Source organism: Thamnophis sirtalis, unplaced genomic scaffold (genome assembly GCF_051295495.1).
Source record: "Thamnophis sirtalis isolate CommonGarterSnake01/CBP01778 unplaced genomic scaffold, rThaSir2_p1.2 scaffold_3, whole genome shotgun sequence".
NCBI classification, from domain to species: Eukaryota; Metazoa; Chordata; class Lepidosauria; order Squamata; family Natricidae; genus Thamnophis; species Thamnophis sirtalis.
In genome coordinates this window covers 11054569-11126657 of record NW_028261383.1, presented here as the reverse complement: position 1 = coordinate 11126657, position 72089 = coordinate 11054569, and the positions used below count along the sequence as shown (strand labels likewise).

Here is a 72089-nt window from a genome sequence, read left to right as displayed (position 1 = left end):
GTAGGAAAACCAGTAATTAAATAAATTAAGGAAGAAGTACAGGATAAACCAGAAGAACAAGAGCAGGTTATACAGGAGAGTCCACTGGTGAGTCCTGAAATACCTAGACGTTCAACTCATGTAACTAAACCACCTGACAGGTATCAGGCGTCTATAACATGTCAGGCAATAGCAATAGCAATAGCAGTAGACTTATATACCGCTTCATAGGCCTTTCAGGCCTCTCTAAGCGGTTTACAGAGAGTCAGCATATTGCCCCCAACAATCTGGGTCCTCATTTTACCCACCTCGGAAGGATGGAAGGCTGAGTCAACCTTGAGCCGGTGAGATTTGAACCGCTGACCTGCTGATCTAGCAGTATCCTGCAGTGCTGCATTTAACCACTGCGCCACCTTGGCTCTGATATGGTTCCTACTAATTACCAAGAATTAACTCTATATGCAACTAAGGAACAGAAAGCTTGGAAAGATGCAATGGAAAAGGAATTAAAATCATTGCAAAGGTTAGAGGGGTATGAAAATGTAAAGTTATCACCAGGTAAACATGCCATTGGTTGTAAATGGATTTTCAAACTTAAAAATAGTGTAGATGGGACTGTAACACATAAAGCCAGGTTAGTTGCACAAGGGTTTGCTCAGTCAGCCAATGACTATGATGAGGTCTTTGCACCTAGTTTAAAGGCTACAATGTTATGTGCAGCATTAGTGTGGGCAGCTAAGAATGAATATATAGTTAACCATTTAGATGTAGAGACTGCATATCTTCATGCACCGCTGCCACATACTATATATTTACAGAACCCTGCAAGATTTAACACTGATAGTAAAACTGATTGCTGGAGGTTGAAAAAGAGTCTTTATAGCTTGAAGCAATCAGGATATGAGTGGAATCAATGTATAGTTGAAGAGTTAACTAAAATAGGTTTTAAAGTTGGCATGGCTGATCCATGTTTGTTTAAAAAAGAAAGTAATGGTGTGATTTAATTGTTGCTATTGTTCACTGATGACATAGCATTAATCACTAAAACTGAGCAAGCAGCTATGAGGATTATAACACTGTTAAGGACAAAGTTCTGTATAAAACATCTTGGTGAGATTAGGCAATATCTTGGTTTACAAATAGATAAAACTAGGAGAGGATACAAAAATCTCACAAACTGAGAATATTAACCAACTACTCAGAACATTTCGGGTGGAACTATGTAAACCAGCTAAAACTCCAATGGGACTAGAATTTAGCCATGATGATATAAAAAGCCCTATGTTTGATAGAGGTATTTATCAATCATTGATTGGTGGCTTATCATATATGAGTAATTGCTCAAGGCCCGACATAGCATATAGTGTAAATCAATTAACCAGGTTTAATGCTGAACCTACTGAAAGGCACTGGCAAGCTGCTAAAAGGATATTAAGATATCTTAAGCAAACGATGCATTATGCATTGCATTTAGAACCTAAAGATGATCTGAGCTTGACTGCATATGCTGATGCAAGTTTTGCTACAGATGTGTCTACACGGAAATCAACATCAGGGTTTGTTGTATTCCTGGGAAAGACACTAATTGGATGGCGCTCTATTAGACAAAAACATTTAAGTCTATCAACTATGGAGGTGAGTTCTCATGTTTGTCATTATTATGTACAGATGTAGTTTGCTATAAACAACTCCTACTTGATATGGGGATTGACATATGAGAGCCTATATCTCGCTGCCACCACTACTGGTTTGCCCAATTTGGGGCAAACCGGCAGAAGCCCACCTCTGGTGTCATCCAAAATGCTACTTTCTCTCTCTCTTTTTTTTTTTAATGCAATTGACACTGAATTAATAGATGATTTACGGATTCTGTCTCTGGAGCTCTGGATATGCAAGCATCTTTATTATAATACTTAATCTTACATTTTTAATTAACCATTGTGTCCAGCAGCTCAAATCTTGCTCAAGTAAATGCCACTCTAACATGTTCACCCATGTTTCATTGAAATTCTTAGCAATTTGAAAGGTCCTTTCTAACAATTCATTCATTACAAAATACCAACTTTGCTGATGATGTTTTTATCTTTCTCTGCTTCAATAGTCCATATTGGACACTTAGCCTCTCCTCACAACAGCTCTTTCCAAAGCAATGAGAATGGTGTCATAAGAGGATGTTTGTGCATTGAAGAGCATCCGGAGACTTCAGCTAGTCCAGAATGCAGCCGCGCGAGTGATCGTGGGCGCACCACGGTTCGCCCACATAACACCGATCCTCCGTGAGCTGCACTGGCTACCTGTCGATCTCCGGGTGCACTTCAAGGTCCTACTCACCACCTATAAAGCGCTCCATGGTAGTGGATCTGGCTATTTGAGAGACCGCCTTCTGCCAATTACCTCCCTGCGTCCCATCAGATCGCACAGAGTTGGCCTCCTCCGTATTCCATCCACCAGTCAGTGCCGACTGGCGACTACCCGGAGGAGAGCCTTCTCTGTTGTGGCTCCGACACTATGGAACAATCTCCCCGTGGAGATTCGTACCCTCACCACCGTCCAGGCCTTCCGCACAGCCCTCAAGAACTGGCTAGCCCGTCAGGTCTGGGGCTAAGCCTATTTTCGCCCCTCCCGAATGTTGAGTGAAAGTTGAGTTTTATTGTTTAATTTATTTTTGTTCACATTTCTTTTTGCACTGTCCTACACTCCCTTTCCTTTGTGATTGTAAGCCGCCCTGAGTCCCCTCAGGGAAAAGGGCGGCCTATAAATGCTCAATAAATGAAAATGAAAAAAAAAATGAAATATTTTACCCATCCCCACTGTGAATCCTAAACCCCTGGCATGATATAACAGAGTAATAGAGTTGGAAGGGACTTTGGAGATTTATTTATTTATTTATTAGACTTATATACCGCTTCATAGGGCTTTCAGCCCTCTCTAAGCGGTTTACAGATTTTTTAGCAAATTGAGTCAGCAACTTGCCCCCACAGTCTGGGTCCTCATTTCACCCACCTTGGAAGGATGGAAGGCTGAGTCGAACTTGAGCCGGTGAGATTTGAACTGCTGAACTGCAGATCACAGTCAGCTGAAGTGGCCTGCAGTACTGCACCCTAACCACTGCGCCACCTTGGCTCATTTCTTCTAGTACAACCCCCTGCTCAGACAGGAAACCCTATACCATTTCAGACAAATGGTTGTCCAATTTCTTCTTTAAAAATTCCATTGTTGGAGCATTCACAACTTCCAGAGGCAAGTAGCTTCACTGATTAAATATGGTTTGAATATAATCCTCCCAGGGCAATTCAAAAAAAGAGTGCCAAATAAATTCACAATATTTAAGAGGTCAAGTTTGGGGTTTTTTCTTCATGGATACTAATGAAGTTGAGAATCTTTTGAGAAAAAAAGATATGATAGACATCTTCGAGAAGATCTCATTCTATGAGGAAGTGCTCCAAGTTAACCTACAATGTTGAACAGGAGAACTCTGGGACTACTTTTGGATATTAAAAAGAATTTCTTGAAGAAAAAGGATGATACACACTCGTGAGAGGGATAAAATATCTTATTCTATGAAGATAAGCTGGAGGGAGTGACTTAAATTTAATGACTTTAATGACAATTAATTAAAATTGATTTTCATTAAGCTTGATATATGTATTGAAATAAAGCTTTAAGGTAGTTTTGTATTTATAATTTATAAATGTTGGTTTTCTGTCTTTTTATGTAATGTTGAACAATTCCCAAAGTTTATAAAATATTATTGATCAAATTTGAAAACAAGGGAAGAAAAGATTTGCTCCATGAGGATAATTATATATAATGTTTGAAGAATTTTTAAAGTTTGCAAAATATCAAAACTAGAAAAAGTGTTTCACTTCCTTTAGGTGGTAAAATTCAAAATTTTTCCCTACTGGTTCTGTGGGTGTGGCTTGGTGGCCATGTGACCATCATTTATTTATTTGTTTTTTTTTTTTTGTTTGTTTGTTTGTTTGTTTGTTTGTTTATTTATTTATTTATTTATTTATTTAAAACTTTTATATGCCGCCCAATCCCAAAGGAATCCGGGCGGCTTACAAACAGAATATAAAAAACATAAAAACAATACAATTTAAAAACAACAATCATCCATCATAAATTCATTCTAGTCAGGGCCGGACCTCAATAGTGAGGTCAACAGTCCCAGGTAAATAAATAAATTAATAATTATAATTGTCATGCAGCTAGCAAAGGACTGTCTCCTTCAAAATCCAAGAAAGGAAACCCCCAACTCCACTGTTTTAGAGTAAAGGTACTTTTACTGCATATGAAGTGATAGCAAGGAAAGTAAAGAAAGGTCTGAGGCTAAAAGTGTGAAAAATTACGTATCAAAAGTTTTCCCAAACCTCTCCCATGGGCCCAGGCTGAATATTCAATCCTCAGCCCCTAAGGGTGTCTTATGGGGTGCATCTTTAGGCGACTTCATCCATCTGGTATGCAGAGATGGTTGACCTTGACTGGGCATAAACAAGTCCATTCAGCTGCGCAGTTGATGATGGGATCAATCCTCCGCTTCATTTTGAGACTTCTCCACCAGCACATTTTCCCTCGCAAATACCTATGGCAGCTATGTTACTATGGCAGCCGATAGCAAGCAAACAAGAAGAGGCTGACAGACAAGATAAGAAATGAGATAGTTACCGCATTTTTCGGAGTATAAGATGTACCTTTTTCCCCCAAAAAAGAGGGTGAAAATCTGGGTTCATCTTATACACTGAATACAGTATTTTTGGCCATTTGAAACCCGGCCCCTTCACAAAAATGGACATGCGGGGACTTTGGGAGGCCTGCAAAGTGCTCCTGGGGGCTGAGGAGGACAAAAACGAGCAAAAAACGGGTCATTTTTAACTTGTTTTTGTCTCCCTCCCCAGTCCCTAGGAGCATTCTACAAAGCCTAAGCATGCCCTGTTTTTTTTGCAAAAAGGGCCAATTTTTGTGGAAAACTGGCTTGTTTTTTGTTCATTTTTGCCCCCCAGTCCCCAGGAGCACTTTGCAGGCCTCTCAAACTCTCTGCATGCCCCTTTTTTTCACAAAAAATGAGGCGTGAAGAAGGTTTGGGAAGACTGCGGAGTGCAAAAACATTTTTTAAAAATTTACCTCTTCAAAATCTTGGTGCGTCTTATACTCTGATGCATCTTATAGTCTGAAAAATACAATATATTAGCATGACAGCTGCAAAATAGATGGGACTCCAAAAAACAAGGGGAAAGGTGTATTTTTCCTTAGGAGGGATGAATATGAACCAGCTCTTTTTTTCCCTATGACTTATTCTTGAAAGTAGATGAGGGGATGGAAGGAAGGGGAAAGTCTAATGTAGGGATTTTGGTGTGGGAAACTCAGTTCTGGTTACGCATTACCAGCATCCTTCAAGTATACATCCTAACGGAGTCTGCCCATTAGGGTTATAATCAAAAAAATTGTCAAATGGATCAGACTCAATTAAAATCAAATTCCTTAATTTGAATCAAATAGGTCATCAAATGAATGAAGATCTGACTTTCTATTTCCTCTAATTCATCAATTGATCACTGGCATCGTTAACTGAACGGGGAGCTTTCCCCCACTGCTGGCTGTCCATCAGCTGTTTCCAGTGAAGCCTTCCATTAGGAACTAATTTTCCTTCAAGCAGGATCCCAGAGCTCTGCGCTTGCAGTTCCTTTAAAAAAAAATCACTTAGTCAACTTAGAAGTATCTCCAGGCATTTTGGGAGAGGGGGGGATTTGCAGATCTCTCATCTTGAGTTGTTTTAATAAAAAAAATCGCCCCTGCTAAGCTCAAGCCTCTTCAGCAGGCAAGGACTTAAAAAACAATAGTTAGCCAATTCAAACCTCTACATTATTTCCTACATTATTCCTACAATTCCTACAATAAGACAGAAGGGAAAAAAGGAGCTTGAACTCAAGGTCAGCCTTGAACTTCAAGATCAGCCTCCAACACAGAAAGCTCATTGTCAGGGTTCCAAATAGCATCCAAAATTAAATCAGAGTCCAAGGCAAAGTATTGCTCAAAGTTCCAATTTATTAAGAGAGCCATGTTGGCACATCTGGGAAACCCCAAATCTGAAAGCTTCCCAGTTTTCCCCACCCAATTGAAAGTTCAAGATCTTGCCCCACACCCACAAGTCCATCACACGGTCCAATCTTTGACTGCTATGCTGGCAGTTCCACCTGTGCAGTTCTGGTCAGGTGCAGAGGTGCAGAAACAAAGGATGGCTTTCTAGAAAGGAATTTTGTTTGGGCTACATAGCATCTAACTCTGTACCATGCCCCCCTCCCATTTTCCCCCAAATGAAAATGCCTAGTAGAATAATAGAAAGTGTGGCAAGCCAAAGATTGAAAAGGAATATAGCTGTAGGCCTGCCACTCATATTTATCACTTCTAAGCCAAATTCCCCCTTGTTTTCTGGACACCTCTGGTCATCCATGGAGATTCTCATTCATCCAGGCCATGATTGCCCCAAAGGCGCTTTTTCAAAAGGTAACTGGACTTTCTTGGATTTTGCTGGAAGATGTTTCACTTCTCGTTCAAAAAGTTTCTTCGGTTCTTCAGAGAAAGAGGAAAAGAGAAACCTCTTCCAGCAAAAACCAAGAAAGTCCAGTAGCTTTTTGAAAAAAGCACCTTTGGACACCTCTGGTCATTGCTCAGTTGAACTCACAGGAGGGACAGGGACAACTGAGAATTAGAACGGAAGGGACCACACTTACACAAAAAAACATTCCTAGCCAAAATTGTTGTTTAGATTCAGATTGTTGCCTTACACACAAACACACACTCCTAAACAGGGCCAGTATGTGGCAGTGGGGAGAAACATGGGATCGGTCTTAGAATGCTCTATAAGGGTGCCCTAGCTGTTGTCTCTGTTTGCAGCACAAAGATTGTGAATCGCACTGGTGATGCCCCTTTCTGTGGAATTAAAAATAGGACCCCAAAAAACAATAATCAAGTCTCGTTGCAGTTATTATTTATTCAGTATGTACTGGAGAAGTTTCTCTCCAGAAAATAGTAGGAGGAAACTCTAAGACAAAAGAATTGCAGTCAAATATATACATTTCAGGAAAGGAAGACAAAATGTTAATCATGCATAAAAGATAAAGGTTGCTTTCGCACATATGTGCTAGTCGTCCCCAACTCTAGGGGCTGTGCTCATCTCTGTTACAAAGCTGAAGAGCCAGCACTGTCCAAAGACATCTCCATGGTCACGTGGCCAGCATAACTAAATGCCAAAGGCACACAGAATGCTGCCACCTTCCCAACAAAGGTGGATTCTATTTTTCTACTTGCATATTTACAAGCTATCAAACTGCTAAGTTGGCAGAAGATGGGGCAAGTAATGGGAGCTCACTTTGTTATGCAGTGCTAGGAATTCGAACCGCCGAACTGCCAACCATTGTGATTGACAAGCTCAGTGTCTCAGCCACTGAGCCACCATGTCCCTTTTTTATTTATTTGATAATTAATTGATACCTAATTATTTTATATTTAATAAATATTAATTAATGTTAATCATACATATGCATATTTAGACATTATGAAAGCTTGAATATTCATAATTAGCAAACCTCAAGGTACTTTCTTGTCCATCTACTGTTATTATTTTCAAGAAACAGTAATGGTCTAAATGAAAAGAAACCTATTATTCACATTGCTATAGAAATTTCTGTAATGAAAAATCAGGGTTTCAAGGCTGCCTGTTGCATTCCTTATGGTTCTATTTGATAACACGCTCCCACTTCTCAAAGAACATGTTTTCTCCACAATACTGTCTTCCAGGTGCCCCTTAATTATTTCCAACAAATTGTTTAGTAAAAGAATGGTGAACACCGTTTGCTAGACTTGGACTGTTGAGAGTTGAAATTCCTCCACTTCACATTTTCATATTTCTTCTAGTTGTGAGCTGCTCCCTTGTATTCAGGTTTGGCCTCAGGAGGATAATGTAGCATTTGGGGATGAAGATGCAGCCCAGCAGCCCAGCACTGGAGGCCAAGATGGAGAAGACCTGAACAGCCACCATGTATTTCCCTTTGGTGCTCAGATAGGTGGGCACAAATGTCACCCAAACACTGCAGAAGACCAGCATGCTGAAGGTGATCAGCTTAGCTTCATTGAAGGCCCCAGGGAGTTTCCTGGCCAGGAAAGCCACTATGAAGCAGATGGCAGCCAGGAAGCCCATGTTGCTGAGGGTGACATAGAACATGACAACAGAGCCTTCGTTGCATTGCAGGATGATTGCTCCAGGCTGGGAATGGAAATCAGAGTCAGGAAATGGAGGAGAAATGCCCAGCCAAATGGAGCAAATGATCATTTGAATGGCAGAACAAGAAAAGATAATGGAGTTGGCCAAACTCTTCCCCAACCATTTCTTCACTCGGCTCCCTGGTTTTGTGGCCAGGAAAGCCAGCACCACTGTGATTGTTTTGGCTAAGACAGAAGAAACAGCAACTGAGAAGATGATGCTGAAAACTATTTGACGGAGAAGACAGGTTTCTTTCCTTGGTTGACCAATGAAGAGAAAAGGAGTCAAGAAGCAAAGCAGGAGGGAGACCAGGAGGATGTAAGAGAGATCCCGGTTGTTGGCTTTGACAATGGGAGTGTCTTGGCATTTGATGAATATGATTAACACAAAGCCTGTGGCTAGGAACAAAAGTAGGGCAAATGAGGTCTGGATGATGCCTAGGAGTTCTTCATAAGACAGGTAGGTTAGAATTTTGGGGATACATTGGACTCGGTCCTCATTTGGATATTTATCAACCGGACACTTGGTGCATTTTTCTGCATCTGAGTAAACCAAAAAACAATATTTCTATCATATCTGTTTACCTCTCAAAAATATTTTATTTGGACAGATCATAATACCAGCACCATTTTTGAAGATTCATTTCTTCACATCTTCACAGGGATAAGATAAAAAGAATATTATTAAAAATAGTGTAGGAAGCCCCCCCCCCCCAAAAAAAACCAAAATATGCATTATTCTTAATATTAAAAAAGATGCAGAGCAGAACATTTTCCCTGAAGTAGAAGAGGAGAGACATATTCTTAAAAGCAGAAAGCAGCCCCAGTCTTCCTATTATAGGTAAACAGCCACAAGGAGAAGCACAAAGTGGTTAGTCTTTAGGAATGGAGATTTTGTATCCATTCAGAAAGATTGGGCCACTCTATTCCTAAGCAAAGGGCAACCAAAAATTCCAAATAAGCAACATAATAGACAAGGAGCCAAAACTGACAAGTTTAGCTCAGACAAACAAAAACCTAGGATTCAAATTTTCCTTTTTGCCTGTAGAGACAACAATGACCCCTACATGATTCCACAGGGTTCCGGCAATATTCTTGAACAGGAACAGGTATCTCAATCACAAAGCCCTAAAGAATATATAAAAGCCCATACATTCTCAACTCCATTTTGTCAGCCACCCCAGAAACATGCTGCTGTCACTAGTTTCTGGCTACCAAACAAACAGACCTTTCCTACAGCCTGCCTTCATTTTATTTTCAGCATCTTTCTCCTGGCTTGGAACCGTACTGGATTTTTCTTCCAAGAATAGCGATATTTCTAATTGTCTATGAAATTTGGGGAAGTCTTAGAACTTGAATGATTTCCAGTGAAATGTGCAGAAACTTCATAGGAAACAACATTTTTAGAATGAATAATGAATCAGTTAATATGTCTAGACTAACTTACTTGTTACTGCCAGGTGGCACTTGTTAAAATCCTGGACTCACATGATGTATATCTTATGAGAAATCTCCTTCTGCCAATTACCTGCAACGGCTTCTGGGAGTGGTGCTACCTCATCAGAGAATCAAATGCTTCAGAAAGAAGTAGTGATTAGTGTGCAATGAGGTGCACTCATTGTGGAGCAGAGATATCATTGACTTCAACTAGAAGGGGAGGCCCAGTGGTGGGATTCAAATTTTTTTACTACTGGTTCTGTGTGCATGGCTTGATGGGTGTGGAATGGCTTGGTAGGTGTGCCAGGGGAAGGACACTACAAAATCTCCATTCCTTGCCGATCAGCTGGGTCTCAGGAGGTAGAGAATAGATGGGGGCAAGGCCAGTCAGAGGTGGTATTTACCAGTTCTCTGAACTACTCAAAATTTCTGCTATTGGTTTTCCAGAACTGGTCAGAACCTGCTGAATACCATCTCTGGGGAGACCCATGTTGAATGCATTTCAAAAAGTGTTCCAGGAAGACAACTAATCAATTACCATAAATTCCTAGGGAGGTTAATGCAGAAGGAGACATCTAAGCTAAAAAAACCCAAAGAGATATTTCCTCTGGCAGTAGTAAAGGTTGTGCAATCTGCCACACCCTGATATCTCAACCTAGCCCTCCTTCAAGGTCTGATATATGTCTTTTAACTTGCACTTTCATGAAAATGCTCTGAATGAAGTAAATTCCAGGAGGCCTGCTTTTTCTTTGGTATCACCCACCGTCCTGAGTGGAGATGGTCCCTTCTGGACAAGGAACACAGTCATAGCAGCAAACTGGCTCTCCCTCTCGAACCTTCTTGACAAATCCTGGATGACAATTTTCTACACATTTAGACTGAGGTAGAGGCTAAGAAGAACAACAAAAAATGCCAAAGAAATATATTAGGATTCATATCCATGGAAAATGGAAGTCAACATGAACATATATTAAGTTGTCTTTGGGCTTCACTTACATAAGGATGGAATGTCTACCTAATTGCTAAGTGTTGCAGGAGATACAACTATTGACAGATTCTTCATTTAGTTCATCTCTTTTGCTTTTGGGATATCTCAATGCAATAAAAGGCTTTTCTGCTTGATAAAATATGGAGGGAACAAATTTTTAAAAAGATTTAGGTGTTAAGTGGCAATCAGTGGCTTCCTCCTCGTGGATGTATGCAAATGAATTCTCCATTTTTCATGCATGATTGTAAAGTATGATGATTCGTTCATGTTAAGTTTTAAAACAAATGTTATTCTAAAATGTTTCTTAACATTTTATTCAATTAGATGAAGAAAGAAATCTCTCACTTGTAGGATTTCAACAGATTTCTTCTGGATTTCACAAAAAGTTGCAAATTTGTTCCCCTTTGAAAGTAGTCCAAAATAATCTCCCAGTTGAGATATATAGGAAAAATTCTTTATAACCTAATTAACTTTAAAGGGCATATTCTTTCTTTATTTGTATCTTTATTCCTTCAGTTTATATGGTAGCTATCTTGGTCAATTGAGACTAACTCTGACTGCCTGATTTTGAGAATTGGAATTAGATGAGATGGAGGTAACATCATGATAACATATTCCCCAAACAGAGTAATTCAGCTATTTCTGCTACAGAACATGAGACATGAGTATGAATCCTGTGTCAGAAAGGGATATTTCTACTTCCCAGACAGTTTCTAGCAGGAAAAAGGAGGTCCTAATTTTGTTATTCAAACTGGTCAGTCCTAGAGAAGATGAACCCTGGCTGCTCTTTAGAAGGCCAGATCCTGAAGTTGAAACTCAAACACTTTGGCCATCTAATGAAAAGGAAGGACTCACTGGAGAAGAGCTGCATGCTGGGAAATATGGAGGGCAAAAGAAAAATGGGATGACAGAGAATGAGAGGGCTGGATGGAGTCACTGAAGCAGAAGGTGTGATCTTAAATGGACTCTGTGGGATGGTAGAGGACAAGAAGACCTGGAGAAACATTGTTCATGGGTCGCAATGGGTAAGACACAACTTTGCAACTAAGAACAACAACATTTTTGTTATATAGGTCTCTAGTTACACCCCATTAGGAATCCTGTATCCATTTCTGAAGATCTCACTTTAAAAAGTTATTGAAAAGATTGAATGAGTCAAGAGATGGGCAACAATAATGAGATAAAACTTATCAAGTGTCAACCTCTAAACAATCCTGGCTAAAACCATTTTCTTTTGTTTCTCAGTTGCCCCTCACATTGGGAGGAAGGTTTGGAACACTATTCCCACCAGTGCCAGACATAACAGGGAATACTCCCATGGGAACCAAGGTCATTTCCCAAAGGTGCTGAGTGAGAACAGAGGAGAATGCCTGAAGATCCTCCAATTGAGTTAGTTGGACAATGTCACCTTTGACACTCAGGAGGAGGGAAACATTGACACTTTTAATTATACTGAAAGGTAGGAAACATTTTGAGTTCATTTTACATTTAATCATTGCCAATATGATGTTCTCGATAAAAATATTTAAGGAAGGTGCCACTCAGAGTTCTGATTTGGTTGGGATCATTATTCCGAACCATGACATTAAAATAACTCTACTAACTGGGCTCTAAAGAAGAGTCACCTACCAAGGTCCTGAGCCCCAGCCACCTATCTGATTCCTTTGAGTATTCAACTCACAAAGCATCCCTGCCCTGCTCCCCAGTTGCGATAGGCAAGAGGGATGGGAACATGAACTTGCAGCTGTGATGAAGCAGCACATCGGTAAAAAAAACAAAAGCACATTCCAGCCGTATCTCTGTAAAGGCCATCTCTCGGGGTGGATTTCCTTCGAAGCTTGGCTCGAGGCTAATGATTTAATTAGGTCATTGGTCAGACCCTGACAGCAAGTCAACTCTCTAAAAATTAATCAAAATAGCTGGTTTTCGGCATCTAAAGCATTTCCATGACTACTATCAACTTGAGAAGTGGGGCGGGGGGGAAATGCCATGCATACTTTTGGACAGAGTAAAAAGTCTCATATTTCTGTAACTGAGATGTGAATGCGCATGTCCAGCATCCTGCCATAACATCCTGTTGGAGAATGTGATTGATGACTTCAGATAGAGGCGAGGGGACACAAGGGTAAAGTTCAGACGCCATTAAGTGGGATTTAGTTTCAGCTTCACAGAAGTCCGTGCCAAGATGTTAGTCCTAATAAATGAATGGGTTTTTTAAAAACTTTGTCTCGAGGCTCGTAAATTAATTAGGTCAGCTCTTGGAAACTTCACACTGGGACTCCTGAGTCCCAAACTCTCCAGTTGTTCCCTGACCTCTGGGGTGCATGTAGAGGAACTCATGCTACCATGGCAGATGATGAACTATCCGATGAGAGCCTGCTCCAGGCAACCCAGAAAGAGGCAGAACTTGCCTCCAACCAGGGACTCCAGGACCCAGCAGCCCAATTTCAACTGGAGTGCAGCCCTTCCTGACCATCAAAGCTGAGATGCCCATTCCAGTAACCAAAGCAAAAAGGGATGAGTATTGGTGGAAAAGAATCCCTAAAGTAGCTGGGGTTGAATTCCCCCCACCCTAGCACCTAAAGTGGGGGAAGGCTCCTGAGTGAGCTAGGAAGAGTGGAATGGATGTGGGACTGGACAGAGACCAAGCTTCCAAGCCCTTGACGGAACCCTTGGGGATATCCATAGAGCAGTTGAGGGAGGAATGTGACAAAACCACCCTTTTGTGATGAGGGGTCATCATGGCACCAAAAGAGAGAGGGGCTGCAGCTGAGCCCTTTGAAGTGAGGAGATACAGATGGGAATGCAACCCTTTTTTGCCACCCACCAGAAGGAGAAGGAGCCTGAGGATGCAGCAAGTTCCTCCCCCATGCAACAGACAAGCCACCCAGGGCAGGCAGCCCATTCCCTCTCTTTGAAATAGAGCTGAGGAAGACTGCCAGCCACATCAAGTGGTGGCTTACAGGGGCCAACATGAGGAGGGAAGAGCAACCCTGAATAATCCACCCCAATTCAGGAGTAAATTGGATGGGGACTCAGATCAGCTGGCTCTAGTCCGTGACTCAAACCAGTCACTGTACACCATGAAGATGCTAACCATGGTGAATCAGCAGATGAGGACAATGATGTGATGTCTATCACCTCAAATCCTCCAAGGGGAGGAATGTGGCCACAGAAAAGAGGCAACCAACATGTGCTGGTTGTGGCAACAATCACCCTCACATGTTGTGTAACTCCCAAAATGCCATTTGTCAAAGATGTGGAAAGAAATGACATTTGGCCAAGGACCGAGCCCTTCCTGCTGCCGCAAGCTATACCTGAAGCAGCATCAGCCACTCTGCCTAGTCAAGGCTCCAGATCTACTAGTCTTCAGATGGAATCTCATAGGTCGGGACGGACACATCACTGCCCTGCCTACCTAAAAGACTACTTATGTTAAGTTGTGATTATAATGACCATAATGTTCCATCTTGGTGGGGAGGGGTGTTATGTATTGTATATAGTTGACATTTGAAGTTCTCAGTCTGGTCCTCTGTTGGAATGGGAAAATACTCTCTCCTGATTGGTTGTTTGGCTGAGCAGTTTCCTATAAAAGGAGCTGTGTTGGCCAGGGAGTTCAGTTGCCTCACAGGCAGTAAATAAAGAGTTGTTGGAAGTCACTCAGGCCTCACCTCCATTCATCTCCTGGAACTTAACAACTTACTTTACTATTGAGCCATGCTTATCTTACTTGAAATGGGTCTTAAGGCTTTGGAAAACAGAAAAAGACACTAATATTTAACCCACCTTATTGAGCAACTTTAGCTGTGAAAGAGCATCTTGTGTGATAATTAATCTCTGCCTTTCAAAATTCCCCAAAATAATTTTGAAGGGATCTTCTTTGGGTAGAACCACCATACTTATGATTATCAAATCTGCCACCATATCTCCATTTTCATCCAAGTAGAGTTTTGTATTGGAAAGATTCCAAAATTGATTCTTCTTTAGAAAGGAATGAAGCTAAAATGGAATTGGCCAGTAATTTTAAAATTATAAACTTGGTTTCTCATCTCATGTGATCTTTCTATATTTAAATCTTTCTTCTACAATTATCTAATTTGTAAAGGTTTTTAGACAGGTGAACAAGAGTTATTCAAAGCAAAAGTTCTACAAAATTTGCCAAGCATATATTGATAAAATGCATATTCACAAAGTATAATTGATAACATTTGTGACCGTTCTAGAGTAGGTCCCAAATAACTTAAGAAAGAAACAGATCAATGGATTTTTTTTCATAAATTCTTTGAAAGCAACAGGGAATTACTAAAAAGCATGGATTTGTCAAGAAGAAAGTTATCAGACTAATCCTCTCCTAGGAGACCAGCTTTAGAAATATGTTTGTGTTTGTGTTTTATTAGATTTGTATGCCGCCCACTCCCGAAGGACTTGGGAGGCTCACAATAAAACAGGGGGAGGGGATCAATAGGATGATATGATGAGATGAGGTAGTTCTACTTTAATGTAAGACTAAATTCATAGAAGCTTGCATGCCTGAAAGTATAAATCTCCCACCAGCTCTTTTTAAAGCCTGAAAATTTAGGGTGGCTGATTCCTGAATATCTTTGTCTGCATGATTACCAGCTACAACTGGTGTCCCCAACCCTCAGGCCATGGCTGGTTTGAACCAGGCCTCATACAGCTCAATCAGAATAGAGCTGGAAGGTCTTGGAGGTCTTTTAGTCCAACCCACTGCGGAAGGAGGAGAGCCTATACCATTTCAGACAACTGACTGTCCAGTTTCTTATTAAAAATCTCCAGGGATGATGCACCTTCAACTTCTGAAGGCAAGCTTAGCTATTCCATTGGTTAGTGGTTCTCACTGTTAGGAAGTTTCTTCTTAATTTCAGGTGCTCTGACTCAGGTGTCCTTAGAAAGCAATAAGCAAAATCTTGATCCCAAGAAATCCTCTTTTATTTACATGACTGTGAATTCTCTTCATTCACAGTCAGCACAGCTTAGCAAAGAGTCTTTCAGAGGAATGTTTAACTACACACACCCTATCTCATTTAGAAAACTAGTTTCCAAACACAGAGCAAAGCAAAACTTGCACAGAGTCTCCTATGATCACAAACAGAACTTTCCAGACTGAATGAACAAATTGTTTCCAGCAAAAGCCCACTGCCCATTCATTCTTCTTTTGTTTCCTCTGGGAGGGGCCAATCACCTCAAAGGTGTGGCTTTACTCTTACATCAACCCTGCTTTTTTAGTTGTTCTTGTCTTCTGGGACCTCTGCACACGTGCACACTGGGAACAGGCTTCAGCTGTTCTTCTGCCTCACTGCTGTCTAACTCCCTCTTTCCCCCTGATGCAAAGCCCTCATCTGAGCTTTCCTCAACCCCCAGGACTGGCCCATGTTCCTCCCCAACCTCCTCATTGTCCGACTGTTGCCAGCTCCATTGGCCACCAACAGGCCACAACACCAGGTTACTTTTCTCCTTGATTAGTTTCCATGCATTCCATGCAGAGCCAAGGTGGTGCAGTGCTTAAATGCAGCATTGCAGGCTACTTCAGCTGACTGCAGTTCAGCAGTTCGGCTGTTCAAATCCCACTAGGCTCAAGGTTGACTCAGCCTTCAATCCTTCCGAGGTGGGTAAAATGAGGACCCAGATTGTAGTTGGGGGCAATATGCTGACTCTGTAAACCACTTGGATGAGCGGCTGTGTTTGCGTGAGAGGATGACTGATTCGAATCCCACTAGGCTGTTCAAATCCCACTAGGCTCAAGGTTGACTCAGCCTTCAATCCGTCCGAGGTGGGTAAAATGAGGACCCAGATTGTAGTTGGGGGCAATATACTGACTCTGTAAACCGCATGGATGAGTGGCTGTGTTTGTGTGAGAGGATGACTGATTCGAAAGGCCTGTCCGGAAATGCGGGGGCCATAGGGGTGGTTGGAGGGACTGCGGACATGGGAGTGGGCCGGAGCATTACGGTCTTAACAGGGAAAGGCAGATATGGCGGGGACTTTAGGGCTGGCCATTACCGGGGAAGGAGGGTTCGCTATGTCACAGAGATCCCTCCTTCCGGCCAAACGAGTCCCACTCCAAGGCCAGATGGCGCGAGTAATCAGGACCCTGGTCTCAGGCTGCTGTCGCTAAATGCCAGGTCTGTAACTCATAAAGCTCCTCTCGTTTGGGACTTAATTTTAGACGAGAGGGCAGACCTGGCATGTATTACTGAAACCTGGCTGGGCCCGGAGGGAGGAGTCCCCCTTGTAGAGATGTGCCCAGAGGGTTTTCAGGTGCTTCATCAGCCGAGGGCCTTGAGAAGGGGTGGGAGTGTGGCTATTGTTATCCGAGAGTCCCTAGTACCTCGTAGGATCCCCGCTCCGGAGCTTGTCGGGTGTGAGTCCCTGCTGGTGAAGTTGGACCTCAAGGGTCAAGTAGGCTTGCTGCTAACATACCTGCCTCCCAACAGCATTGCAGCAGCCCTCCCCTCGCTCCTCGAGTCGGTAGCCAAGCTGGCAGTTGAGTTCCCCAGGCTCATGGTTCTGGGGGATTTCAATTTGCCTTCGCTCGGTGAACACTCTGATGAAGCGCAGGAGTTCATGGCTTCCATGACAGCCATGAACTTGACCCAAGTAATTCGGAGCCCAACTCACTCGGCGGGGCACATGCTCGACCTCGTATTTCTTTCGGAGCAGTGGAGTTGTGATCTTGGTCTGAGGGGTAGTGAGATCTTACCCCTGTCCTGATCAGACCACCACCTACTGAGGCTTGACTTTCAGAGACCAAACCCCCACTGTAGGGAGGAGGAACTGACCAGGTGGTTCTGCCCCAGGAGACTTATGGACCCTTTGGGGTTCCATACGGAGGTTGGAGTTATTCCTGATACTCTCGCCCGCAGTCTGGCAGAGACTCTGGTTGCTGCTTGGAACTCGGCAGCGACAGAGTCTCTTAACCGGATTGCGCCTCTACGGCTGCTCCGAGGCAGTGGATCCAGGAGGGCCCCTTGGTTTACTGAGGAACTCCAGGAGATGAAGCACCGAAAGAGACGCCTAGAGCACCAATGGAGATCCAGGAAATCTGAATCGAACCGAGCACTTTTAACATCCTGCATCAGAGAGTACATCCGGGCAATCAGGACGTCAAAAAGAATTTACATTGCCACTCTGATTGTTTCCGCTGAGTCGCGCCCAGCCGCCCTGTTCAGGATAACCCGTTACCTCCTAAATAGGAGGGATACGATTGATCCTTTATAGGGCAGAGCTGAGGATTACGTCCAATTCCTCGTGGATAAAGTTGCTCGGTTTTGGGCGGACCTGGACTCCAAACCTGCAGACCCAGCCAAGGCACTAAGGGATAATTTGGTAGGTCATCGCTGGGTTGATTTTCAAGCTGTTACCCCTGAGGACATGGACAAGGCCATGAGAGCTGTAGGTGCCTCCACATGTGTACTGGACCCGTGCCCCTCCTGGCTGGTTGTCAACAGCAGGGAGGTGAAACGGGGCTGGATCCAGGCGGTTGTTGCCGCCTCCCTTCAGGAGGGGGTCTTTCCCCCCCGTACTAAAGGCGGCTGTGGTGAGACCCCTCCTGAAGAAACCATCCTTGGATCCAGCCATTCTAAACAACTACCGTCCAGTCTCCAACCTCCCCTTTGTGGGGAAGGTTGTTGAGAAGGTGGTGGCCTTTCAGCTCCAGCGGTCCTTGGAGGAAACCAGTTATCTGGATCCATTCCAGTCAGGCTTCAGGCCTGGCTACAGCACAGAAACTGCTTTGGTCGCATTGACCGATGATCTCTGGAGAGCCAGGGATGGAGGTCATGCCTCCATCCTAGTGCTCCTTGACCTCTCTGCAGCTTTCGATACCATCGACCATGGTATCCTTCTGCGACGACTGCGGGAGGTGGGGGTGGGAGGCACTGTTTTACAGTGATTCTCCTCCTACCTCTCGGACAGTTCGCAGTCGGTGTTAGTTGGAGGGCAGAGATCGACCCCTAGGCCCCTAACATATGGGGTGCCACAGGGTTCGGTCCTGTCCCCCCTTCTTTTCAATATCTACATGAAACCGCTTGGTGAGATCATTCGACGGCATGGGATAAAATACCATCAGTATGCGGATGATACACAGCTGTATCTGTCCACCCCGTGCCAACTCAATGAAGTGGTGGACATGATGAGCCAGGGCCTTGAGGCTGTTAGAGACTGGATGGGGGTTAACAAGCTTGTACTCAATCCAGATAAAACCGAGTGGCTGCTGTGCTTCCCTCCCACTAATTGGCCAAGTGTTCCATCTCTCAGGCTGGGGGGTCAAATTGTATACCCCTCAGATAGGGTCCGCAACTTGGGAGTCCTCCTGGACCCACAGCTGACTTTTGAACACCATTTGTCAGCTGTGACCAGGGGGGCATTTGCACCCCTACCTGAACCGGGAGGCTCTCACAACAGTCACTCATGCCCTTGTGACCTCTAGGCTGGAGTACTACAATGTGCTCTACATGCCCTTAAAGAGTATTCGGTGACTTCAGCTGGTCCAGAATGCAGCCGCGCGAGCGATCGTGGGTGCCCCTCGATTCACCCACGTAACACCTATCCTCCGCGAGCTGCACTGGCTGCCTGTTGATCTCCGGGTGCGCTTCAAGGTACTAGTTGTCACCTACAAAGCCCTTCATGGTATTGGATCTGGGTACTTGAGAGACCGCCTACTGCCAATTACCTCCTCTAGACCAATAAGATCCCATAGATTAGGCCTCCTCCGAATTCCATCAGCCGGCCAATGTCGTCTGGCAACTACCCGGAGGAGAGCCTTCTCGGTGGCTGCTCCAACCCTCTGGAACGAACTCCCCATGGAGATTCGTACCCTCACCACCCTCCAGACCTTCCGCATAGCCCTTAAAAGCTGGCTGTTTCAACAGGCCTGGGGCTAAAGACTTTTAACCCCACTCGAATGGTATGACTGTTGTGTTTTTAATGGTGTATGGTTTCTATGTTTATAACTTGTTTGTCTTTCCCCTCCCTTCAATTGTGAGCTGCCTGGAGTCCCCCCAGGGAAAAGGGCGGCATACAAATAAAGTATAAACTAAACTAAACTAAACTTAGAGAGGGCTGAAAGCCCTATGAAGCTTCATAGGGCTGAAAGCTGAAAGCCCTATGAAGCGGTATATAAGTCTAACTATTGCTATTGCATTGTTTCTTGTCCTGCCCTTGGATGCTTTGGAAAATAAATTGATTCCTCTCTTCTTTGTGGCAGCCCCTCAAGTACTGGAATACTGCTTTCATGTTACTCCTGGTCCCTCTTTCCTCCAGACTAGTTAAACCCAAATCCTCTTACCTGCCATGGCTGCAGCCTTGGAGTCACCAAACTCCTTTCCTCCTCCTTCCTTCTCCTCCTGGATCTGGATGAATATGCAGCATTCAAGGTGTGGGCCAGAGTCTGAATGGTAATGGAAGTATCTTCATGTTTTTTTATCTGGATACTCTTGCCTTTCTTTTGGGTCTCCAGAGGTGCTTTCTTGGTGCATCTTCTCCGGCCTTTGACAGAAAAGATATGCTTAGAGAAAGAACAGTGAAAAGACTGATCTTTAAACTGGGGATCTAGAAATAAATAGGGTTCAAAGGCATCATCTTTTGGTTTTTCTTTTTCCTGATAATAAAAGATCCAAATACTATGGATGTATTTGAGAACTTTGTCGTTTTTAAATGTAATTTGTGCCAATAATATCAGGATCCAGACTTTCCCCTCAATGGGTCCTGGCAATCCCTTAAATAATAAATGGAAAAGAAGAATTCTCTCCAAAGAGGAATCATTTTCTGTCAGATCAACAAAGACATTGAGCTGTTTCCACTTATTGAGGGAATTCCTGATGGATGTGTGATCATGCTTGGAATATTGGCTTGATATAACAACATAAATTCCATTCCTGAGAAGCATGGGAGTAAAAGTCCTCATGAAATTATCTCCCTTCTCTGTATCTGCAGCAAAGAGACCAATTAAGGTCCATCTGAAATAGAGGAGCAGTTGGACAATTCTTGAGTAGCTGATCCCTTCTTTGGGGATCATCTGGTAAAAAGGGAGAGATTGATCCTTGTCACTCTGTATCTCTGAAACAAATCCGCAAGCTATCTGTAAAAACAATGATGAATCCTATATTATATTTGGGGTTAGTTCAAGTCCAAAACATTAGCTTTTAATAAGCCCAAGTTTGTTCTGATGAACAGATTAGAATAGCTTATCATTGCTTAGCCGTTAGGTCATACCAAGATATAAATGATCAAACATGGAATATTAACACGCTCTTATATGAAATAGCATACAAGAAATCAATTAAGCAAACTAAAAGCTCCCAACTCTATATGGCAGCTATCCAAAGCTCTGTTAATGCAGCCTTGGACTGCATTGGCACACGGCAGCATACTTAACTGATAGTCTACCAGGACAACTAGATCCCTTTCACAGCTATTACTGTTGAGCCAGGTACAGTGGTGGGATTCAGCCAGTTTGCACCTATTCGGGAGAACTGGTTGTTAATTGTCTAAGCAATTTGGAGAACAGTTGTTGAAAGAAATCTCCTTTTGTTTTCCCCCCACTTTACAGGGCTAATCCTGTAAGGAAGGCAGGAAGGAAACATTCTGCTGTTGTTTCTAGCTAATCTTTGTTGCCCTGGTTAGAGAAACTGTCTCTTCAGTTAACCCTTATTACATTGTAACAGCTAAGGCGAAGTGCCCATTGACCTAAGTGACATTGAGTTGGCCACACCCACCCAGTCACAAGACCACCAAGCCATGCCTACCCAGCTGATAATTAGGGCAGAGAACCAGTTGTTAAATTATTTGAATCCCACCACTGGCCAAGTACCATCTTTATTCATCACTGGATCGCATTTCATTGGATAAGGCCCAGTACTCGGTTCTGTCAAGATAAATCTGAATTTTTAATCAATCTTCCAATATGTTATAAACTCCACCCACCCACCAGCAGCTTAGTGTCATCTGCAAATTTGATGACTTCCACTTCTATCTCCTCATCCACATCATTTATGAAGATGCTGAAGAGGACTATGACAGAATTTTGAATGGACACACTTTCCTCCATATAGGTGTAGTTCCATTGAGGTCTTTCAAAAGCTTGCTTGTTCTTCAGCAAGAATTTTTTTTGTTCATCTACTTGCTTTCAACTCTACTCAAGAGGAACTTAGCAATTACTTTAGCCACCATAGATATTAGATCAATGGGCCAATAATTTCTAGGATACTTTTTATTCCATTTTATATACATAGAAAATAGTATTGCCACCTTCCATCCAACTGGATTTAACAAGTATTATGTACATGTGTAAATTATCCTACTAATAGAGAGCCCCATCAGTGAGAAGCCAGTTATTTTTTTTATTAGTTCAGTTAGTAGAATGTCCCTTCAGAATTCTTATTGCTCTTCAAGCATTTTCTAATGAATTATGAAAATATTAGGGTTAGGGTTTTTAAAATAATGTATTTAATCAATGCTAGTTGTCACTATGAATCAGTAAGATATATGAGATTTAACACTTTGGGATAAATTAATCCATTGGGATTCTTTTCATGGATCTGTGATTTGTCCTCCATTAAAAATATAATTATTTGGCTAAGATGACATATAAACTATGACCTTCATTGCTGCACTATTCTTTTGTACAGAAGACACCTTGATTGGACATAGATCCTCTCCTCACCTTCATATATGTGTAGCAGAAGCTACACATGAGGTACCATGTTTGCTTTGATTTCTGTCTCCTCCTCATCTGTATCCCAAACTCTTGCCATGATATCTACAATGGCCATGATGAAAAACAGCTCTTGAATTCCATAGAGGAGATATGATTGGCTCTGTCACTCACCCATTACCATCCCACTTACTTTACCAGATAGCGAAACACACACACACATATACACAAACCTGTGGAACTTTGTAGGGGCCTAATAATGTTGAAATCTGGATAGAGTAATCCTCGAGAGTTGCATCAACAAGAGCTAAAATGTTGTCCTTCCTTCCACAACTGTAGTTGGGAACATTGGCTTCTCCAGTAGAGAGCATGTCCAGCAAGGCATCTGAAGTTCCAAATGTATTGACTAAGTTGTCACAGACGTTGTAGCCTAGTGTGAGATTGTGCAGGAGCTGGGAATTCTTGTTAACCACTTGAATGTCAGTAATAAAACGTACCATTACTGAGATATCCAAAGGTGAACTAATGTTTTAAAAAAAAATCATTTTTACCATCATCACCAACAGCAGTAACAAAATACTTTTTTTCAATATTTTCAATATTTCAATATAATCCTCTTTGTCTCGAAAAGAATACTGAGCTTTAAATTAATAAATAACTTAAAATCAGAGACAAATGATAATCACTCATCATCATTAAATTTATATTAGTGTTGAGAAGAAAGGCTGCAGGGGCAATAGTTAGAAATATATCATTATTTGTAACAGTGCTGTTCATCTCTGCAATAAGGATTTAATATCATTCAAGGATCAGAGCAGAAAAATCATAAAAGGAAGAGGAGGTTTCACAAATGACCAAAACTAGCAAGTATGAAAACAAACCATACACTATTCCTCTAAGGATCAGGCATTGAATATAGAATAGAATAACAAAGTTGGAAGGGACCTCGGAGGTCTTCTAGTCCAACCCCTTGCCAGGACAGGAAACCCTACACCACCTCAAACAAATAGTTATCCAGCATCCTCTTAAAATCTTCCAGTGTTGGAGCATTCACAATTTTTGGGGGCAAATTGTTCCACTCATTAATTGTTATAACTGTCAGGAAATTTCTCCTTAGTTCTAAGTTGCTTCTCTCCTTCATTAGTTTCCACCCATTGCTTCTTGTCCTGTCTTGAGGTGCTTTGGAGAATAGATTGACCCCCTCTTCTTTGTGGCAGCCCCTTAGATATTGGGAACAATGCTATTGTGTCTCCCCTAGTCCTTCTTTTCATTAAACTAGACATACCCAGTTCTAGTTTAATGATTAACAATGAATGGTTATAAAAACATGGAAATGGCATAGGCAGAGGAATCTACAACCATTTCCGCCCTTACTTTAAACAAAAGTCATTATTCAAGTAGTGAACTCAAGATTGGATGGGACGAAATAAATAATCTGGAGTTGCTTCGGGTTTTATTTACGTTGTGTTTCAATTTGAACCTTTCCCAAAATAAGAGAAAGGAGAAAAACTCTGGAAATCAAAGTAATTCAAGAAATTAGACAGGTTCTACAATATAGAAATAAATGAACCAAGAAGAAAAAGGAGAGATGAGAATAGAGGCAGTGCAACTCAAACACATGTAATCACTTACAATTGAACCTGACTATAAGGAGCCTTTTTGAATCTCAACATTCTTTGTGATATTTCTGTTAGACTGATGATGAAGCTAATGAGATGGTCTCCTGGACTGTAATAGCTCCACGGTCTTTTTCCATCCTCCAAATTCAGTGAGCACTTCATTCTAAGCTTCCCAGAGACTGGCTGGGACACCAGCAGCATCAGAAACAGAAGCAGGAGGCCCATAATTCATAGGTTTGAATGAAGTTGTCTTCTGATTGCTAAGTAAAAAAATGAGTCAGAAGAATTCAAAGTATTCTCAGAAGATGGTGGCTTTCTGGACTCAGACAGAGACAAACCAAGCTTCACCAAAGACCATAGCCCTCTGCCTGTCGCAAATCTTGTGCAAAATATTCAGCCTGAGGAGATGCATTTATCATTTTCTGATACAAGATCCCTTCCATGTTATTTCAGTGTATCACTTGAGGAGTAGCTGAAGAGTACTCAAAGACCGGAATGGATGATAATCATAATTAGAAGCAATTAATCCTCTAGGGAACCTGATGTTCTTTCCAAGCTTCACGTGCAAAGGGAGACTTGGAGAAAAGCATGTGAATGCAAAATCAGAGATATACCCTTGAGGGCACTGTTCTATAGTGGTTGTGGTCCTTCGTGTCACAACATGTGATGCTGGAAGAAGGTAGCTCAAAACCCAGGAAACTGACTTGTACTTTCCTTTAACATCAGGGGTGAAATTTTACTGGTTCAGGATGGTTCACCGAACTGATACTAAAAAAAACTGCTTAAAAAAGTAAAAAAAAAGTTCTGGTAATCAACTGTGCAACAATCAGCTGTGCTGCACGATCATTGGAACTTTTTTTGTAAAATCATTTTTTTACTACCTATTTGGCCAGATTGGTAGTAAAATAATGCTTTAAAAAGTAAAGAAAAAGTTCCAACGATTAGCTGAGCGACAATTGGCTGTGTTGCGCAATCATTGGAACTTTTTAAAAACTTTATTTAGCATTTTTTTACTACCTATTTGCCCAAAGTTTTTTTTTAAATTCCCATGATCAGTTGTGCAACAATCAGCTGTGCCTGATTTTCTGTGAGGTTCCTGCAGGGGACATTTAGTGTGAAGTCCAGCTGCTTTTACATTGTGTGTGAGTCAGTTGTGCAGCCACGCCCATCCGGTCATATGACCACCAAGCCATACCCACCCAGGCACATGATCACCAAGCTATGCTCACCAAGCCACGCCCACAGAACCAGTAGCTAAATTTTTTGAAATTCACCGCTGTTTAATAAGTTCCTTTGTCTCCTGGGCAAGAGGAATGGGGAGGGAAAAGGAAGAAAAAAGGCACTGACTTCCAACTGTCTTTAGCAAAGAAGAAGATAACATTATAGCCTCAACTTTTTTACTTTTATATAACAATATGTACTAGCCATTTCTATAACAACAAACCTATCCAATTAGCAAAGACAAAAATCAAAGTTTCCTTTTTCATTGCAAGGTCAAAATTCAGAACCAATTTCCAAACCGAAATATATTCTCTTCTTTGGATAAAAGAATCAATTTGACCATCTCTGCTTCTCATAGCTGTGGGGGATAATATAAGCTTCTGTCTACATCTTAATTTCTTATATTAAAATAATTTCCTATGTTATTTCAATTTTCTTTTCTAACCCTGAAGGAAGAGAACACTTTTTTCTAGTTTTGATATTTTACAAACTTTAAAAATTACTCAAACATTATATAGAATAATCCTCATGGAGTCAATCTTTTTCTCCCCTTGTTTTCAAATTTGATCAATAGTATTTTATAAATTTTGGGAATTGTTCAACATTACATAAAAGGACAGAAAACATACATTTACAAATTATAAATACAAAACTACCTTAAAGTTTTCTTTCAATATATATATCATGCTTATGAAAATCAATCATAATTAATTGTCATTAAAGTCATTAAATTTAAGTCACTCCCTTCAGCTTATCTTTGTAGAATAAGATTTTTTCCCTCTCAGGAGTGTGTATCAAGTCCTTTTTCTTCAAGAAATTCTCAGCCTTGTTAATATCCATGGAAAAGTAATCCCAGAGTTGTTCTGTTTCTCTTTCAAACCAGTGGTCCTTTCTGTCCAAAATGTGGACTTTTCTCTCTTCAAAAGAGTGGCATTTGTCTTTTAATACAGATGGACTACTGAATCTTGTCCTGATGGGTTTGTTCTCCTATGTCATGGCATGCATTTATGAGGTGGTTGTTTTGTTTCCCCAATGTACAGTGGCGCATGGCTCACTGTATTGTATTGGATATAACATGTTGCTCAGTTGTGTATAGACTAGATTCAAATTATGAATGCAAATGACCAGCTGTCATAGACAGGAGATTGATGATGTCATATATATCTCCCTCTGTTGAGGTGGGGGCAATAGGTTGACTCTGTAAACCATTTAGAGAGGGCTGTAAAGTACTGTGAAGCAGTAGCTAAGTCTAAGTACTATTACTATTGTCCAGTATTTGTGGAGTTACCACAATGGGTTGATAATTTTCTGCACATAATTGTGCCTCCTTTTCTTTTTTCATGTTGTCTGTATAATTTGTATCTTTAGATCCTGACTGATTTATGGTAAAAATGATTTTCTTTATGGAACTTTCAAAGATTTCCTTGATGACAGACTCCAGCTCCGAGTGAAACATCCTCATAGCTCCCTCTAGTGTTCAAATAATGTTATTTATTTATTTATTTTCCCCTTTTTGTAGCCAATCAGAGTTCGTAAACATCAGAATCTTTCAACCACCCACAACAAAGCAATACAGGACTACATATTATTTTTAAAGTAGTAAGAGAAGACCACAACTTTTATCTTTACATTTCTCCATCAAATTTGGAAAAAAAATGCTTTACACTTCCTTATTTTAGCTGTCTCCAGCAACCCTCTTCCCTGTCATTTTGCAATAAAAAGTCTCAAAAATGGCAACGAGCTTCAAAAACAAATAACAAGCAGTTACTAAAGAGAGCCTCTTTTAACTAGTAGAGATAATAGTCTCATGAATTGATTAAAAAAAATGAAGGGCATGAATATTGTCCATTTGTAAAATGAATTCCAAAACAACGGTTTTATCCAACAACAAAATGATTTCTTGCTTCTTTAGGTTTTCCGGTAGAACATACCAGTCCATGGAGGATCTATCAAATGTTGTCCTAATCTCCCCCTCCCCCACCTTTCCTTATGAGGAAAGCAGGTGGCACAACCAAGAACCTGTTCAAGGCAGACTTTGGTATAATTGTGGATGGACATACCTCACGGGTCAGAAAGACTGAAAGCTGTAGGAAAAAGTTGTACACAGTGCTGTGGGGATCTTTAAAATGACATTTTCTTTCAGCCAATAGCAATTTCCTACATTTTCCCCTCAATGAGTTCAAACATTCCTTCCTCAGGGAATGGATGAAAACTTGGAATGTCCTTTTTTGTCAGAATCCCATTTCTTGGGGCTGGGGGAGAAAAGAGAGGAAGGAAGCTTCTTGTCAAATGTGCCTCTTTTTAAATCCAAGAAAGGAAACCCCCAACTCCATTGGTTTAGAGAAAAAGTACTTTTACTGGATATGAAATGAAAACAGCGAAAGTAAAGCAAGATCTGAGGCTAAATGGCGCGAACTTGTACATATCAAAAGTTTACCCAAATCCCTCCCACCAACAACCCAAGCTAAATGTCCGATCTCCAACCCCCAAAGGTGTCATGTGGGATGCATCTTCAGGTGGCCTCATTCAGCTAGTATGCAGAGACAGTTGGCTTTGACCAGACCCAAACAAGAGCCTTCAGCATGCACAAAAGATGGTGAGAACGAAACTCCTTATTCAAGATGTTTCCTCCAGCACACTTCCCCTCCCAAATACTGAACACCCCCTCCCTCCCCATTACTATGGCAGCCAATAGCAAGCAAGCAATAAAGAGGCTGAGAACAGGCTTTAGCTAAACATTGGAAGAATGAGTGGCTTTGTGTTTTGGAGCCTGCTAGTTATAGGACTATGCTATCTTCAGTGTCAGATGGGATTCCACTGCCCCAACACACAATCTTATCCTACCTTCAGGTGTTTTAGAGAATAGTCTGACTCCCTCTTTTTTGTGGCAGCCCCTTAGAAAGTTTTTTGAGTTTTTATGTTGTGATTTCTTAAATCACAACATGTGATTTAAGAAGCATCCCAGAGTCATATATGGATGAGTATGGCAGCCATATAAATTTGTTATATATATATACACATACATACATATATATATATATACACATACATACATACATACATACACACACACACACACACACACACACACATACAATTCAGAAAGGAGAGAGATGTTATGCAGAAAAGGAGACAATGGTGCATACATGCACATTCACAAATAGTAATATAACAAATCTTGAATTACATCTCGCTCTTCAAATATCTACAAAGAAAAATGATCTTTCCATTCTGGGGTTGCTTTGGGAAAGTTCTGATAAAATTTATGATATTCCTTAGATCTTAATTTGCCTACTAAACAGTCCCATTCATCTGGAAACTGATTTACCCATAATTGGGAATAAAATTAAGACTTGGTGTATTGCTATTGGGCAAAATGGGCAAAATATATTAACCCTAAAATGTCATTTCAGAAAATAACAGATGTGTTAACTTTTTTAATTATGTTATTTTAAGACCAAATGTTCTTTGGTGTTCAGATCTGGCCTAAAAACAATAATATAGCACTTGGGGCTGAAAATGCAACCCAACAGACCAGCAGTGGAGGCCAAGATGGAGAAGACCTGCACAGCCACCGTATATTTCCCCTTGGTACTCAGGTAGGTGGGCACAAAAGTCACCCAGACACTGCAGAAGACCAGCATGCTGAACGTGATCAGCCTGGCTTCGTTGAAGGCTCCAGGGAGATTCCTGGCCAAGAAAGCCACCATGAAGCAGATAGTGGACAGGAAGCCCATGTACATGAGGGCAACATAAAACATGGTGACAGAACCTTCATTGCATTGTAGGATGATCTCTCTAGATTGAGATTGCATGTCAGAGTCAGGGAATGGGGGGAAAGTGCCCAACCAGATGCTGCAGATGACAATTTGGAGACCAGAGCAAGAAAGGACAATGGAGTTGGCCAAGCTCTTCCCCAACCATTTCTGCACTTTATTCCCTGGTTTGGTGGCCAAGAAGGCTAACACCACTGTGATCGTTTTGGCCAAGATGGAAGAAATGGCAATGGAGTAAATGATACTGAAGGCTATTTGTCGGAGGAGGCAGGTTACTCTGGTTGGCTCGCCAATGAACAGGAAAGAGGTTAAGGTGGAAAGCAGGAGGGAGACCAGGAGGATGTAGGAGAGGTCCCGGTTGTTGGCTTTGACTATTGGTGTTTTCAAGAATTTAATGAAGATTCCCAAGACAAAGCTTATGGTTAAAAAGAGGAATAAGGCAATGGTAGACAGGACGATCCCCAGATTTTCCTTATAAGAAAGGTAGTTTATAATTTTTGGAATACAGTGGTCCCGATTGCTGTTTGGATGTTGATGTTCTGGACATTTGGCACATTTTTCTGCATCTGAAAAAGAAGAAGAGTAGGATTTCCTTTAACATGTCTTTTTATAAAGTGCATTGTTTGAGTAAAATTGTTGTTGGTGTGAAATGTTGGTCTATACATGAAATCATTGTTTCTTCATTTCCCTTCAGCAAGAACAACTTAATTTGTTTTCTTTTTTTATTGTCACCATTTCAACAATAAATATGTTGAGATAAAAGGGAGGAAGTAGAGATTCAAGGAAGGGAAGGGAAGAGAGGGAAGGAGGAAGGATGGAAGGCAGAAAGAAAGAAAGAAAGAAGAAAGGAAGGAAGTACCAGCATTTTACATTTCCCCAGATGAACTGGTTGAAAATTGAAGCCCAGCCTTTTCTCAAAGCTTTAAGGCACCAATGATATCCTTCCTGCAAAGGCATGAAGTACATGTGGAGGATCACTTAGCATAGCTTATATCAACTGAATTGGATGATCACTACCATGGAAAAAGAAATGTTAGACGGAATTGTTCATGAAGATGAATCGGATATGGAGTGAGGGCATCAAAATGCATCCCTTTATTTGGAGAAACAGCAAGAGGATGAGTTTAAGTTGAATTCAGTCCCAACTTATGATTCTTTTCACCTCCTCATTGGCCAGAACAATAACTGAACTCAGAGCCTCCAGCAGAACCTGGGCATGTCAATCTCAGAGCCACCTGAATATATACAGCAGTCAGAGGATTATTACATAAGGCTGCCCTGCCCCCATAAACAGCCAATAGAATGAAGAAAGGAACACTATGAGAATCATTTAGCAAATTAATTAATTAATTAATTAATTAATCTTTTAATTAAAGACAACTGGATGAAGCCTGACTAAAAAAGCACCCCTGATGTATGACTTTTCTTATTGGAATCAAGCTTGTACAAAACATCTTGTCTGTTATTAACTCCTCAATCTTGAGTAAACTGTTAATTTTCTCAATAGCCAGATTTGTGTAATTGAAATCAGAAGCAGGACACTCCTTGCCTCTCCTCAATTCAGGAGTTAAAAAGTCAATTTAGTTCATCAAGTCTACATCCCTGTTCAGTATAGGGATTTAAATTCAGAAGTACTCTAATCTGAATGATGAACATAGCAAGGATTGGAGAATGGAAGAGGAACAGAGAGAAGTCATGGAGTTGTGGAAGCATCAAAGACAGTTTCCAGAATCTTGGGTTCTGAGAAAGTCTGAAAAAGTGAACTGTGACTGTCTATAGAAATGGTTTCCACCAGAGATGGAGACTTGTAAGAATCTGATCAATCCTCTTCCAAACATCCAGTCAAGGTTCAATCATTATATTCTGGAATCTGAAATCGCTCCCTGTTCAGAACAACAAGGGAAATCTTAATTTGAAGCATGAAAGTTGTGTTCTAAAAGATAAAGGGCAAGAGATGTCATTTTTCTCATAATACTTTTTATCCTATATTTTATCCTAACAGTATCGCTGTTGGGTTGATTATATGTCAGATTAGCCTCCAAGATCATTTCTTATAATTCACCATGAAATAAAGGTATATCTTGATCAATAGCAGTAGACTTATATACCGCTTCATAGGCCTTTCAGGCCTCTCTAAGCGGTTTACAGAGAGTCAGCATATTGCCCCCAACAATCTGGGTCCTCATTTTACCCACCTCGGAAGGATGGAAGGCTGAGTCAACCCTGAGCCGGTGAGATTTGAACCGCTGACCTGCTGATCTAGCAGTAGCCTGCAGTGCTGCATTTAACCACTGCGCCACCTTGGCTCTAATACTCAAAAGGAGCAGATCCACTATGGACAAGCTTTTCAAATTGCACTTTCATGGACAATATCACTTTCTCCCCAAAGTCTGCCCCTTTCTCCTGCTGTCACCCACCTTCCATGGTAGAGATGGTTCCCTCTGCACAAAGACGACAATCATAGCAGCAGATGGGCTTCCCTTCCTGAACCACCTTCATAAACCCAGGAGGACAGCTTTCCACACACTTGGAAGGAGGCAAGGGCTGAGCAAAGAAAAAGAAAGCAATAACATTCCCAAAATGAATTATTTGCATATCCTAATTTTAATAAAAGGAAAAGTTTCAGGACCTTCATTTCAAGGCGTAGCTTTGTTACATTAGAAGTTTACCACTTGAAGCTCATCAAATTGATGGTTGATTGTTGTAGTTCATCAGGCTGTTTGTTGTTTGCCTAGTTATTTTCTAATGTTTCCCACACTACAATGTTTAATTTAATTTGTCAGTGTATACAGTATATTTGAGGGAACGTTGAATGGATTTTTGGCTTTGGTGAAATTGATCATGTTTCTCCATGATCTAAATCTTATGCCCTTACAGAAAACTGATCAACAGTTAACTGGAATAGCTAAGAATATATTTCTCCTAGACATCTGAACATCTTTAATTAAAATGTTTCATCTCTGGAAAACTGAAATGACATCCCAAACTTGTTTCTGCTGAATTCTACAGTCCTCTTGGTGAGACCGCCAAAAAAAACCAGAATAAAGTCTTTTCTCCACCTTGTTCAATGTTTCCACCTCTGCAATAGACTTCTGGTTGATCATCAAGCTGAAATCCAAGGATCCTTGTCTTTCTAGACATCCAAATGTCACTTTGCTAACAGACCTATTGGAGAAAATCACCCAGTTCACAAGATCCAGCTCTGCTGTCAGCTCTCCATTCTTATCCAAATATACCCCATCAATGCAATTATTGTAAAACTGAGAGTTTTGAAGGAAGGCGTGAAGCTGGAATGGGAGAGAAAATGGGCAATTCTTACACAAGATATAGAAAATTCAAGGGCAAACCTCCATTTGCGATGGAATGAAGGATCTGTCTTGAGAAATATACAAAATAGTTTTATTAAAAAGAAAAAGAATGAAAAGAATGGTGATCAGATGTTCATTATCTCTTCCCATGCATAGTTGTCACTGCAGAGTCTGGAAAACCAATGAGAAATATTCACTATAAAGAAAAAAAAGGCTATAATCTCCCTTGTCCAGGAGGCAGTGCTCATCTCCATTTCTTAGACATAAGAGCCAACATTGTACAAAGATATTTCTGTGGTCATGTGGCCATCATGATTATATGCCAAGGCATATGGAACACAGTTACATTCCCATCCATGCAATACCTATTTATCTATTTGCATTTGCATGCTTTTGAACTGCTGGGTAGGCAATATCTGGAACAAGGATGGGAAGTCACCCTGACAAAATTTAGAACCCTAAAAAAAAGTGCACATAAGCACACTGAACAAATTCTGCCAGTGAATCCAGAATGAAATCATATGTTCCACATAGAAACAAAGCTGTAAAAGACTGATTTGCAGGTCAATGGGGAGATCCCCAAGAGAGAAATCTATTGTCACTTCAAGGCTAACATAGGAGCCTTTGATTTACTTGTACATTGCACTTAATAAACACTGCATTGAGGTAATAGAGGTATCACTTGGCATGGCTGAAGAGAGCCCAGAAAGACATCTTCACTGTGAAAGATGATCTCTCACACTAGTTAATGTCACTTCTTTGCAATTCTATGGAAGATTTTATGAAAAAAGATGTTGAGACCCTAGAAAAAGTGCAGAGAAGGGCAACAAAGATGATTAGGGGACTGGAGACTAAAACATATGAAGAACGGTTGCAGGAATTGGGTATGTCTAGTTTAATAGAAAGAAGGACTAGGGGAGACATGATAGCAGTGTTCCAATATCTCAGGGGTTGCCACAAAGAAGAGGGAGTCAAGCTATTCTCCAAAGCATCTGAAGGCAGGAGAAGAAGTAATGGGTGGAAACTAATCAAGGAGAGAAGCAACTTAGAACTGAAGAGAAATTTCCTGACAGTTAGAACAATTAATCAGTGGAACAACTTGCCTCCAGAAGTTGTGAATGCTTAAACACTGGAAGTTTTTAAGAAGATGTTGGATAACCATTTGTCTGAAGTGGTGTAGGGTTTCCTGCCTAGGAAGGGGGGTTGGACTAGAAGACCTCCAAGGTCCCTTGAAACTCTGATATTCTATTCTATTCTATTCTATTCTAAACATTTGTCACTTTTCTTTTAGATTTTTTCTCACTCCAACACTTCATCTTCTGATTTCTACATCTCCTACCTTTTGATGAGATCCTTGGTATCTATGGTCCTACAGAGAGCTTAGAGCAAGGGAAGAGGAATCAAAGGGAGTTTTTAACTAAGCAATGAGACCCACTATTGGCAAATGATGTCCTGGAACAAAGAGGTACACTGGTTTAAACTGAGTGGGATGTTTTTTTTAAACATAAGAGTCAAAGAAGAAAGAGATGGAAGCTAAACAATATATTTCCAAAGAAGTGGTTAAAAATAATCTAATGTGTAAGAAATCAGCAAGACACAAAACAGGAAGCAGTAGAAAGTTAGAATTCAAATTAATTTTTATATTCAGAATAAATTATTGTTAATACACAGTTTTTGCAATCGTACAATTGATTCTCAACCACAATGAAAGTTGTGCAATAAAAAAAGAAAATACCTGCCATGCCTTCAGTATTGGAGTTTTCGTGTTTTGGCCTTCTTTATGTGTTGTCCTCCTGGATCTGGATAAATAGGCAGCATTAATGGCCCGTGCCACAGCCCAGATTATGTTGTAAATGAAATAGCTGTCTAGAGTCAGGATTGGATCCATCTCCTCTTTCCTTGGAGCCTTTAGATCTTCTCTCTGTCTGCACCTTCTCCAGACTTTCACTGAAAAGGCATCCTTGGTGTAGGAACACAGGAAGGATTTCCTTGCAAAACAGCTCATGGAATCAGAGAACTTCATATACCCACCATACTTTGCTCTTTGATTTTTCTTCATAAGAAAGGAAAAAATACTATGGAAGTATTCAGTGGGAAAGTAGTTATCTGTCAAATAAATAGAGAAATCCCAGCGGACTGTGGTGATCAAGACTTTTCCTCTAACAAGTTTGGTAAGCTCTTTAAATATTCGATGTATAATTATAACACCTACATGAAATGTGTTTGTGTCTGCACCATACATAAAGACATTCACCTTTCTCCAACTGAAGTACAAATGAAAGTCTACAAATGCTCCCTGAAGTGCTGGGGTAAAGGTTTGTGATAAAACTGGACAAATGCAATTCTTTTTCAGCATGGAAGTCAATGTCTCCATGAACCAGTGTCCATTCTCAGTGTCTGGAGCGAGGAGACCCACCAAGGTCCATCTGAAATGGAGAACCAGCGTCACCATCCCTGGGTACTGGACTCCTTCTGCAGGGAGCATTGGGTAGAAGAAAGGAAAGTGTGTTTTGTCACTCAGGATCTGTGAAATAAAACTGTAACTGATCTGCAAAGAAAAAAAAAAGGAATCCCTGTTTTATTGGTGACCCATAAAACCAAAAATCTAGAATTGTATTTGCACAATTTGGAAGGGTGAAGAGGTACCTACAGATGAGAATGTGAGTAGGAAAATTTTAGAATGTGCAGAAATGAACAAACTAATTCTTGCAATTAAGGAGAAAGAGCAAACCGAATATAATATAACATGGGATTTATTTTATCAATGGTTAAACAAAAAAAGTGGAAGTTAGAAACGGAAACAAAATGAAGAAGATACGTTAAAAGAGATATGCAAATATTATGATTAGTATGTTGAATATTACTATTTTAATATTGTAGAATTAATGTGTGGAATATTAATATTTTAATATTGTAGAATTAATATCAATGTAATGAATGATGTAGCAAATTTTGATTACTGTTCAACAAAGATACTTGTACCCAGAAAACACACTGTTCAACTGAAGATGGAATTATTATATTAAAAATTTAATACAATAACAAAAAACAAAAATCTAGACCTAATGGTGGAATTGTTCCACTTCTAGCAATGAAGAACTTTCTGTAGGGACATCTCTGGTCATTCTGCTCATACATTGCTTCTCTTCTCACTTCAGTGCAGCGTTTTGTCCTTGGAAATAGCTACCCAAAATGCACAATTTGCATTAGGAATGTGCCAGGGAGACATATCTGCAGATGTATCATTTTGTCCCCTTCTCTCCCTTCTTTTTTACTTAATGTAATTCCCATAATAGAACTTTGCTCTTCATTTACAACAAAGTTTAATTCAAGGTTGGGAGACCTAAAAATTGTCTTCTCACCAAAGACACACCTGTGGGATTTTGTAGGTAACCAATATGGTCAAAATCTGGATGGAGATGTCAGTATCAGCCTCTTCTAGAACAGCCACTGTGTTTCTTGGTCTTCCACAGTTGTAGTTGGGAACGTTGGACTCCCCACCAGAAAGCAAGTCCAGCAAAGCCTCTGAAGTCATTTGTTCACTGAAATAATTTTCATAGATGTTGTAACCAAGGGTGACGTTGAATGAAATGTTGGGATTCTGGTTGATCTCATGGATGGCAAAAAGGAAGGATAGCATTTTCCAGTATTCTGTGCCACTTTCCCTGAAAATATGAATATATTAGAGCATAATCAATGGCAGCAACATTTTATCCAACTGTTTTTTCAGCATTTGTATTTTTAATCCAGCTAAGGCAGAGAGATTTGGAGACATTTCATTGTATATTAGGTTTTTTTTTCCAACTTCCCAAAAATATCTTGCGTATCTGAATGGAACTTTGGGGTTCTTTCAGTTTTTCTTTTGTTTTTGGATACTGAATGCATATTAGGCCTGAAGTAATCTAATTGTTCTTGCCTTCTGCTAATTTCTATTTCTTTAAATTTATATTTATTAAGAATTTTTACACAAAATAAAATATTTATCAAAAGAAAAAAAGGAGAGAAATAAATAGAGGGAAGAAAAGATGCAAGAAATCCAAAAGAGGAAAAAACCCTAACATTTAGAACTACAGGAATGACTTCCAATCTTCTTTTCAATAAACAATTTTTCATTTCTGCAAATTCTGACATTTTCACAGTCTGATCCTTCACTGTGGGAATTCCATGATTCTTCCATCATTGTGCATTCAGTCATCCTGCCACAATTACCATATGTAAAAGACAACTGCCATGAATCTTTTCTAATTTGTTGTTCAGACATCCCAATAAAAAATAAGTCTGGTTTCTTCGCAACTCTGGTCTGTCAAATTCTTTGCACTATTGTGTCAATTAGTATCTAAAATTTCTTACCTTTCTGGCAAAGTCTGCCCTGCATGTTAAAATGAATGCTTTTCACAATTCCTGTACTGGTTTGAAATATTTTTGATAATTTATTTGGTGTCATATATGAACAATGCATCAATTTATTTGAAAAAAAAATCTCTAAAGTTTGACATGACATCCAAAAGTGCAATTTTAACCTATTCATCTTCTGTTTCATATCTTTAAAACTTCATAGATGTTCATCATTTCTACATAATTCAGTTTCAAATTTTGTTTTTTCCCCATTCTGTCTTTTAATCCACATTAAAACTTTCTTTTACCTGTGCAGATGAGAACGTCTGAGAACTATGTCTTCTGCAATCTATCATTCTCCTGACTTTATCCCAATTTCTCTATCATCCAGTATTAACAGGACTTGACATATTAACTATTTCTTTCTATCTTCTGTTTCTCTTTCATTGAATGCTTGAACTGAGACCCATAAATGTACCTCTGTTTCTATTTATTCCATACTCTTAATGTTTTCATGTGTTTTTTAAATCCACATTAGCTTTAAATTTATTCTATAAAAAGCTTTGATTTATTTTTCACATTGTCATTATATCTGCTGTTAAATCAACATTTCCCTCCCCCTCTCTCAAGGAGAGAGAAAGAGAGAGAGAGAGAGAGAGAGAGAGACTGTTAACCAAAGGAATGAGTTGTTAATTTCAATACATTGTTTATATTAACTGACATTTAACTGATTAACCTGTCAACACAAATGGGTTTCATGCATATAACGAAAGTCCAATTGTATGTGCACTGCTTTCTTTTAATTGGTAAATTTGGGTAAGAAATAAAAAAAGATCTGGAAGTTATCCCATTTTTACTGCAGAGAAAAATTCCAACATTCCTGCATTTTTACAATCAAAACTGCAACATTTCTGCTAATAGCTTGGCTTTAGACGCTGTAGGTTCTCCATCACTGGAGGCTTTCAAAAAGAGACTGGACAACCAATTATCTGAAATGGTATAGGATGCCCTACTCAAATCGGAGATGGACTAAAAGAACTTGAAGCCCCCTTCCAACTCTGCTATTCTATTTGTTCTGTTCTCATGTTGACCAATCCTGCTCTGCTCAAGAAAAGTGGATGCTTCTTCTTCAAAATCAAGAAAAACAGAAGATGACTATTGATGAGAATTTCAAATCAAGGTCATTTACTGCAAAGTGGAAAAGGGATCTTGGAGGACCAAAATATGAGAGAGAGGGGGGGGGGAGAGAGGGAGAGGGAGAGGGAGAGGAAGAGGGAGGGAAACTAGCATTGATGATGTAACAAAATGTCTACAAGAAAACAACCAAGCTCAAAAAGCAGCAAGGACCCCTCAGAGGGGAAAGCTAGTAGTTGAATTCATTGCAAGAGATGAGACTATAGAAATGAGAGTGGAATTGAGTGGTTCTCATGCAGTGATGGAGCTTTTGTTTACCCAAAGGAGATTTTTTTTCAAAAGGAAACTAAACTTTCTTGTTTTTCTTTGAAGATGTTTCACTTCTCATCCAAGAAACTTCTTCAGCTCTGAAGAACCTTTTTGGATGAGAAGTGAAAGATCTTCAAAGCAAAACAAGAAAGTCCAGTTGATTCTTCAAAAAGCATCTTTGGGACAACCATGATCTGAATCTCCATAAACATTTAGTAACTTTGGTTTACCCCTTAAATTGAGTCAAAGGAGATTTGTTGAAGCTTAGCAGGTGAAACCCAGCCTTTGTTGCAGAAATTATGCCCCCAATGAGAAAATCTCCTGGCCTGTAAGAGTTCTGTGGTTGCACCTCATCTCTCTTCAGAGTCAGGAGGCATTTGGTTTTGAGGCTTGTCAAGACTACCTGGGGCAGCAGAAGCAGCAGAAGCAGCAACATGACTTGTGTCCCCGAGAACATCTGCAGTTTTTTGTCTTGTTTGAAGAAGGAATGGTATGACGAGGTGGAAGAAACCAAAGCCCTCTTCGATCAGAAACTTCAGAAGCTTCCTAATCCAGACAGAATCCAGCAGAGGCTTCACATCTGAAGGGGAAGAAAGAAAATGCAGCCCTGCTTGGCCACAAAATCTCTCATGTTGTCTCTTTCTACAGAGCCATTTAAGCCCCCAAGATTGTCCAATGCAAAGACGTTTGTCAACAAGGGTTTGATGTAATGTCAAAGTAAAAGCATATTTCATCTGTCTTTGTGTGACATCTGTAATTTTTGTAAAACATCTTTAGAGATTTAGCACCAAGAGAAGATGTAAATTACTATAATTTGGATAATGGCAACATTAAAGAGAGACATCACCTCTCTAAACTCTGAGTCAGTCAATAGACAGATGCCCAGTGGGAGGAGTCACAGATGGGGTGAAATTCTTTTAAAAAATATATTTTTTATTCATTTCATGTTAAAATATCAGATACAGTGCAACCATCCTGGCATTATCTCCAGGGATGTCAAACTGGATTTCTTTGAGGGCTGGATGAGCATTGTAGTTCTCCTCCACAGGCCAGCTGGGTGGCAGAGGGGAAGATGGAATGGATGCCTCCTGGAGCACCCTCAAGACTTGATTACTTTGAGCCAAGGTGGCGCAGTGGTTAAATGCAGCACTGCAGGCTACTGCTAGATCAGCAGGTCAGCGGTTCAAATCTCACCGGCTCAGGGTTGACTCAGCCTTCCATCCTTCCGAGGTGGGTAAAATGAGGACCCAGATTGTTGGGGGCAATATGCTGACTCTCTGTAAACCGCTTAGAGAGGCCTGAAAGGCCTATGAAGCGGTATATAAGTCTACTGCTATTGCTATTACTGTTATGTGCTCTACATGGGGCTGCCCCTGAAAAGTGTTCGGAGACTGCAATTAGTCCAGAATGCAGCCGCACGAGCGATATTGGGTGTACCAAGGTACACCCACACTGCACCTATCCTCCACGAGCTGCACTGGCTCCCTATCAGTCTCCGAGCATGATTCAAGGTGCTGGTTATTACCTTTAAAGCCCTACATGACCTAGGATGCGGATATCTGCGAGACCATCTTCTGCCGCACACCTCCCAACAACCGATAAGATCGCACAGGGTGGGCCTTCTCCAAGTGCCATCAGCCAGAAAATGTCGGCTGGTGGGTCCCCGGGGGAGGGCCTTCTCTGTAGCCACTCCGACCCTACGGAATGAACTACCCCAGAGATCCGGACCCTACCCACTCTCATGGCCTTCCAAAAGGCTATCAAAACCTGGCTATTCCGGAAGGCCTGGGGCTGTTGACCTCTTGACCGAGGTCCAGCCACGATTAGACTGGGTGCATGATGTGCTTCTTTTAATCTGTTTTCCTCTGTTTGTTTTTAACTCTTCTTTTTAAATTTTATTTTCTGTAAGCAGCCCGGAGTCCTTCGGGATTGGGCGGCCTATAAATTTAATAAATCCAATCCAATCCAATCCACCAAGCTGGCTAAAATGGTTTGCTGGGGGGCATGCAAGACCCCCCTGCACCCTGTTCTCAGCCTGGATGGCCAACTGAGGCACTTCTCTTGCCAAAACAAGGCAAGAGGGAATGCATAAGGCTGTCCCCATGTCCTATTCTCAACCTGGACAACCTCCTGCAGCACTTTGCTGGTCAGAACAGGATGCGGGGGCCCACACACAGCCCCCTGGACTCATTTTTGTTGCCACAGGCACCACAGGCTAATCTTTTGATATTTTAAGGCCAGCCCATGGGACAGTTTTAACCACGGGCCTTGAGTATGACACCGTCAGCATTCCCAATATCAGCCAGAATTAAATCAGAGTTCAAGGCATAGCTTTCATCAAAGTTCCAATTTAATAAGAGAGACATGTTGGTACATCTGTGGAAAACCCAAATCTGAAAGCTTCCTGGGTTTTCCACCCAGTTCAAAGTTCATGATCTTGCCCCACACCCACAAGTCCATCACATGGTCCAATCTTCCAATGCCATGCTGGCATTTCCACCCATCTAGTTTCGGTCAGGTGCAGAGGTGAGGAGACAAAGAATGACCTTGGGCTTCTAGAAAGGAATGTTCTATTTTGACAACAACACATTCTACAATTCTACTCCTTATTATTCCCCCTCCCACTTACCCCACTAATGAAACTGCATAGAAAAATAATAGAGAGTGTGGCAGGCCAAAGATCCTAAAAGAAATATGAGTACAGCCTGACAGACACCTCTAGCCAAGACATTGGTATTTGAACACAGATCTTTTTCACATTTATATTTTATTGTGTTTACTAATCAAAATGAAATGTTAATCTAGATTGCTAGTCCATGTATGATATGTGATGTCTTAAATCAATAAATCTAGGAGCCTTGAAAAATGACACGAATTTCAAGAAAAGAGGAAAAGAAAATAGAAGAAAACAGGAGTCAGAATTTTATTAGTGGGTCTTAAGGATGATTGGAAGAAAAAATGTAAATTTGGTTTATCTGATTGTGGTTAAATAATGAGTACTTATTTCTGGTGATGAAATATTATCTGCGTTAATTTGGAAATGTCTACTGGAATAATGGATGTGATTTCTGATATCTAAATAGGGGGTGAGAAGTCTTCATTCTCAAAGAAATATCTTGATATTTCCCTTGAGGGGAAAATATCAAGAAATATACACAAAATTATGTTAAATAGGTGCAAGAGATTAAAAGGTGAAAGACGAAGAAAATTAAAGTTACCTTAGTTAGCCTCAATTGCAATATTCAAAAGGAATGTTCTATGCATGACAATTTAGTTAAAATGACAGCAATCAAAATGTCAGAGAGAAAGTTATAAGAACAAACAGGGCAAGAAACCATCATTCAATTTATACAAAGTGGGAAAAAATCCCATGGGGAACCAAAACATCCTCAAAATTCCAAAGAGATAGATGGTCTTGCCTCTCCCTCAAATGAGAGAAAACCCCATTTCCTCAAAGCACGGATGTTGTCACTTAGTTTGAGTAGTGAAATGTCTGCAAGAAAACAATCAACCTCAGAGAACACTAAGGACTCTTCATTCCAACCCTGAGATACAAATATTCTCCTCTATCAATACATTAATTTGTCCCCAAACAGAAAGTAATTGCTTATCTCTAGAAGGGATTCTACCTTACAAGCCTATTACAAAATTTCCCTATAAAAAAGGGAAATTTGATCACACATTAAGATGCCACTCTTCTTGGTCCTAAGTGTCTCTATAAGATTTGGAGTCAAATTCTTAAGTCTCCCTCACTGTCCAATCTTCAAAGTTTACAGCCTCATCTTCGAGTTCTCCCTTTGGGCACTTGCTTGTTAATTCATTCAAGATTAACAGAGTTGATGGTTCTGTTCTTTGCAAACCACTGTGATTTATTTCCTAATTTTGTAATTAATTGTCTACAAGAATACAGCCAACCTAAAAGAATACTAAGGACCCTTCATTCAAAACAATTTCAAACCTCAGCTACAAATATTCTTCTCTTATCAGTATATTACTTTGTCCCCAAACAGAGAGTAATTGCCTCTAAATGGGATTTTACTTAAAGGCCTATTACAAAATTCCCCTAGAAAAATAGCCTATTTAATCTCTCTTGACTATGACTTTTCTCAAGTGTTGTATTGGTAAGATTTGGGGGAAATTCTCCAATCGCAATCACTGGACCATCTTTCAAATTTATAGCCTCATATGTGAGTTCTCCCTTTGGGCAGCTGTTTGTTGACTTGTTCAATGTTCAGAGAGTTGATGGTTCTGTTCCTTGCAGTTATCCAAATCACTGTGATTTATTTTCTGACTTTATATTAAGACCCGAGAGACCTTTCTGCAAACTTTCAGCAATTTGACACAAGCATGTCAAAAATGTTTTGAGGTCAATATCAGATTCAAAAGCAAAGTTCAGTTGAGTTTTATGAACTGCTGGGTGTATAAATGGTCCTGCAGAAAGAAAATCTGGGGGGAGGAGGAGGATTAAGGACAAGTAGAGGATGTGTATATTTTTCTAGAAAACTTTGTCCTGGAAGTGGTTTTGGTTTCTTCCAACTCTTCATCTCATTCTTTGTAACCACAGAAGGTACCACAGAGATAGTGAAGATATCATAGAGAAGGATTGATCAGGAAAAGAAGTCATGTTGCTGCTTCTTCTACTTGTGCTGTTTCTGTGGTCATGGGGAGTCTGTGTGAAGCTCAAAGCCAAATGCCTCCTAACTCTGAAGCTGAGTGAAATAGACCCAAGCAATCATTACAAACCAGGAGATTATTTCATTAGTGGCATAATCTCTGAAAAAAGGGGTACTTTTCGACCATTGTACTTCCATAGAAGTCCTTCGACAAATTTTTTCTCGTAAGTCTGTCTTCCTGCACTACATTACAGCCTCCCATATCCAGTGAATATCCAAAGAATGCCTCCAATGAAACAACAAAAACACCATTGTGTATGGAAGCTATCTGGAGATATCAGTCAACACTATTAAAAGATAGGAACAATCCATCAAATATGGAATAAAAACCTTGAAAACTGATTTATGAAACTGACATTGTATTAGTGTAGCTATCTGGAGGATTGTACAAACCAAAAGTCCTTTGAAATAATGTATGAATCAAAATTCCATATTGTTCTTACTCTTTTACTGTGATAAATATTTTGAAAGTTTTCAGTTTGGAATAATATTTGTGGTTGACTGGATTTAAAATACTGTTATGGAAGAAAAATGAAATATTATGTTCATTGATATGTTCGTACTTGCAGACTATCACACCCATATTTTTGGAAAAGTCTGCAATTCCTTTTCACCATAGAGGACATCAATCGGAATGGTCATATCTTACCCAACATCACCCTCGGTTATAATATCTATGACAATTTCTTCAGGATAGAAATGACTGCCGATCCTTTGCTGGACCTCCTTTCAGATGGGGAGGCCAATGTGCCCAACTACAGCTGTGGAAGGCAGAAAAACACAGTGGCTGTTCTGGAAGAAGCTGAGACTGGTGTATCCATCCTGATGTCCACCATGTTGGGTATCTACAAAATTTCTCAGGTGTGTCTTTCTTGTGGAGACAGTTTTCAGTCATGGAGCTTTCAGTGAGAGGTCCTCTGCTGCAAATGAAAAGCAGATTTTGATTATGAAAATGAGAGGAATAATATTTTGCATGTTACATTTAAAATACCACCATCTTCCATTATTTTTAGGTCAGTTACAGTTTTGCTTCCCAAACTCTGAGGGATAAAAAACATTTCCCCTTCTTCTACCCAATGCTCCCTGCTGAAGAAGTCAAGTACCAATTGATGGTCAAGCTGCTCCTCCATTTCAGGTGGACCTTAGTTGGCCTTATCACTTCAGAAACTGACCAAGAGGAAAGGTTCATAAGGACAGTGTCCTCTTTGATGCTAAGAAATGGCATTTGTACAGTTATATATCAAAGCTTTCCACTAAATATGCATAATATAGTTGTGGAACCTGAACAATATTTCAAATGGAGAAAAGTCAATGTGTTTGTTTATGGTTCGGGGATTAATTCATTCTGGAACGGAATGGTGATTTTGCAAACAATACTTCAAGATATTCAGCAACATGCTCTTGATAAAGTCTGGATCACTACAGCTCACTGGGACCTTAATTCTGATTTCATGATTGATACACGTTCCCTTAAGTATGTTGGTGCCATTTTTTCCTTTTTGATACAGAAAAGGAAATGGGCAAACCTTGATTCTTTTAGTCTCTTTCTTCAATCCAAATTTAATTTTTTGAGGAAAACCTTTAGATGTGCATTTACTAAGGATGCCTTTTCAGTGAAAGTCTGGTGGCGGTGCAGACAGAGAGAACATCTGGAGGCTCTGAAGAAAGAGGAGATCGATCGGTTCCTGGCTCAGGACAGCTATTTCACTTACAATGCCATCTGGGCTGTGGCAAGGGCTTTAAATTCAGCTAATGAACAGACATCCAAGCAATCAGGGAAGAAGGTCTTTACCAAAATGGAAGCTGCAAGGCTGAAAGCTTGGCAGGTATTTCTTTAACACCAGAGATCAACTTAAATCCAACTTAGTTGCAAATTGTTCACAAAACAAAATGAATTGGTGTCTATATTTTCCTTTCAATGGCCCTTATGCTTCTTTTTGCAATATTATCTTATTTTTTTATTTTAAAGATAATTCTTTTAAATCTCATCATTACACCCCTTATTCTCTTTGAATCAAAGATCGAAATAGTAACTATTTCCTTGGCCAAGATATTATGCTGGGTCCATGTCTCAATACTTTGGCCTTTTTCTCTGGAAACTGGAGAACTGTTGTATTCCATGAGATCTACAGAACCCCATCTGATAGCATGGGACACTCTAATTTGTCTGAACTCCAAATCCTAATGCACTGCCCTCCTTATCAAAGGTTCCTTTTGCCCAGAGCCTTTCCATTCCTTGGCTACAGCCAGCTTTATTCTTTTGTTTCAGTATGGCTGTAGAAAGCAAGGGATGGAGAAAAAAATAAGTATTTTGAAAACATCCCTTGGTCTACACTGAGAGGGATCTTAACATGATTTGTACACAAAGAGAATAATATTAACGTTCTTCCTGGTGTAGATCAAGGGGTCTTTTAAAATACTTCTAATGTGTTTTCTAAACTCTTCATTTCCTTTCCAGCTTCACTCCTTCCTTCAAAGTTCTCAGTTCCACAATCATTCCATAGATGGTGTATATTTGGATAATAAAGGAGATCTGACAGTTGACTTGGATATTGTGAAATGGGTCATTTTCCCAAACAGATCTCTCAAGGGAGTGAAATCTGGGACTCTAGAAAAAGGTGCATCCCAGGCTTTAAAATTTACCATTAACCAGAAAAGTATCACAAAGATGGAGATGCTGAACAAGGTGAGACTAATGTTTATTTTATTCCATTAAAGGTGGCAAAAATAGAGGACTGGTGATGGTTTAGTTTCAATGCTTTTGAGTTTTCATGATAGTTGATTTGACTCACAAGATTGTGAATCTCTTTATAATCTGTAAATATTGTTACTTCATAATCTTTAAACTAAAATTGAGGGGAGTTGGAATCTTCATAACCTTTAAAACCTAATTCCAAGCAAAAAACAAACAAACACCTACATCACTTTTATAAATCTTTTTATATATAGTACCACAGAGCAAACAAAGAGTACAGTCACCATGTGTTTTACTGTTCAACTATTTAACTGTAACAGGAAACTCTACTTAGAAGAAAACAGCATAGAGTATATACCATAGACCCAAACATGTAGACACTGCCATCTACTCACTGAATACTGCTGTAGTTGTTAGATAAAAATACATATTCCAACAATAACCAATCACATAAGGAGGTACCAGTGGTGGGTTCTGGATCCCATTCCAACCAGTATGGTTGGAACGGGCCCAGTGGCATCCACATGGACACGTGAGGTGTACGTGCACACATGCACAGTGTGCACATGCATCTTAGCACCTCCATGAGCCTCCGCAATGCTCAAGCTGCTCAGCAGACTCAACAGGCTCTGTATGCGCCATGTGTGTGCACTGAAGCGCCAAAGACTTAAAAGACTGGTAAGGAACTCTGGAGGGTGGGTGGGCTCTCCAGAACACCATACCGGAACAGTATCCGATGGTCCGGGCAGGTTCCGGTACGTCTGTACCAGGGCGTACCACCTGCAACCCACCACTGGGACCCAGGGAATAAGGAGAAACCAGAGAGAAAAAGGAAGAAAAACATGAGGTATTTAATCTCCATTTCCTCAGACCCTGCCTCTTTCAAGATGTGTGGAAAACTGTCGTCCTGGATTCAGAAAGATAGCTCAAGAAGGGAAGCCCATCTGCTGCTATGACTGTCTTCCTTGCGCAGAAGGAACCATCTCTACCATGGAAGGTGGGTGATAACAGAAAAGGGAGAGGCAATTTTCATAAAATGCTATTTTTATAGGCATTTTTAAGCCTAGCTTTAAATATATATATATCTTGTAATACATATAATTTACTTTATAGTTAGTGATAAAAGTAATCTTCTAACTGAAATCAGAGACAGGGTATTAAAATAAAGGGTATCAATCAGGGTGTGGCATTAGAAGGGAAAGCCAGTTTGGTTTAGTGATTAAGGCATCCGGTTAACAAGCATGAGACAGTAAGTTCTAATCCTGCCTTAGCTATGAAAGCCAGCTGGGTGACTTAGAATCCCCCTCTCTCTCAGCCCAACTTACCTCACCAGGTTCTTGTGGGAAAATAAGAGAAGGAATGTCTATTGAATATAATAAGACAACTGATTTCGGAGGGACCTTGAAGATATTCTAGTCCAACCCCCTTGCTATCTTGGCTTGTTAGTGGGGAAGTAGGAATATAAATAAATCAAATTTATTGCTCTTCATCTTCTATAATGATGAATTTCTGTCATTTTTTTCTGGGCAACCATGGAAAAATGGTGAAATTTGGATCCTTGCCTTGGTTTGCCTTCCTTTGCATGAATGGAACATGTATAACATGCCAAGCAAGACATCCAACACTGTATCCTCCCTCCCTCCCTCCTACCCTCCCTTTCTGTTCTTCCTTTAAAATAGTTTCATATGAGAAATAAAGGACATTTTCTTTTTGGAATCACAGAAAGGAATGTAAAAGTGCCCCCTCCCATCCATCCTCAAAAGAGATGCCCATGGAGATGGAAACCATTGGTGCTTGCTTTCCTGGCATGGTTGTGAGGATAAAGAAAGAGGGGATCCAAGAGCCAGGGGAGTTATTATACACACAAGAGATCTGACCATTCCCTTAATCAAGGTGGAAGGTGGCCTTGACATTTACAAAGGATCTTTTAATTAAAACAGCTTCCTTACCAGCTACTTTAAACATGAACAGCAGAAGCTGAGTTTATTGGAGAAATATCTTCCCTCCTAAAAGAATCAGAGATGAAATGGGCCACCAACATGAGTCTTAATCCAAACTTGATGCCAACCGTTTATTCCTTCTTGTGCTTGAACTAATCTAGCCAATGGTCATCCCTTCATTAATAATTGATCGGAGGACTGTGAAGTACTTTGCATTTCATTTCTAAAATGCAGTACATGGAATCTCAAATTCAAGCAGTGAAACTTAAATGCAGTTGCAGCTCATCCTGGGAATGTGTGGTAGAGATTCTTGGCATAGGCCTTTCTCCAAACACATTCATCCACAAATCATCAGATTCACTCCAATGATGCAAGTGATGGAAAAATCTTGATGTAGATGTTAATCTTTCTCTTTTCAGATGCTGAGAAATGCACCAAATGTCCAGCAGAACAGTATCCAAATATCAACAAAGATGGTTGTATACCTAAGACTGAAACTTTCCTATCCAATAAAGAAAATTTGGGGATCATCCTAATTTTCCTTGCCTTGTTCTTATCTTTGGTAACAGGCTTAGTCTTGGGAATCTTCATTAAATTCCAGGAAACTCCCATTGTCAAAGCCAACAATCGGGATCTCTCCTACATCCTCCTCATCACCCTCCTGCTTTCCTTCTTGACCTCTTTTCTATTCATTGGCCAGCCAAAGACAGCCACTTGCCTTCTCCAACAAGTGGCATTCAGCAATATCTTTTCAGTTGCCATCTCTACTGTCTTGGCCAAAACTGTCATGGTGGTGTTAGCATTCTTTGCCACAAAACCCGGAAATAATATACAGAGATGGCTGGGGAAGACCTTGTCCAATTCTATCATCCTTTCTTGTTCTTGTGTCCAAGTTCTCCTCAGCAGCATCTGGTTGGGCACTTCTCCCCCATTCCCTGAGTCAGACATGAACTCACAACCTGCAGAGATCATCCTGCAATGTAATCAAGGCTCTGTTGCAATGTTCTACCTTGCCCTTGGCTACATGGGCTTCCTGGCTCTCATATGCTTCATGGTGGCTTTCCTGGCCAGGAATCTCCCTGGGGCCTTCAATGAAGCCAAGCTCATCACCTTCAGCATGCTGGTCTTCTGCAGCGTCTGGATATCCTTTGTTCCCACGTACCTGAGCACCAAGGGAAAGTACATGGTGGCTGTGCAGGTCTTCTCCATGTTGGCTTCCAGTGCTAGCCTGTTGATATTGATTTTCCTCCCCAAATGTTTCATTATTATTTTAAGACCAAATTTGAATACAAAGGAATATTTGATGTCAAAATAAAATAGCATGTTTATGTGGATCTCAGAAATGTCAGTTAATAATTGTAACAGTGTTTGATACTTTAGTGTTCTTTTTTTTAAAAACCACTAAGATCCCAATCATTTCAACTCCATCAATTCAAGTGATAGAAATAGTACAATGATTTACATTAAAGTAGTACAGTATGGAGGATTCCTTCTTTCTTTTCTTACATAAATTGATTGTAGAACAGGGGACTAGAAATATATATACAAGTTATTTGTTTGGGTCTGAGCACAGAGTGTAGGATTGTGTGTAGAACATCAATATCTACTTAGCACCATGAGGTAATAAGATCGTAAGGAAGGTAATGACCTACTCCCCTCCCCCAAAAATCTCACTGTGCTGACTCATTGGGAGCCATATTCAGGGGCAGATGAGCAAAGAAGAGATATAGATATCAGAAGGATGGATGGATAAAATAGATGGATGGATGGATACTATGTAGGTATACATGTAGGCAGGGAGGCAGGTGGGGGTAGAAAGAGGGAGGGAGGGAGGGGGGAGAGGAAATATATTAGATAGGTAGGTAGGCAGGCAGGCAGGCAGGCAGGCAGTTTCTCATGATAATTATCCATGATGTCAAGGTCTTCCCATCTATCCTGCTAAAGCAAGTAGTGACCTATAATGGGCATCATGAAGATAGGAAGATAGGAAGGACTGCTTGTGGAGGAGGGAACTCTATATCTGGTAAGCACGAGGCCTGGGAGATGGCCCAGATTTCTCCCCTGAATGGCAGCTCCAGGCCTCTGGGCTAGCCAGAGCTGAAATGTGGCCCCTCTACCACGGAGACAGCATCTGGGGAGCTAAAAATTACAGTCAGTTAGGAGTCAAAGGACCCATTCCCCCCCAGTTTTGTGAGATGTCTGCAGTGAAATCTCTTTACCAGGTGGGGCACCCTACAGTCCTTGCTATGAATCCATGATGCCACCAACAGGGGATAACCTTTCCATAAAACAAGGTATTGTAACCGTCGCCTGTGCCACCTGGTATCTAGTATATCCTGCACTATGGTGCTGTTCTCTATCTACAGTAACCAGGGTTGGCAGCCGTAGCGAGTCTCCTCTGATATCAAATGCCTGAATTGATCGGAGCAGGCTGCTGTGGGAGACTGAATGTGTTTTCTCCAGTAGAGGGCGGAGTCTTAGCTGCACTGTGACCAGGTTAATAACTTGCATGATTGGGAAAAGCCCAATGAATTTGGGCCCAAACTTCTTACATGGCAATGGCAGCCTGAGATATTTAGTGTAGAGGTATACCCTCTGACCTATGTGGAAAGGTCCTTGTGCCTTTTGTCGGCATTCTTTTTATATGTGGCAAAAAAGTGATAACACATCCCTCACCACTTTCCAGACTTTTTGCATCCAGGCTATACACTCCTACAAGGTTGTGTCATCTGGGCACACTTGAGAACACTCCAGAATTGTGACGAACTCCCCCCTGTAGACACATGAAATGGAGTAAACCCCAGTACTTTTGTGCACTGCATTGTTATATGCAACTTCTGCAAAGGGGAGAAGTTCAGCTGAATCAGTCTATTGATCCTGGACATAACACATTAAGTAGTGCTCCACCATCGCATTTGCCCTCTCCATGGCACCATTGGTCATCAGGTGGAAAGCTGTACTAAGTTCCTGTGAAGACCCCACCATCGCCAGGAATCTGTGCCAGAACAGGACAGTGAATTGCACTCCCCTGTCTTAAATTATCCTTTTGGGGATGCCATGGAGTCTATAGACATGGGCAATAAACAGTTTGGCCAGCTTCCTAGCAGATGGAAGGCCAGTACATGCTACAAAATGAGCCTGCTTGGAGAACAGGTCTATTATTGTCCAAATGATCTTGTTCCCTTTGCTGTCCAGTAAATCCACAATGAAGTCCATGGCTATCTGTTCCCATGGCCAAATCAGATCTGCCACCTTCTGTAAAAGATCAGGAGGCTGTCCAGGCCGGGCCTTCATGGTAGTGCAAACAACACAACTCTTTATATATTCCTCTATGTCCCTCTTCATGTGGGGCCACCAAAACTAGCAATTTACTAAATGCAGAGACTTGAGGAACCCAAAATGTCAAGTGAGTGAACATCATAGCAGTGCCACAGCACGGCCACCTATACCACACTTAGTATGTATAACTTCAACCCCTTCCAGTCAAAGTGCTCTCTCTGTGTTAATAAAGTTTGATTTTCTTGAAACCATTGGTCCATTGGGAGTGCAGTTTGGATTGCTTTGGGGAGGTCCTCCCCCTGGGAATACAGGTTTGGTACTGGTGGGGCCTGTTGAGTGGCTAATACCCTAGGCTGTCGGTATGATAGCCTGCAATAGATTCTCCCTTTTATTGTGATACTGTGATTTGCAGGAGAGAGCATTGGCTAAGAAGTTCTTGCCCCCAGTATATATTTTAATTGGAAATTGAATTGCTGAAAATATAAGGCCCATCTATCTTGCTTTGGCAATAATCTTTGCGGGGTCTGAAGACCCTCCAAATTCTTGTGGTCCACCCAGACCTCAAACAGTATCCCTACCTCTTCTAGTAAATGCTGCCATGTCAATAGGTCCCATCGGACCATGAATGCCTCCTTTTCCAAAATGGGCCAGTTGCATTTGGTCCTTGTCAACTTCCTTGAGGTGAGTCACACGGCTGCAGGATTCCTTCATTGTTCTTTTGTAAGAGGAACTGCGGCCACTGCCACATCACTGGCATCTACCTGAACCAAAAATGGTTTAGTGAGCTCTGGATGTTTCAGTACTGGCTCTTGTGCAAACAAGGATGTCAGATGCTCAAACGCTTGCTGACATGCTATTGTCCACACAACCAGGCTTCCCAGTCGAGGGTTTCATGAGATGTTTTGTACATAAGAGGTCAGTTAGTAGAAGGACCATTTATGCAAAGGATGGGTTGAACTGGCAATAGAAATTGGCAAACCCTAAAAAACTGTGTAATTGCTTGCTGGTTTTAGGAACCTGCTGGTCCAACAGCACCTTTACCTTTGCAGGATCCATTTCCACCCCTTTAGGTGAAATACGGAACTAGGGTTATGTCCTATGAATTTCACATTTAGACAATTTATAGCAATAGCAATAGTTAGGCTTATATACCGCTTCATAGGGCTTTCAGCCCTCTCTAAGCGGTTTACAGAGTCAGCATATTGCTCCCAATAACAATCTGGGTCCTCATTTTACCCACCTCGGAAGGATGGAAGGCTGAGTCAACCTTGAGCCTGGTGGGATTTGAACAGCCAAATTGCTGAACTGCAGTGCTGCATTTTAACCACTGCGCCACCTCGGCTCTTTAATGTATAATGTATAAATGTGCATCCAGCAGCTTTTTAAGCACTTGACGTACAAGAGTTACATATTTCTCAATGGTCTTGGTATATATAAGGATATCATCTAAATAGACGAGTACCCCTTGATACAGATGCTCATGCAGGACCTCATTAATTAGCTGCATGAACACCGCTTTGGCTCCTTGCAGTCTGAAGGTCATAACTCGAAACTGGTAACTGCCCAGAGGACAATTGTGGAGGAGGGAAATCTGGTAAGCACAGGTTTTGGCAGCTGGCCCAGTTTTCTCCCCTGAATGGCAGCTCCAGGGCTCAGGGCTGGCCGGAGCTGACACAAAATTCAGATGCTTGTCAACTTGTTCATATTTATGGCAGTTGCAGTGTTCCAGGATCATGTGATCAACTTTTGCAACCTTCTGATATGTTCACATAGCAGTTAGCAGTTAGACTTATATACCGCTTCATAGGGCTTTCAGCCATCTCTAAGCAGTTTACAGAGTCAGCATATCGCCCCCACAGTCTGGGTCCTCATTTTACCCACCTCAGAAGGAGGGAAGGCTGAGTCAACCCTGAGCTGGTGAGATTTGAACAGCCGAACTGCAGATAACAGTCAGCTGAAGTGGCTGCAGTACAGCACTCTAACCACTGCACCACCTCAGCTCATACCAACTGTGTTATTAACGTAACAACTGTAGTGACTTACTTAACATCTGTGGCAAGAAAGGTTGTTAAAAAGGGCAAAATTCACTTAGTACCAAAGGAGCAGTTCCTCGCATTGTGGATCCTGCAGTGAATATGAGAAGCCCAGCCAATGTTTTGAGCACAGTTAACATCTCCAGCCTAATGAGTTCTCTGTTAACACTCACCACACCTGTCAATTGGCCAACTCCAATTACTGCACCAGTGAACATTGCACATCAAGTCACTACACCTCACCAATGAATCTCCCAACACCAATGACATTAGCTGGCCCTTTAAATATAGCCAGGATATCTGTGGAAAGCATGTCTTTCTTTCCCCAGGCATCGCCAGCCTCTCCCCTTTAGTAAAAAAACCTAGAGCAAAAACTTCATGCAGTATTAAAAAGAAGAATAGAAAAGGGGGCTGCTGTGTATTGTTTAATGGACTGCTAAATTGGCAAAATAAAATTGGCCACACCCACCCAGTCACATAACCACATAACCATGCCCACCAAGCTATGTCAACCAAGCCATGCCCACAGAACCGGTAGTAAAAAAATTGAATGGGGACAATGGACATTCTTGTCTTGTGCCTTTTTTATATTAAAGTTCTCCATCTGGTTTCCATTAACTATTACTTTTACCATTTGCTTGTAATATATTGCCTTTGTCATGTTTATAAACTTCTCACCAAAATCCATACAATCTAACTGTTTTATCATAAATTGCCAATTTACATTATCAAGGGCTTTCTGTGCATCTAAAAAAATCAATGCCATTTCTAAAAGTGTTTTATTAGAAAGATTTGGGGCTAAATTCTCAAATATCCTTCACTGGCTTATCTTCAAAGTTTGGAGTGACCTCTGTGAGTTCTCCCATTGGGCACCTGCCTGTTGACTGGGTCAAGATTCAGAGGGGATTCTGCTCTCTTCCTTGCAATTATCAAAATCACAGTGATTTATTTACCCTTTTATTTGCTGCCTTTATGTTAAGTCCCTAGAGAGGTTTCTGCAAACTTTCATAGAAAGTAAGAATAACACCTCAGAATGTCTTGGTGTAAATATCAAATTCAAAAGCAATGCTGGGTATGGTCTATGTCAGAAATGGTGTATCAATGGCTCAGGAGATAGAGAAGGAATCTATTTTCAGGGCAGGGGGCTGTACTTATGTCCTTTGGCTTGATGCTGTCTGGATGCAAAATTTCAGTCTTTAGTTTCTTCCATTTCTTCTTCTCATTCTTTGTTCAAAAGCTGGTGCAACATAGAAAGTTCAATCAACAATATAAATCATGTTTCTGCTGTTTATATTTGTGCTGTTTCTGTGGCCTTTGGCATCTGGTGTGATGCAGAAAGCCAAATGCCTTCTGACTTTGGAGCAAGGTAAAGTGGACCCAGAGCATCTTTACAAGCCAGGAGATTATTATATTAGTGGCATTGTCTCTTCAACTGAGGCTCGGTTTCAATTATTAAGTTTTCGTAAAAGTCCTTCAACAGAATTGTCAGAGTAAGTAAATCTTCCTCCACTGCATTAGATCATTTCCATCTAAGTTACTGTTTACAATTCCAGTGCTCTCTAAATATAGGATGCTCTCCCTTAATCTGAACCAGAAGGCAATACGAGAAGCAACTGATAGAAACTAACCAAGGTGAGAAACAACCTAGAACTAAGGAGAAATTTCCTGACAGTTAGAACAATCAACTGGCTTCATAAGTTGTGGATGCTTCATAAGTTGTGGAAGAGACTGAATAGTCATTTGAATGAAATGGTATAGGATTTCCTGCCTAAGCAGAGGATTAGAGTAGAAAACCTTCAAAGTCCCTTCCAACCCAGATGTTCTACATTCTATGTTCTTTTCTTACTTTACAATTCTAACTTGGGGTCCTTAATTCATACTGCAGGTAATGGTGCTCACTTCCAGCTGCCAAGTATCAGAACAAAACCAAGAAATCCTCTTTAGTTCCTGTCCGATCCACAGAACTAGAGTGTGCACACAGAGTAACACAATGATTTCTCATTCCACCTCAACCCTGAGCTAAGATGGGGGATGCCAATCCAAGAACAGAGGGTTGTCGCATTTTCTCTCCCAATTGGAGATGAGAAAAATTCACCTTTGTTTTTTCCCAACCAAAATTTATTACTGTGAAGAAGGAGTCTCAATAAACAATTTGGCATTCACTGAATTTGCAACAATCTCTCATTCTTATTCATGAGTGCATACCAGGGTACTAACAGAACAACAGAATAACTGAATTGGAAAGACCCTTGGAGGTCTTTTAGTCCAATCCTTGCTCAAGCAGGAGACCTTATATCGTTTCGGACAAATGTCTCTGTCTCTTCTTAAAAACCTTCAGTGTTGGAGCACTCACAATTTTTTTTTTTAAAAGTGAAAATATTATACTGTATCTATATCTTGGTTAGTTTATTTATTTATAGATTTCATAGTGTCAGCCTCTGCTTTGCTGTTGCTTTTCGGCTGCCATTGAAACAGGAAGGGGAGCATGGTATTTGGGAGGGGAATCATTATGTACTGGAGGATTGTTATTAGGAGTTATTCTGACCATCTCTCTGCGTATGTGGAAGAAGGGAGTTTCCCGCCGCATTCCAACCTGATAATGAATTTTGAAGACATCTCCCACCTGACGGTTGGGTGATTTATTATTGGACTATGAACTGGGGTGCCAAGGGGAGGGGATTGAATCATACATGATATCTATTGCTTTCACGTCTTTTTACTCAGACTCAGCTTTGCTTTGCTTCTCATCATTTGTAATTAGTAAAAGTACACTTAATTCTGAACCATGGAGTTGAGCGGTTTCTTTCTTGATTATTAAACAAAGAGGCACCTGACACATAGCCTCTTTGAGTCTGCATGTCTTGTAATTAAAAATATGACAGAAAACATGAAAAGAATAATAAGAAACAACACAAAAACAACAAAGATCCCTCCAATCAAAGGTGAATCTTCACTCTTTTTCAAAGCAGAGAAGGATAACAAATGTCATCCATGCAGGAGCCAGTTTCAATAAGTCTAAATTTTTGCTCCAATTCCAAAAAACATTTAGATCTATTCTAAATCTGGAATATTTAGAATAGAATAGAATAGAACAGAACAGAACAGAACAGAATAACAGAGTTGGAAGGGACTTTGGAGGTCTTCTAGTCCAAACCCAGCTTAGGCAGGAAATCCTACACCACTTCAGACAAATAGTTATCCAATATCTTCTTTAAAATGTCCAGTGTTGGAGCATCTACAACTTCTGGAGGCATGTTATTCCACTGATTAATTGTTCTAACTATCAGGAAATTTCTCCTTAGTTCTACATTGCTTCTCTCCTTCATTAGTTTCCACCCATTGCTTCTTGTCCTGTCTTCTGGTGTTTTGGAGAATAGCTTGACTCCCTCTTCTTTGTGGCAGCCCCTGAGATATCAGAACACTGCTATCATGTATCCCCTAGTCATTCTTTTCATTAAACTAGACATACCCAGTTCCTGCAGCTGTTCTTCATATGTTTTAGCCTCCAGTCCCCTAATTATCTTTGTTGCTCTTTTCTGCATTCTTGCTAGAATCTCCACATTTTTTTATACTGTGGTGACCAAAACTGAACGCAGTATTCCAAGTGTGGCCTTACCAAGGCATTATAAAGTGATATTAACACTTCATGTGATCTTGATTCTATCCCTCTGTTTATGGAGCTTAGAACTGTGTTGACTTTTTGGGCAGCTGCAGCACACTGCTGGCTCATATTCAATAATACAATACAATAGCAGAGTTGGAAGGGACATTGGAGGTCTTCTAGTCCAACCCCCTGCCTAGGCAGAAAACCCTATACCATTTCAGATAAATGGCTATCCAACATCTTCTTAAAGACTTCCAGTGTTGGGGCATTCACAACTTCTGGAGGCAAGCTGTTCCACTGATTAATTGTTCTAACTGTCAGGAAATTTCTCCTCAGTTCTAAATTGCTTCTCTCCTTCATTAGTTTCCACACATTGCTTCTTGTTCTACCCTCAGGTGCCTTGGAGAATAGTTTGACTCCCTCTACATTTGTTGCCTAAATGTAGAACCTTACTCTTTTCACCATTGAATTTCATTTTATTAGATAGTGCCCAATGTTCAAGTTTCTCAAGATCCTTCTGTATCTTTAGCCTATCTTCTGGAGTGTTGGCTATTCCTGCCAGCTTGGTGTCATCTGCAAATTTGATGAGTTCCCTATTTATTCCTTCATCCAAATCATTGATGAAAATGTTGAAGAGTACTGGGCCCAAAACAGAGCCTTGGGGTACTCCACTGCATAATTCCCTCCATGAAGATGCAGTTCCATTGAGGACTACACATTGAGTGTGGTTGGTCAGCCAGAAATGCACTCAACGTGTAGTCCTCAATGGAACTGCATCTTCATTCAAGTGATTGTCCACTAGGACTCCAAGATCCTTCTCACAGTTACTAATATTGATCAAAGTACCACCTATACTGTACCTGTGCATTTTGTTTTTCTTGCCTAAATATAGAACCTTACTTTTTTCACCATTGAATTTCATTTTGTTAGATAGTGCTCAATGTTCAAGTCTGTCAAGATCCTTCTCTATCTTAAACAGATCTTAAGGCTTATATCATCATCATTTCATCATTTTAATCATTGTCTATCAACTGCAGGATGAAAGCGTCTTCCTCATATTTGCAATCCATAAGGTCCTGAGTTTTCTTTTTTCCCCAAGTTTTTCTTTTTTATTGCACATTTTTTACATATTTTGTGAACAAAGTGTTGTCCAGATCTTTTCTTTTTTTTATTTTTTTATTTTCAAAACAAACATACAAATCCTCCTTTACATACTATAGAAAGTGTATCAGTTGGTTACAAAAGGCTTTTGTGCATCTCTTCCACTGTCATCAAATATAATTCATATTAATTCTAATATTTTAACTCAGATGTTTATTATATTACCATCATCATACCTCCACTTTTATTTGACTATAATTATTTAACCGTCCTTCATCATAAAATATACCCAGATTTAATACAAAACCACATGCTGGCATTTCATTTACTTATTTATAAAATCCTCCATTAACATTATATCCTCATATCCTGTTTTAGCTAAACATCCATAATACTTAATACCAAATTTTTCTAATCCTCCATATATATATATATATATAGGTCTCTAGTTGTTCGGGTTTTCTCCCGCGTAGAATTGGAGATGTCTTGGCGACGTTTCGATGAAGTCACATTCGTCATCTTCAGGCTGCTGCTGACTACTTCAGGTTTGGTGTTTCCAGGAGTAGTAATATAGTTTATTATCATTATCCTTTCTTTATTTAATTATATCCTACATCATAACATTTCCCCCCTATTAGTTAAAACTTAGCTGTGTCTAGTTTTGTTCTTTTTTATTGTTATTGTTATTAATAACCTTTATATATAGTCCAAAAATATTTCTAACCTTCCCCTCATGGGTAACATTCAATATTCATATCCAATTATTACTTATCATAACAGCTCAACATTGTATATATTACTATCATTATCAAATTTTATTTAACTATACCTATTATCACTGAATTTAACTTAGTTTAGCTAGTTTTAAATTATACTCTTCCATCTATCAACCTTTATCTCTCCAATAGCAAAACAATCTTATGTATTCTGCCATTTGTGGATCCAGTCCTCCAAACATCTTCTTAAACAAATCTGTATGGAGTCCTCTTTGCAACTCCTTGTTTATAATATTTCTCATATAATATTGACTCCCTCCTTCTGTTTCTTTTTCAGCTTATCTATAACAGTGTTATCAGATATTTTTCAAATAGTATTTCATAGTCCATAATTTCTTTAATACCTTCTTCTTCTATGTCCTGTCCTTTGAAGTAAATTTTCTCTCCATTTAATTCCTTTTCCAATATTCCACTCTTTCCTTCCTCAGAAATGAACCAATTGCCACGAATATCAACAAGCTCAATCTCTTTATATTCATCTTCCATTTCAATTTTTTGAATTTCAATATTCTTATTTTTTCTTTGAAAAACATCCTTAATTTCATATTTCATTGCCAAATGCACCAAATAATCCAATTTTCTCTCAATTCTTTCCTCTGTCTCCAACACCATCTCCAGAGCTAAGATTACTTCTCAGAGAGACACCATGTTTATACGGAGTTGTATTTTTTCTTAGAAGCTCAGCAAGATTGAAACACTCACTCACAAACTCTCTGCAAGTGAAAACAGACTTCAAAGGGACAGCTGTAAAATCTTATCAGATCTTAAGCCAAACAGCCGCACAATAAAAGCTTAGGAAGTCAAAGTCACAGAGAAATGTTAAAGGGATAATCCATCCATTTGAAAAAGTTTTGCTTAGAATCAATCCATGTAAATAACATTTAAAAGGTAAGATAACCACTGTCCAGAACCATTACAAAAATCAAATTCACCACTAAGTTCTTCTATTCTTTGATTTAAATCAGTTTTTAGATTTTATAGGCAGTCTGTTTTTTAAAACAATAAATGTTTCTCACCAGCTGGTATCACTTTCTATTTCCATATTGTTCCATTCCTTTCTGAAGTCGCCCTGACTTTGTCAGTCTTAACAGACTGGAATTTTTATTACCAGCAGAAGACTTTAGCCTTGCTTTTCTCGGAGATTTTGCGATATCCCCGAGATCAGCAAGATGTAATCTTCCTGTTCACCATCTCTTCAGGATGATTTAGGTCCATTGGAACTCCCCAGCAATAAAAATGTCGACTGCGACCTCCGAGCTTTGAGATCACATGTCGTCTCATCACGGCATCGGCCCCTCCACTCTCGTCCAGATCTTTTCTTTTATATCATCTCATATACATAATCCATTTACATCATATCTCTGTTTCCAATTTCAGCCATATTATTCTCTTTCCATATTTTTTATCTTAAACTTATTTTTTTAATACATAAACAATATTACTAACCACCATTAATTTCTAACCTTTTACAGTAACATCAACTTCATCGCTAAATATGTTTCTCAAATTCCCCATCCCATTCTTCAACATTTCAACTTTGTCTCTTAATTTAAATTGTCTTCAATGTTAAACCAAATTGACATTTCACATTTCGTCTGTTGCTCTGTTTTGCTGCAAGCAACAACAATCATCAAAATCATTTTTTTACATAAAAACATTTAATTTAATTATATTATCCACAATTAATAATGTTGGTATAATTCCTTTACATCTTAATTAACTATCCACCACTAATAATATTAATACAATTCCTTTTAATCTACTAATATGTACCTTATTTCCCTTCCTCCTCCTCTTTAGTCATTTTTTCTTGGTCTCTCAAAGATTAATTTTCTTATTAAATTTCTTCTTTTATCCCATTGTCTTAGCTTCTTTTTTCTTTTTTTCTATAATTATTGTATCTTTTCTTATGAATCCTTTTTCGCACTTTTAATTTTATTGTTCAAGTAGTTTCCCCAAGGCTTACTCCTGGTTTCTCCCCACTATTTCCCTCTTTGCCGTTTGATTGATTCTTTTGGGGGGGACATTCCCCCCCAACATCTACTCCTTTTGTGCCACTATAAAAACCAGTGAAATCATCTGTTTTTTTACTGTCAATTCCTTTTTCTTCAATATTATTTTCTTGTTCTTCATTTATGTTCTCTTTTACCCCCTTCTCTCCTGTTTCCTGTTGTGTGCACTCCAGCCGGATTTCTGACTTTTTATTGCCTTTTAAAGTTTCATGCGAATTTTTTAGCATCTCAAATAATTCATCATACATCCAAGGTTCCATATTGCCAAATTAATAAATTTAACAAATGTTTAAGACTTAAATTATGTCACATTTAATTAGAACTTAAAGTCCATGCAGTCTTTTTTTTTCCAGATTCTAATGTCTAATACTAATATTGGTCCAATCCAATCCAAGTTGAAAATTTATTACCTTCCACAGCTATACAAAATCAAAACCATGCAATGTAGAAAAACAAACACTCCTTAAAAGTTCTCACAGTTCCAAATTATATTTTCTGGTAGCCACGGTCAATTTTACCAGCTGCATTTTCTCTTCTATCTTCCACCAAGTATTGCAATACTCTCTTCCCAACAGATGGTTCTCTCAAATCCACAATACAGTCAAACCAGCTGATTTGTCAAAACTATCAAAAACACTTTAATCCACATAAAAAAACTTTTCCTGGGTTCTTTCTTTTTATTTTTATTTTCTCCAAATCCAATTATAAAAGGAAGAATCTTCTTGGGCTTTGGTGTTTTAGCCTCCACTTTATCCTTCTTCCTCCATGGAGTTTTCCAAATGCCAATTAGCTACTAATTTCAGCTCCAACACCCCTTTTAAGTCCAAATGCCTTTTCTTTTACCTGTGAGTTGGCCAATCATGCATCCAGTTCCAACACTTTGTTCCAGCACTGCTGCTGTTCAAAAACCTAGTCTGGTTGCCCCAGCTTCAGAGCAGTCATTTAGAAAAGGCCCCCACCTCTGCCGTTTAGTCCAAAAAGGTTTCTCTGACCTACTGAGGAACTTGCCGGTTCTTCTTGGTTGTCAGAGATGCCTCTCCTTCTTCCCCATCTTTACAGGACAGTTCTGGTCCGAAGATCCCCCAACAGCAGTTTGTCCAGCTGGATTTTTATGGAGCTCATTGGAGCCCGCTATTTTTCCAACTGGTCTCGCTGTGATGCTTCTGGTTTTCTCCCGATCCTGAGCTTTCTTTTGCCAATTGGGGCCACATAACTTGTTGATGTTTTCTATCCATGTTGTTTTAGGTCTTTTGTTTTGTTTTGATCAAGTGGGGTCCATTCTGTGACTGCCTTGGTCCACCTTCCACCCGTTCTTATTGCTTTGTGACCAGCCTATTTCCATTTCAATTCTTTTACTCTCTTGATGGCATCATATACTTTCATTTGTTCTCTAATTTGTGTGCAGGTCTATCTTGCTTGTAATGCTGAGCATGTATATTTCCATGGCTCTTTATACCACTCATAGCTTCTGTAACAATTGTTTCTGGAAAGTGTGAAAATGTTAAAATATTCATGACTGGGAGAGACATGTTGGACCATGTGATGGACATGTGGTTGCTGGGCAGGGATTTGAAATTTCTTTTGGGTGGGAAAAAAACAGAACTCTAAGATTTGGGTTTTCTCAGATGTGCCAATATCACATCTCTAATAAAATGGAACTTTGAGGAATTACTGGCCTCAGAGTCTTCTTTCATTGGGGAGTATTACTTGAAACCCTGACACCAACACATGAAATCTAGATTGTATTAGTTTAAACAAGTATGTGAGTGTCTTTAAAAAACTGTGGAATCCAAAAAAAAAATCATTGATTTTATTTTATTTAATATTTTAGAATGTTACTAACTGCTAAAAGGAAAATTGTTACTTAGCAGATTAAAAGTATTATTGTGGAAGAAAAGTTGAATGCTATTTTCTTCAATATGCTTGTATCTGCAGCAAATCATCCAAATTTTTTTGGAAATTCATGCCCTTCTTTTTTGCTATTGAGGACATCAATCGGAATGATCATATCTTACCCAACATCACCCTGGGTTATAATATCTATGAAAATTTCTTCAAGGTAGAAATGACTACAGATCCTTTGCTGGATCTGCTTTCAGATGGGGAGGCCAATGTGCCCAACTATAGGTGTGGAAGGCAGAGAAACACGGTGGCTATTCTGGAACAGGCCGAGGCTGGCATCTCCACCCAAATTTCAACCATGTTGAGCACCTACAAAATCCCTCAGGTGGGTCTTTCTTGTGGAGGCAGTTTTCAGTCTTGCATCTTTGAATAAGAGGTCCTCTGCTGGAGGAACTCTTTTCATTACAGAGATGAGAGCAAAAGCATTTTGCTTCTTAAATGTAAAATATTACCATCTTCCATTCCTTTCAGATTAGTTACAGTTTGGCTACCCCCCTTCTGAGGGATAAAATTCATTTTCCTTTCTTCTACCCAATGCTCCCTGCTGAAGGAGTCCAGTACCCAGGAATAGTCAAGCTTCTTCTCCATTTCAGGTGGACCTTTGTTTGCTTAATTGCTCCAGAAACTGACCAAGGGGAGAGGTTCATGAGGACAATGTCTTCATTGATGCTACAGAGTGGCATTTGTGTAGTTATATATCAAACTTTTCCACTAAATGAGCAAACAATGAATATGATAATAGAACCATTTTTCAAGTGGAGGAAAATTAATGTCTTTGTTTATGGATCACAGACTAGTTCATTCCGGGTAGGAATAAGAATTGTACAAGGAGTACTACATGCAATGGGAAATACCCTGGAAAAAGTCTGGATCACCACAGCTCATTGGGATCTCAATTTTGATTTGAGGTTTAATATGTTTTCCTATAAACACATTGGTCCCATTTTTTCCTTTCTGATACAGAAAGGGAAACGGGCAAACTTTAATGTTTTTTCTGTTGCTTCCAAAGCCATGCATAATATTATGAGGAAAAGTGTTACATGTTCATCTACCAAGGATGCCTTTTCCTTGAAAGTCTGGAGACGGTGCAGACAGACAGAACTGGGGATTTTGCAAAAAGAGTTGATTGATTGGGTCCTGGCAGTAGACAGTCATCTCACTTACAACACTATTTGGGCTGTGGCAAGGGCCTTAAATTCAGTTTATGTGTCTAGATTCAAGAAATCTGTGAGGAAGAAGAGTATGAAGCTGGAAGTTCCAAGGCTGAAAGGTTGGCAGGTATTTCTTTTATGTGTTTCCCCTGGTTAAAAATTCTGCTTATATATAGCACCACAGAGCTAACAAAGAGTACAGTCACCATGTGCTTTACTGCTTAACTGTTTTAACTCTTAACAAGAAGCTCTATTTAAACAAAAGAACATATATACCATAGATCCAAACTTGTAAACACCTACTGGCTGAATATTACTGTTGTTATTGCATTGAAATACATTCCAACAATGAATTCCAACATTCTTGCAGTTGGGAATCAGTTTAATTTTTCCCCAAACAGAATACTTTGATACCTTGTTCATTCCTCTATCCTGCTATCTCATTCAATCAAATATCTTCTGTTTACCTGACTATAATATTATTCTGTGTCCATGTCCCTCTTCTTTGGACTTTCTCTCTAAAAGCATGTGTTTATGTGCCCCAGAGAGCCCCCTTCCATTCCTTCTGATACAATGGGGAAGTCAAATTCCTCTGAATAGGGGAGGGGAGTGTTCTTGCTGCTCCCTGAGCTTGATTGTTTCCTTGCAGATATTTCATTACCGAAATGAGGTAACATTATAATTGGTACCTCTGAACCCCCTCCCCTTTATGTGCTATCCTTCTGCTGAAGGTTTCTCCTTGCTCAGAATCTTTCTCCAACCAGCTTTATTCTTTTACCAAAACTCTCATGTCTCAGTAGGTTTGGAGAGATTGAAAGATGGAAGGTCATTGCAAGCACCAGCACATCGACCTTCTCTGGGCTGAGAAGCTAAGCAGGCCAAACCTTGTGTGTTAACGGTTAAAATTGGATATTAAAAACAAACACCATGATCAAATGTCAAGTACCTGGCCCTTCAGAATGAGTGCAGCACCAGGAATATTTTGGCTGCTATGTTAGTCAATCTAAATTCTAAAAAAAGGAAAAATAACCTACTGTCTATGATAATTCACCCCATTTGTCAATAGCACAGAAGGAAGGCAAAGTATTCAGAGGCAATGTGTGTCAGACCTGGAAGTCATCTTTTACATTTGGGCCTTCAGGCCTGCCACATTTTCTATTGTAGGAAAATTGAGTTTTCCAAATAAAGTTTGGAAGACATATAGTCAAAATAACATTCTTTTCTCAGAAAGTCAAGGACACCTTGCCCTGCAGCTGCGATGAGGAGACTGGGAGGCATCTCCAGTTTTGGATGGTGTCTGATTGGAGCACGTGATGGACATGTAGGTGCTGGGCAGGGGCTTGAACTTTCTTTTGGGTGAGGAAAACCTGGAAACTTTCAGATTCGGGCTTTCCCATATATGCCAATATGACATCTCTAATGGAACTTTGAGGAAGCTCAAGCCTCAGAGTTGTCTTTCGTTGGAGGTGTTACTTGGAACCCCGACAAAGGGGATATTTTGAAAAGGTTATTCACTTTATGCATCACCCCCTTGTAGGAAAGGACAGGGAGACAAAAAACAAGATTAGGCCCCAAGAAAGGCAACCAAACTTTTGGAATCTCTCTATGAAAACAAAGCAGGAATTTAAAAGAAGGAACATTCACACAGAATAGCACTTGGTGTCAGGGCTCCAGTTAACACACCCAATGGAACCAAAACTCCAAGGCAGGCACATTCCTCAAAATATAGATTTATTAGGCATGTTATATTGGCACATCTAGAGAAAACTCTGGAGGACCCAAGTTTTTCCCCACCCAAATAAAAACCCAAAATTCCTTGGGTCACACATCTGCCACATGGTCCAACCACGTCACAGCCACCATCCTGGCTGGCTTTGGTCCACACCTCTCCAACATCTGGTAGAGCATTCTTTGCTCCCATGGGACAGAATGTTGTTTTGGCTACACATCCCCAGCTATCTCTATCTCCTCCCTTTGCTTCTCACAAGTCCAACTGACCTGGCTGTGGCAGCCCTGAAGATGCTCCCAAAATGGCTCCTAGCTTTAAAAAAATGGCCTCAGAGCTGACATTTAGACTTAACCACTTCACAGTGCTTTACAGCCCTTGCTAAGTGGTTTACAGAGTCACCCTATTGCCCCCAACCATCTGGGTCCTCATTTTACTAACCTCAGAAGGATGGAAGGTTGAGTCAACCTTGTGCTTGATGAGATTTGAACTGCCAAACTGCAGCTAGCAATCAGCTGAAGCAGCCTGAAGTACTGCACTCAAACTATTGTGCCACTTCAGCTCTATATATCAATATCAATAGCACTTACACTTGCTTCATAGTGCTTTTACAGCCCTCTCTAAGTGGTTTACAGAGTCAGCATATTGCCCCCAACCATCTAGGTCCTGATTTTACTGACCTCAGAAGGTTGGAAGGCTGAGTCAACTTTGAGCTGGTGAGACTCAAACTGCTGAACTGTTGCAGCCAGGAGTCAACAGAAGTAGCTTGCAGTACTGTATTCTATCCACTGCACCATAGGTCAAAAAGGGTGATATAAGTGTGTTGATACACTTATATCACCCGTTGTGACTTATTGACTTGACCCCAGTGTTTTTGCTAAGTAGGATCCATCTTGGATCCATCTTTATGGCAGGGATGTCAAACTCAATTTCATTAAGGGTTGCATCAGGGTTGTGTTTGACCTTCGGGGGTGTGTATGAGTGTAGCCAGGATGGGCATGGCCAGCATGACATCACTTGTGTCAGGGGGTGCCTGTGGTGCCCCGGTTACTCTGCCAGTGAAAACGGGCTCCTGAACTCCATTTTTGGCTGGGATGGCCGCCTGCAACCCTCTGCCAGCAAAAACAGAGCTCAGGAGGGCCACAGGTAGCCCTAGCAAGTTCCATTTTTGTTAGCAGAGGCACCATGGCCTAGTCCTTTGCTGTTTCCAGGGCAGCCCCATGGGCCAGATCTAAGCATCCCATGGACTGGATCCAGCCACCGGGCCTTGAGTTTGAGACACCTGCTTTATGGTGTGGGAAACAATGGGGGTAATTCTCTGCAATCACAGAAAAGGCTGACTGTTAGCAAAAGGGAGCAAATTGTGGTCCAATATCTTTGCACAATATCAGTGACACTTCCCATGAAAAGTCACTGGTCTTTATAGCCAAATATTCTGGAGAACAACACAGGAGAGTAGGAAGTATGAAGCTATGTACTTCAGTTGAGCAAATAATGATAGAACAAAAGAGAAAAATCACACAAAACTCTCCAGTTAAAGGAAATCTGAATGGCTGAAATTTCATTTATCTATGTTAATATACCATATTTTTTGGAGTAAAGACACACCGGAGTATAAGACGCACCAAGATTTTGAAGAGGCAAATAAATAAAAAAAAAAGCATTCTGCAGACCTCCCAAAAATGGGCCAGTTTTTGTCAAAAAGAGGTATGCATAGACATTAGGAGGCTTCTAGTGTGCTCCTGTGGGTTGGTGGGCGGTAAAAATGAGCAAAAATGGCCCATTTTTTGCTCATTTCTGCCCTCCCCAGCCCCCAGGAGCACTCTGGAAGCCTCCTAAAGGCTATGCATGGCCATTTGGGGAGGCCAAAAATGGTTTGGGGAGGCCAAAAATGCTGTATTCAGTGTATAAGATGCACCCAGATTTTCACCCTCTTTTTTGAGGGAAAAAGGTGTGTCTTATACTCCGAAAAATACGGTAATTCAACATGAATGGGGAAAAATACTTATTAGCCTTTAGAGGAGTTTTATATTAGTATTGCTGTGATATGTCAAATGGTAGAAATGAGAACATGAGCAAATTTTTTATTGTATTCCTTTACAATAATTTTTTGTTCTTCATACTGTATTTAAACAATGAAATGTCCACTGTTATGATGCCCATGCTTACTGATGTTCTCATAACAAAGTGGAAACTTAAAAAAGAGCTGGACACTTCGATCCCTACAATGGATGAATGGCTGCAAAAGTTGATGGAGTTAGCAGACATGGCTAAATTGACATGGCTAAAAGTAACATAATTACTTTTGTTTCCACTTGGAAACTGCTTCTGGACTTTGTGCTTGAGGTGGAAAAAAATTAAACTTTGATTTTAGTTTCACTGATTAGATAGATTTGTTGATATAGAAATGGCTAATTTATACTATTATGTAAAAATAAAAGGTTGAGATTTGATGTTGCTATCTTATTCTACTGCACAAAAAGGAGTTGGAAGCAATGGCTTTTCTTTCTTTTTCCCTTCTTTCTACACTCTTCCCTTCCCTTTTTCCTCCCCTATTTTTCCTATTATTTGTTTTTATTTCTGTATTAAAAACTAAAGAAAGGACAAAATGAAAACATAAAAGAATCTTAAAACAGAGCCTGACACACACACACACACACACACACACACACACACACACACAGAGGGGTGGGTGCAATTAAAATTGTTCTGTGCATATGCAAAACTGAAAAACAAAAAACTGGTTCGTGGGCATGGCAGGTCTGGGTTGCTGCCAGTTCCAGTGACCCAGGCCACCAAACCATTACTGGTTCGTCCGAAGCGGTCCGTACCCGTAGGAACCTACCACTTTATATACAGTGTATATACAGTATATACACACAAACACACACACACGCAAACCTACAGATAGCTTCCCCCAGTCTGATGTTGTTTCTAAACTCTGATTTTCCATTCCAGCTTCACTCCTTCCTTCAAAGTTCAGAGTTTCACAATAATTCCATAGATGGGGTGTATTTGGATGAAAAGGGAGATCTGACAGCTGACCTGGATATTCTGAACTGGATCATTTTCCCCAACAAGTCTGTCAACAGTGTGAAATCTGGGAGCCTAGAAAAAGATGCATCCCAAGGTTTTAAAGTAATCATTTACCAGAAGAGTATCACATGGGTGGAAATGCTGAGCAAGGTGGGACTAATTATTTTATTTCACTGAAAGTGGCAAAAAAGTGATTCCAGTTTTTGGATTGGTGGGGGTTTGCTTTCAATGCCTTTGAGTTTTCAAGTTAACTGACCTGAATCTAAAGAGTGTAAACTTTTTTTATCAGTTATTCAGGTGATCTTGAAAAATAGAGTTAACAATTTTCACACATGGTATATATTCACTGAGTCTATGGAAAGGGAAGTAGATTTAGCCAGTTGTGTCGATGATGTTATTTACCTAACCAAAGAATCCAATGAATAGTTCCCTGATAAATTTCATAACAAAATTTAAAATCAAAGTCTCAAAATCATAGTGCATATGAAACAACAAGAGGAAGGACAAAAACAGAAGAGTATCAGATCAATTTGTTGGATAATTTGTTGGATAAACCTTGTATTTTGTCAGAGTTTTGGCAGCATGACTAACTTTATGTGATACACCCAGGAGCAATAACACAGTACACAGAGTCTTTAAGACAATTAACAAGTGGTTTATTTACAACTATATAGAGGCAAACACAAGCAGAAGATAAAATTCCTTACCATTCACTACAGACACAAAAGAGATGTGAAGTTCCCAGAAGATGACCTAATTAATTTACAAGCCTCGAGACAAAGTTCAAAAGAAATCCAATCATTTATTAGGATCAACATTCTGGTGTGGACTCCTGTGGAGCCAAAACTGCTTTCGCTTAATTGCGTTTGAACTTTACCCCTGTATCCCCTCCCTTCTATCCTGCATCATAACTCATATTCTCTAACTAGGCTGTAGACAGGAGATCTGAGTCTGGCTGAAGGCATGCATGGAATTTCCCCTTCCATGCCAGCCTGATAATAGTCATGGCAACGCTTTAGAAGTTGACAAGAGAACTGAATACACTCTAAGAAGAAAACACCCTCTTAATAGCCACCTATATATGGACTTGTGTGGACCTCCCATCAGAGTCTTAAAAGGGTTATGCCTGTATTGCTGAATCATTCTCATTGCATCACCCTTGCCTTATATTGCATTACAGCTTACAACATTTCATCCGCTGGCAGCTAGTAAATCCTCAATACCTTGACATATTTCAATTAGCCTTTATTCCTTTAATATTTTTCGGGGTGGGGAGTTCATATTGTAGATATTTCTCCTTTCTCTCCTCAGCCCTTTCCTCCTTCCAAGTGTGTGGAAAGTTGTCTTCCTGGCTTCAAGAAGGTAGCTAGAGAAGGAGAACTCATCTGCTGCTATGACTGTCTTCCATGTGCAGAAGGAACCATCTCCAGCATGGAAGGTGGGTGGCATCAGAAAATGGTATAGACTTTTGGGAAGTCTATAGAAGCCAACCTAGCTCATGAATTGTTGTTTTTACCGATACGACTTTTCTTTTAAAAGAAAATCTCCATAATGTATGAAAATGAATAATATTTGAGATTAAATCAGGGGAAGGATATAAAAAGACAGGGGATGAAAGAAGCCTTGGCATTAGAAGATTTCTTGCTCTTCATCTTGTTTACTGTTTGGTGTTTCTGTAAAATGGAGTAATTCTTTCTTCTCATTTCTCCTTTTCTTAAGTCCAGTAATGAAGACTGAACTTGTATGTTTAAGAATCCCAATAACAAGTCCAGCTCTAGATCCATCCTTCCTTCCTTCCTTCCTTCCTTCCTTCTTTCCTTCCTTCCTTCCTTCCTTCCTTCCTTCCTTCCTTCCTTCCTTCCTTCCTTTCCAAACCTTGATGAGAAATATCAGACTGTCTCTAAGTGAGTGAAAGAGACAAGAGTTTCCTTTTCTAACTGGATTCACAGGAAGAATGCTAAAACGGATTGGTCTTTTCCCTCACCCTTCAAAAGAGATGCCCATGGAGACAGGAACCATTGGTGCTTGCTTTTCTGGAAATGGGTGGGTGGATTAAAAAAAAACCTAAGGAATACACCAACCAGAGCAACAGCTGTCCAGTTTCCTTGATCACAGCGGGGGTGGGGGGAATTGACTCTTGGGTTAATTTGGGAAAAATGGGATTTGATAAAAGAGTTTTCCTTTCCTCCAGTTTATTCATACAGATGAGCAGAACTGGAAGGGGCACTGAGACTAGGTGATCCTCCTTCCTGGGTTTGAAATGGTCCAGGTTTTGGAGGTCCAAGAGACTATTTTTCCATGGATTATTGCCAGGGGGACACTGCAGAGTTTTCACCACTAAAGGATGGTTAATGAAGTCTGGGATTCAAACAATGCATAACACATTGGAATCAAAACATTCATCCACACCATCACTAGTTTCACTCCAACTATGCACCTGGGACCAAGGAACAACCTGATTTAATTGGTACATGCTATCTTTCTCTTTCCAGATGCTGAAAAATGTACCAAATGTCCAGCAGATCAGCATCCAAGCATCAAGCGAGATGAATGTATACCTAAGACTGAAACTTTCCTATCCTATCGAGAAAATTTGGGGATCATCCTAGCTTCCTTTGCAATATTCCTGTGTTTAGTAGCAAGTTTTGCCTTGGGAATCTTCATTAAATTCCGAGAAACTCCCATAGTGAAAGCCAACAATCGGGACCTTTCCTACATCCTCCTCATCTCCCTCCTGCTTTCCTTCTTGACATCATTCCTATTCATTGGCGAGCCAAGGAGAGCCACTTGCCTTCTCCAACAAACAGCCTTCAGTAACATCTTCACAGTTGCCATTTCTACAGTCTTGGCCAAAACAGTCACTGTGGTATTAGCATTCTTTGCCACAAAACCAGGGAATAATGTACAACGATGGCTAGGGAAGACATTGGCCAATTCTATCATCCTTTCATGTTCTGGTATCCAGGTTCTCCTCTGCAGCATCTGGTTGGGCACTTCTCCCCCATTCCCTGAGTCAGACATGTATTCACAATCCACAGAGATCATCCTTCAATGTAATCAAGGCTCTGTAGCCATGTTCTACTTTGCCCTTGGCTACATGGGCTTCCTGGCTTTCATCTGCTTCACGGTGGCTTTCCTGGCCAGGAATCTCCCTGGGGCCTTCAATGAAGCCAAGCTCATCACCTTCAGCATGCTGGTCTTCTGCAGCGTCTGGATATCCTTCGTACCCACCTACCTGAGCATCAAGGGAAAGTATATGGTGGCCGTTCAGATCTTCTCCATCTTGGCTTCAAGCACTGGCCTGCTAAGCTGCATCTTCATCCCCAAGTGCTACATTATCTTTTTAAGACCAGACCTGAATACAAAAGAACATTTGATGTCAAAACAAAATCGTAATTAACTTTTGATATGATTTTTCTCCTTATGTCATTTAATAACTGAAATATATTAATTTGTCCTATAAAGTTCCTTAAAAAAGCATGAGTCCACACACACATATCTGTTTTGTTTTGCATCACATTAGAAACAACTCTATACATGATAAATATATTTAACCTGTTTTCATTATGTTTAGGTATGTAGAAAACCCCTCTCAGAGTTTGTCCCCTTTCCTGTTCTCCCAAATTTTTGTCTTTGGTTTATGTTGATGATTTTGTAAATACAGTTTGCCTATCTCAACCTCTACTTTTCTGTCTGCCACCTCCCATAAACAAGAATTCCATCAATATGTCTAGAACCTCATTCCCATATCTAAAACTTCATCCATAATGTTGGTATTCACTACTATAGTGAACCTTTCATATTGCTGGTGCCTCTTGGACATACCCAAATTGCAACAGAGAGCAATAGAGAAATTGAAAGGTAATCTGGGTATTCCTTTTGTCCCCTGCAAACTTTTAACCAATCATGTTAGGCAGAGGCCATGGATTAATAGATTTGAAAAGGTACTTTGTATTTTGTATCTTGTCCCTGATCTTGAAGAGGCCAAATGTCTCAGTGATTGACAGCTCAAGCTCTTTTTGATAAAATAAATAATTAATAAATCAATAAAACAGTGTTCAGGGGTTATCAATCCTGTCAAGATAATACTTAGATTAAATAAGTGTGATTTAAGGAGATACA

At 40.2% G+C, this 72089-nt stretch overlaps 3 protein-coding genes across 3 annotated transcripts; 2 read left to right on the top strand and 1 right to left on the bottom strand.

Moving 5' to 3' along the window:
- Positions 1–28623: 28623 nt before the first annotated feature.
- On the bottom strand, positions 28624–35901 carry LOC106547825 (vomeronasal type-2 receptor 26-like). The gene is made up of 5 exons (XM_087707980.1): positions 35635–35901; positions 34678–34809; positions 32013–32240; positions 31371–31497; positions 28624–29519 (listed from the first exon to the last, which is right to left on the bottom strand). The coding sequence occupies exons 1-5, from the start codon at positions 35899–35901 to the stop codon at positions 28624–28626; spliced, it is 1650 nt and encodes a 549-aa protein (XP_087564106.1).
- Positions 35902–43869: 7968 nt separating this feature from the next.
- On the top strand, positions 43870–48662 carry LOC148047165 (vomeronasal type-2 receptor 26-like). Its single transcript, XM_087707767.1, has 4 exons — positions 43870–44538; positions 45171–45398; positions 46278–46404; positions 47767–48662. Exons 1-4 carry the CDS (start codon positions 43921–43923, stop codon positions 48660–48662), a joined length of 1869 nt encoding a protein of 622 aa, XP_087563893.1. The 5' UTR covers positions 43870–43920.
- Positions 48663–51247: 2585 nt separating this feature from the next.
- Positions 51248–71367, top strand: LOC148047164 (vomeronasal type-2 receptor 26-like). Its single transcript, XM_087707979.1, has 7 exons — positions 51248–51307; positions 52158–52220; positions 62140–62379; positions 63855–63875; positions 67890–68117; positions 69279–69405; positions 70460–71367. The coding sequence occupies exons 1-7, from the start codon at positions 51248–51250 to the stop codon at positions 71365–71367; spliced, it is 1647 nt and encodes a 548-aa protein (XP_087564105.1).
- Positions 71368–72089: the final 722 nt, after the last annotated feature.

Coding starts and splice junctions, on each gene's coding strand:
- LOC106547825 (XM_087707980.1), bottom strand. CDS start 35,901: ATGCTATCCTTCCTTTTTGCCATCCATGAGATCAACCAGAATCCCAAC. Junction 34,810..35,634: donor TTACCTACAAAATCCCACAG/GTGTGTCTTTGG, acceptor TTTTCTTTGCAG/ATCAGTTACAGTTTTATTTC. Junction 32,241..34,677: donor TCCATTTCAGATGGACCTTG/GTGGGTCTCCTC, acceptor CTCCCATTCCAG/CTTCACGCCTTCCTTCAAAA.
- LOC148047165 (XM_087707767.1), top strand. CDS start 43,921: ATGCTAAGAAATGGCATTTGTACAGTTATATATCAAAGCTTTCCACTA. Junction 45,399..46,277: donor AGATGGAGATGCTGAACAAG/GTGAGACTAATG, acceptor CCATTTCCTCAG/ACCCTGCCTCTTTCAAGATG. Junction 46,405..47,766: donor AACCATCTCTACCATGGAAG/GTGGGTGATAAC, acceptor TTCTCTTTTCAG/ATGCTGAGAAATGCACCAAA.
- LOC148047164 (XM_087707979.1), top strand. CDS start 51,248: ATGAATGCCTCCTTTTCCAAAATGGGCCAGTTGCATTTGGTCCTTGTC. Junction 51,308..52,157: donor TCCTTGTCAACTTCCTTGAG/GTGAGTCACACG, acceptor GGCTCCTTGCAG/TCTGAAGGTCATAACTCGAA. Junction 52,221..62,139: donor TTGTGGAGGAGGGAAATCTG/GTAAGCACAGGT, acceptor TTTGCTATTGAG/GACATCAATCGGAATGATCA.